The following is a 72,089-nucleotide window of genomic DNA, read 5'->3' on the forward strand; positions in this document are numbered from 1 at the left end:
AAATGCTCTCCCTCCTTTGGTGGTTCTGGATATCCTATGACCAAAAGCCTTAAATTAAGTGATCTTAAAGAGCGCGATGGATTATAGGGCGATAGAAGATCCGTTAAATAGACTGGAGCTAAGCCGTTTAGGGCTTTATAAGTAAGTAGCAATACCTTGTAATTAATACGGAACTTTATAGGTAACCAATGCAGTGATGATAAAATCGGTGTTATATGATCATATTTTCTTGATCTAGTAAGAACTCTAGCGGCGGCATTCTGGACTAACTGTAGCTTGTTAATTGAGGATGCAGGACAACCGGCTAATAAAGCATTACAGTAATCTACTCTCGAGGTCATGAATGCATGAACTAACTTTTCTGCATCAGAAACTGATAGCATATTACGTAGCTTAGCAATGTTTCTAAGGTGGAAAAAGGCGGTTTTTGTAACATATGAAATATGATTTTTGAAAGACAGGTTGCAATCGAGTATAACACCCAGGTCTTTTACTGTAGAGGATAAAGTAACAGGACATCCTACTATATTAAAGTTGTATTGCGAGAGGTTTTGTGGGCAGTTTTTTGAACCGATGATTAGTACCTCTGTTTTGTCTGGATTTAATAAAAGAAAATTACGCGTCATCCAATCTTTAACACACTCTGTCAATTTGGATAATTTAGCGTTTTCATCTGGCCGTGATGAAATATATATTTGAGTGTCATCAGCATAACAATGGAAACTAATTCCATGTTTCCTTATAATATTTCCAAGTGGCATCATATATACTGAGAATAACAGAGGGCCTAACACAGATCCCTGCGGCACTCCATAGTTTACTGGAGTTATGATCGATTTTTCTCCATTTAAATAGACAAAATGGTAGCGGTCAGATAAGTATGATCTGAACCAGCTTAATGCTTGTCCTTGAACACCAGTATAATTTAGTCGATCTAAGAGTATTGTGTGATCTATAGTATCGAACGCAGCACTAAGATCAAGTAAAACTAGTATTGAGATACAGCCTTGGTCAGAAGCTAAAAGTAAATCATTTGTGATTTTAACGAGCGCAGTTTCAGTGCTATGGTGCGGCCTGAATCCTGACTGAAACTTTTCATAGATGTCATTTTCTTGCAAGAAAGAACACAATTGAGCGGACACCACTTTTTCTAATATTTTAGACATAAATGGAAGATTTGAAATGGGTCTATAATTTGCTAGGTTATTATGATCTAATTGTGGTTTCTTAATGAGAGGTTTTATAACTGCCAGTTTAAATGTTCTTGGAACATGACCTAAAGATAAAGATGAGTTAATAATATTGAGGAGAGGCTCTTCCACTACAGGTAACACTTCTTTCAGTAGCTTAGTTGGTATAGGATCTAATAAACATGATGTAGTTTTAGATGAAGTGATAAGTTTATTTAACTCTCTTTGTTCTATAGTTGTAAAGCACTGTAATTGTTCTTGCAGGGTGATAATTGAGGCTGAATTATAAGGCGCAATTGAAGATTGAACATTTACAATTGTGGTTCTGATGCTTTCTATTTTCTCAGTGAAGAACTTCATAAAATCATTACTTCTAAACTGTAACGGGATATTTTGTCCGGGTGACGTCTGTTTATTTGTTAGTCTAGCCACGGTGTTAAATAAAAACCTTGGATTATTTTGGTTATTTTCTATTAGTTTGCGGAGATGCTCAGCCCTGGCTGCTTTAAGGGCCTTTTTATAACGTGACATACTGTCTTTCCACGCGATTCTAAAGACCTCTAAATTAGTTTGTTTCCATTTACGCTCTAAAATACGGGTTTCTCTCTTTAGAACATGCGTAGTATTGTTGTACCATGGTGCTTTAATTTTCTCTCTGACCTTTTTTAATCTAATAGGTGCAACAACATCCAATGTTCTAGAGAGAATAGTGCTCATAGTGCTAGTTAATTCTTCTAGTTCATCTGTTTGTTTGGGTTCAGGCAGCAGCTGAGACAGATTAGATAAGCAATTTGAGAAATTATCTATGGTGGATGGAAGGATTGTTCTGCCTGGTCGATAACGCGGCGCCGCATGACATATTACAGCAGTACGTAATATGCAAGTTATCATGTAATGGTCAGTGACTTCATCACTTTGCGGTATAATATCTATATCGGTTGGATCGGTTCCATGTGATATAATTAAATCTAGTGTATGATTAAGACGATGAGTTGGTCCGGTGACGTTTTGCTTGACCCCAAATTAATTTAATAAATCTGTAAACGCAGCCCCTAACGCATCATTTGGATTATCTACGTGTATGTTAAAATCTCCAACAATTAATGCTTTATCGACATTGACTAATAGGTCTGAGAGAAAATCTGCAAACTCTTTTAGGAAATCAGCGTAAGGCCCAGGCGGTCTATATACGGTAGCCAAGGCTAGAGATAATAGGGATGTTTTTCTAACATCTAAGAGCGTAACATTTAGCACAAGTACTTCAAACGAAATAAACTTATAACCCGCTTTCTGAGTAACATTGAGAATATCTCTATAGATTGTTGCAACACCGCCGCCACGACCAATCAGACGGGGCTCATGCTTATAGGAGTATCCAGGAGGAGCAGACTCATTTAGACCGAAATAATCATTTGGTTTAAGCCAGGTTTCAGTAAGGCAAAGTACATCGAAGCTATTATCTGTGACTATTTCATTTACAATAACTGCCTTAGGTGTGAGCGATCTAATGTTTAGAAGACCTAGCTTTAGAAATTGTTTTTGTTTACTAATAGCAACATTTTCTGTTTTAATAACAATTAGATTTTTCCTAGATCCTGCAGTAGATTTATTATTTGATCTCACTAAACGAGGAATAGACACGGTTTCTATGCAATATTCTACACTAGTATTTATATCAGTTAAATTGGTGCAGCAGAGACTATGATTTGGACTTTTGGTTACTAGTCATCTAACGGTATTTAACATTTTGGAGATGTTATCCGACAGAAGATCTGCTCCGAATCTGCTTGGGTGTAAGCCATCAGCACGGAAAAGCCTAGGATGCTCCCAAAACAGATTCCAATTATTTACAAAGAGCAGTTTCTGCTCATTGCACCATGACATTAACCATTCATTTAGCGCAAATAATCTGCTAAAATATAATCTGCATATTTTACAGTCCCCTAATTACTAGGTATTTACCTAGTAAATACATGGTAAGTTATAGTTGTTTATTGGTAATTACCACAGGTAACAAGTATGTAAATGCAGAGAAACTACAAACTAATTACTAGGTATTTACCTGGTAAGCATATGGTAAATTATAGTATTTTAGTGTGTAATTACTTAAGGTGATTAGTATGCAATTACAGAGAAACTACCAGGGAAAAAAACACCACTGTTAAATATCAACTCAACAAAGTCCTGTGTACTTGTTACCTGTTTAGGTTGGTAATAACTCAGATTTAATTGTGTACTTCCTCAGAATGTAGGCAGACTATTTTTAGAAACACCTCCAGTATTACCCATCAATTCAAGTTAGGTTTGTAGTTATCCTAGGGTTATGTTGGTAACAGTCCATGTTTATTTATTACTATCTTGAAATTAAGACGTAGTTTCCAATAAATTACCTTGTCTTACATAGTTGTTGTTCATTGCTACACCCATTTATAGAGGATTTATCATATAATTTACCTTACACTTACCTGGTAACTACCCCGCAGGAACAGTTTTCCCTAATGTCATGGCACATCTTAAATACTGGGTATGTTCTTGCAGATGTTTTTACAATTTACTCAGTAAGTAAAGTGCAACTGTACTGTAAAATGAAGCCTTGTTTATTTCCATGGTATTACCGGAATTGTACCATATAACTTGATCATTCCCTTTTCCATATAGTCACATTTTTTTACCTCGTATGTCCTGCAACGTTACCAATGAAAACATGACAATTTACTCAGTAAGTAAAGTGAAACTGTACTGTAAAATGAAGCCTTGTTTATTTCCATGGAATTACTGGGATCTTACCCTATAATCTGATCATTCCCTTTTCCATAGTCACTTTTTTTTTTTTTACCTCGTATGTCCTGCAACGTTACCAAGGAAAACATGACAATTTACTCAGTAAGTAAAGTGAAACTGTACTGTAAAAGGAAGCCTTGTTTATTTCCATGGTATTACCGGAATTGTACCATATCATTCCCTTTTCCATAGTCACATATTTTTTTTTTTTTTTACCTCATATGTCCTGCAAAGTTACCAAGGAAAACATGACAATTTACTCAGTAAGTAAAGTGAAACTGTACTGTAAAAGGAAGCCTTGTTTATTTCCATGGTATTACCAGACTCTTACCACATCCTTTGCTACTGCTTAAACATTTTTGAAATCACAAACTTTTACCATGTGTGTTCTGCAACTTAACTAAAACATTCCAGCCTGGTCTCATTAATAAGTAGTATTAACACGTAATTTTCAAAGATAGAAAACTACATAGGCTACAGTTATGAAGAAAAACAACATACGTGTAATCACAATAATTTATTTATTGCGAAAATGTCAAAACCGGTACCAAAAGTCGTTCACATGACGATGTGTTGCAGTCACAGTCCTCTCTTTCAGTATATAATAATTTTGAATGAGGTAATTTACAGAGCAGAATTTAAATGATTAATTCATGAAAATGTTAATCCGGCTTCGCTCTGTGTGAAGGCGCGCGCGCTTCTCCATTTCAAATATAGTTTACCGACTGAAATACGGCATGTCGCAATCTGTGACGAACATAGACGAACAGGCGAGAGCCAATGAGCGTTTGATATCACTGCCGTAAAACATGTCGTAACGCTTCTTGAGGGCGCAATTTTTGAGTTTGAATTCATCATCACGAGCGCGGGTCCGCGGGATTTGACAGTTACAGACTGCGCTGTTGTTAAAGCCTGTGGAATGGAGATGAAGATCACTCACTGGATAAACGGCTGAATTTGGATCTCTTTCTTGCAAACGTATGGATTCTAAAGATTTGGATTATATCAAGTAGGCTATAATAAAATTGATGTCTTTTGTGAATTTATGTTGGGTTTTGGTGTATTATTGTTCTATTGGAAAAAACGCATTTTGTGTCTCACTGTAAATAAACTAAATATTAAAATGGTTAAACGATTAAATGAGGTATTTTTAAGGTTTTAAAGTGTATTCTTGTTTAACTGCATGTATGCTAATCCTCCGAAACGAGTTTGCAGCAGAAGGCACGAACAGAGCGAAATGTTATTAGTCTATTTCTTGAGTAAACTGCATAAATGCGACTGAAAACGTAATTGATAAGACATTTGAATGCAATAGAGTCAAAACATTAATGCCACGATTTTAATATGCATAAATAAGAATGCGTACAAATACGTCGGTATAGAGTTGTTCATACATAAATAATTTATGTTTTTGTGCTGTTAATGCAAACATTTTACGTTTTAGTGCTGTAAATACTGTTTCTGTGTGTATAAAACGTAAGGTAGAATTACACTTTACGTAAAAATACACACGTATTCTCATGAGATCACGTGACATTCTCAGTAAGTAAAGTGAAACTGGAACGTTACTGTAAAAGGAAGCCTTTTTATTTCCATGGAATTACTGGGATCTTACCCTATAATCTAGCTATAACAGATTATAGGGTAAGATCCCAGTAATTCCATGGAAATAAAAAGGCTTCCTTTTACAGTACAGTTTCACTTTACTTACTGAGTAAATTGTCATGTTTTCCTTGGTAACGTTGCAGGACATACTAGGAAAACAAATAAATAAAAATGTGACTATGGAAAAGGGAATGATATGGTACAATTCCGGTAATACCATGGAAATAAACAAGGCTTCATTTTACAGTACAGTTGCACTTTACTTACTGAGTAAATTGTCATGTTTTCCTTGGTAACGTTGCAGGACATACTAGGAAAACAAATAAATAAAAATGTGACTATGGAAAAGGGAATGATATGGTACAATTCCGGTAATACCATGGAAATAAACAAGGCTTCATTTTACAGTACAGTTGCACTTTACTTACTGAGTAAATTGTAAAAACATCTGCAAGAACATACCCAGTATTTAAGATGTGCCATGACATTAGGGAAAACTGTTCCTGCGGGGTAGTTACCAGGTAAGTGTAAGGTAAATTATTTGATAAACCCTCTATAAATGGGTGTAGCAATGAACAACAACTATGTAAGACAAGGTAATTTATTGGAAACTACGTCTTAATTTCAAGATAGTAATAAATAAACATGGACTGTTACCAACTGTAACAGGGGCGTCATGCAAGCCAAAATTCTGGGGGGGGGGCACAATCTGAGACGTTGCAATTGTTTTCTGACGGGTGATATGGATCATGTTAGGAGGGCTCAGGAGCTTTCTCCCCCTGAAAATTTTTAAATTCTGGCTGCTAAACATACCATTTCAATGCAGTTTGGGAGGGACAGAAATACCTTAACGGAGCTAGCAGCAACCCTCCTCTATCTGAGGACTAAGTTAAAGTATCTATTTTGTAGGTTTATGTAAAAGACAGGTTGATGAAAGAACTGTAAGCTCAAACTCAAAAGCTTTTGAAGTCTACTTCATTAAAGCATGTTTACACACACACTTACTGTACACTTAGGCCTACTACACATGATTTTAAAAACAGTAGCCTACCATTGCAGTTTTTATGTTATGATTTTAAATTGGTATGTGACCTAAGAACGATCTTACATTAAAGGTACATAAAGGTGCTGAGGTCTGACTTTGTGGTGCTCTGAAATTAAGTTTTTTAATATTAATATGTGATGAAGGACTTTGAAAGAAGTTTGACAGATATCAGTGCTGAAAACAATTGAACCAGCTGGAGACTTTGACACAAGACAAAACAGAACAGATGTTTCAAAACCGATCAGATAACGTTACTATGGCTTTGTATGGCAGTAACGTTAGCCAACTAGTTTACGGTTAGACTAGGCTAGCTATCGATAACGTTACACTGACACAACTTAAGTTAATGCTCTGAATTCGCAGCTAATAATCCATAACTTTTTGATCAAGTTAAAATTTCCAACCATTGTCAACCACAAATAATCCCACTACCTTTTAATATCATCCGATAACTAATTCAATGGCGATTTGTTGCTTTGCCCACTTACCACTTCAAGACCATCTGCAAAAAACATTGCCAGCTCAACGTGCGAGACGAGTGAGTTGCTTGAACATGCACAGCAAAGATTCTAGAGCGCTATGCGCGTAGATTTGATACACAGACACCATATTAGGAAAAAGGAGCGGGCTGATGCTGACCGATTTATTACACATCCAGAAGAATACATTTGAGTCGTTATAGGCTTTGGTATATTATGGAGCATAATAGGAATAAAGTTGTGACAAAAAAATTATCAGGGAGGAAAAATCTGAGGGGGCACGTGCCCCCTCACTTTGAATGGGCATGACGCCACTGAACTGTAACAACATTGGCTATTGAATCATTCGTCGTTGGTTTGAATTAACAAATTCAAATACTCTGTGTTGCTAAAAACATTTCTTTTTGAATACAAAGCGGGTGCACTTTGAACTCGTGAGTGCAAATCATGCTTCGGCTCCAACTAGTCAGCGACCAATGGACTTTTACGACACTAATAGCACCCTAGACACACACTGCAGAACAACGTTCTGCATTCCAAACCCCCTTTTTCTCTCTGCACAAAGAGATAACAAAACTTTCTAGAGACATTCCAAACACACAACAACTTACCTTGCATTTAATTCAGAATGATTCAGAACCTAAGATGATGTATTAAGGCCTGCATGGGTAGCCCTTTCATGCCATAATCACGATTTTCTGCATTCATAACTTGGAAGTGTTTCTCATAAGTAATGTTCTCAAATAGAAACATGGTCTAGGTAACCTGACCCCTCCTGCTATAGGATAACACTTTACAACACCCCCTGGGAGACTGAGGAGTCATCCCACACACATACACGCATACACACACACACACACACCTTTGTATTAGAACTTAGAAATATCATTTTCATATAAGTACAATGCCATTATGCATTTGATTAGTTTTGCTTTATAATAGAGGTGTAGTTTTCTAATGTGTAATCTGGGATCAGCATTCAAGATTGTCTGGCAATTGCCTTCCCCCCCCACTTTGTTTTTATTGCCCTAATGGAATGTCAAGCAAACTGAGATTCCAGGAGAGGAGTAGGAATAAAGTGTTAATCCTACATTTATGTATAACCACTTAAGAAATGTATAAACAAGGATTTGATTTCCCCAAATCAAATTTGTGTATCTGCAATGTTATCGTGTATTAATCAAAACTTTAAAATGTTTGTAATTATGCATATCTTATGTAACTTGGTGTCCCTACAATCTTCCTATGACAAGTTTCATATCTCTGTAATTCTCTCAATCTAACAGAGTCGAATTTCAATAGCAGAATGCAGTAATGTACATTGTTTTATACATTGCACATGTCTTGAGCAAATCGTCTCAAATTTGATATCCCTCATTACTCATTCGAGTAGGCGTGGCTTACGAGACAAAGAAAATTTTCCCGCTCTGAAATCTCTGAAGGTTATTGGTCGGCGTATGCACAGAGGCGTGAACCCATCTTTTTCTATAAAAGACCAACTCAGAGAATTCTTCAGAGAGCACTTTTACGAACCCTCTTCGTCAGCGAGAAGATCCATATGGCTCCCTTTGGGAGCGTTCTGTTTTACTTTTTCTTTAAGTCTTTTCTTTATTTTCGTCTTCGGACTCTCCCTACGTTCAGCAAAGCAAACGTAGCCGGCAACCTCAACTTTAAAGAGACTTGAACATCCCGCGGCCGCGCTCAACCAAAGCAAGCCCTGCTTCCTTAAAGAAACACACGCACGCTGCTCTTAGAACACACGAACGAACTCGGCGTTCTTCAGCAAAGAGAACCATTTTGCAAGATAAGTTTATTGAACTTTTAATGTGATTTGATTCCTTGTTGTCTCTCAAGGTTACCCTGCCTGTGACTTTGCCTAACTGTGATCGATCTTTGATCGCCCATGTTAGTTTCACTTTCTCTCATCTCTCTCATTGTCCAATATCTCTCTCTCTCTCTCTCTCTCTCTCATTTCCGTTATGCGTTTAGTCTTGTATTTGTTTACGTGTTCTGTATATACATACCTATTTACTCTGTGTGAATCGTAGTTATGTATTCATTAGTTCAATTATTAAATTCCATATATTCCTGATTGTCTCAATGCTCATTTACGAAGTCAATGATTTGTTGATCTTAAGCTACAGAGCTGATTTGTTACTTTTAAGTAACATAATTTTATAAGAACAGGAGAGTTGTTTTCATGGCCAGAAAATAGCTTTCTTTGAATTATAAGAAAGAGATCATTTTGTTGAGAAGTTGATGGAATTAATTTCACGACCAGTTTGCGGGACAAACAACTGTTTAATTAATACATTTAATTTCCCTTAGAAATTATTCTGATTAATTGATCTGAAAGAGGGACCTTTTTGTATATTAATGATTAAATTATAATTCATTGTAATTGAATATTGATGTATACGAATGGGTCTAAATTTCAGCTTCAATAATTTATTAATATTGTAAGAATATAGATGAATCAACCCGATTCATAATTTTGATTCCCTATAATCATTTGAGCTAAGTCATATTCCTTACACAACATAACCCTAGGATAACTACAAACCTAACTTGAATTGATGAGTAATACTGGAGGTGTTTCTAAAAATAGTCTGCCTACATTCTGAGGAAGTACACAATTAAATCTGAGTTATTACCAACCTAAACAGGTAACAAGTACACAGGACTTTGTTGAGTTGATATTTAACAGTGGTGTTTTTTTCCCTGGTAGTTTCTCTGTAATTGCATACTAATCACCTTAAGTAATTACACACTAAAATACTATAATTTACCATATGCTTACCAGGTAAATACCTAGTAATTAGTTTGTAGTTTCTCTGTATTTACATACTTGTTACCTGTGGTAATTACCAATGACCAACTATAAATTACCATATATTTACCAGGTAAATACCTAGTAATTAGGGGATATCATTAGAAAACATGGAATTAGCTTCCACTGTTATGCTGATGATACTCAGCTGTATATTTCTTCAAAACCTAACGAAACTTATCAATTCACAAAATTAACGGAATGCATAGCGGATATAAAAAATTGGATGACTCGTAATTTCCTACTTCTAAATTCTGAAAAAACAGAGTTTCTAATTATTGGACAAAAAACTTCCTCACGTAATAACCTAGAATACTGTCTAACACTTGATGGCTGCTCTGTTAAGTCTTCGTCGTCGGTTAGGAACCTGGGTGTGCTCTTTGATACCAATCTTTCATTTGAAAGTCACGTGTCTAGTATCTGTAAAACCGCATTTTACCATCTTAAAAATATATCTAAATTACGTCATATGCTCTCATTGACAAATGCGGAACAATTAGTCCATGCGTTCATGACCTCAAGGCTAGATTATTGTAATGCTCTACTGGGTGGTTGCCCTGCACGCTTAATAAACAAACTACAGCTGGTCCAAAACGCAGCAGCTCGAGTTCTTACCAGAACCAGGAAGTATGAGCATATTAGCCCAGTTCTGTCAAAACTGCACTGGCTCCCTATTAAACATCGCATCAATTTTAAAATATTGCTGATTACTTACAAAGCACTAAATGGTTTAGCTCCGCAGTGCTTGAGCGAGCTCTTAACGCATTATACTCCTTCACGTCTATTGCGATCTCAAAATTCCGGCCAGTTGATAATACCTAGAATATCTAAATCGACTGCTGGCGGTAGATCCTTTTCCTATTTAGCACCAAAACTTTGGAACAGTCTTCCTACCATTGTCCGGGAAGCAGACACACTCTGTCAGTTCAAAGCCAGATTAAAGACACATCTCTTTGACCTAGCATTCACATAATACATTATAGACTTCTATAATTTAATGTTGCCATCGCCTGGACCGATGACAACGCAGTGCTGAAGTGCCAACTAGTCTCTCCCTATGGAGGATCCCTCTACCACTATACAGATAAGGCGTTGTCGGGAAAATTAGTTTCGCATTCCTACCCCAAAGCAACAAAATAAAATAAAATTCTTTATCAAAATTTATAAGGAAAGACAAGTACTTTTACTTTGGCTTTTAGGCTTGGCTTGTAGGGAAATTCCAAACCTGCGTATTTTCAAACACACATAACTATAGAACCCGTTCTAAATGCGCATGTGAATGCCATCAGCGTTTCTCACAGGTTCGTGTTTAAAGTCTGTGTAGAGGGAATGGTGTCGTCTTAGCGGCCCCTAATTTAATAACAAATGATCGTTGCGACGGAAGCAAATCAATCAAAACTAACTTTAGATGGAAAATAACTTAACTCTGCTATAAAGCCAAAACAATCTCTGTTACCTTAAATTATACGCTTATCTCTGTGAAGCTGCTTTGAAACAATCTACGTTGTTAAAAGCGCTATATAAATGAAGATGACTTGACTTGACTTGACTTTATTATGATTTTACAGCTAAAAAACAAACTATTTACGAATATTTCATATCATGAAAAATAAGGTAAGACTCAAGTTTTTAGAAGTAATAATACAGAGTTGAGTGGCTCCTCACTTTTGTTGTGCAAAGTGTCAGGGGAAAATAAAGAGGATTCTCCAGTTGACATGCCACCTTAGCATGAAATCTGCCGCTGGTTACAGCAATGCCATCCTGACTGAAGATGCCAATGAGAACAATGACATCTGTGAAGCTGACACTGCTGTAACAGTGGATATCAATAATGAGGATCATCTTTCAGGAAGATCTCCAAGGGCTTTGAAATCAGACCACAGAGCAAAAAAAAAAAAAAAAAAAAAAAAAAATGCCGGAAAAAGCTTAGAAGGCAGTGCCACAAGTCCAGGCGTGTAAAAAAACGTCTACTGATAAAGTTCTGGTTAAACAGGTTTGAGTTCAGGAGAAAACAACTCCTCAGTCCTTTATGAAAATGCACGTATAAAGGAGTTTCAAAGTAACTTCTGCTCAAGACAGTTCAAGGAACAAGCAACACCACATCGTCATTATTCATGGTTAGTAAATACTACTTTATAAAATACTGATAGATATAGATTTAAAAGTGTCATGTAGCCATTCACATTGATCTAGACTTAATAAACAGCATTGACACGTTGTTTATACAGTTTTTTTTATTGCTTAGCACTTGCAGGGCTTCCAACTTTTGAGTTTAGCTTGGTGTGAGAATTATAGAGCGGTATTTATTGTTTGACAGATGATTTATTAAATTGACAGAATTTGAAAGCTGAGACTTTTTCATATCAAAGTAATCTGCTCCGTCTTGTATGTCAGAATCAGTGTCTTTGCTCTGTGATTTTTCACAGCGTGAGAATATGGTTGTGTAACGTGAGTAAGTGTGAGAACAGTGTCAATAGCATGAGTCTCTCACTGAATGTCTGAGAGTTGGCAGCACTGGCACTAGTCTAGACTTGAATAAGCTTTTCTTCCCGAATCACAGAAGCAAACACCATGAGATGCCATGAGATCTCTTATTTATTATTATATGTCGAGACATAGCAGAGAAAAACTATTTACTTTAGAGATGGTCTTCATTCATCAATACACAAAGGTTGGGCATTTATATGCTGACCAAAGGAACTTACATTATCTTTACAAGGTAGAGAAACGTGTTCATGTTTTAAAACTGAATGTATATCTCATGCTACACAATCCTCATTCCTTAAAGAGAATACTTCAGTCAACATATGCATCAGTGGAAACTATGCTAGATTGCATTCACATTCCTCTGTGGTTAAAACTAACTCCTCTCACTCCTCTCCATGTCCTTGGCATGCGATCCTCACACACACTTGCTGTGCGGATATATGAATGTTCATAAAAATGTTGTAGACATGAATGTAGGTTTTTATTTTTTCTAAATTCTCGAATTGGCCTTATATGATTTTTGCAAGTTGAACTATCCCGCATTAAAGAGCACAGAGGTACTGACTTTATACTGCAGTTTGGATCTTGTTCAATCAAATGTTTGTCTTCACTAGTGATGGCCGCTTTCGTCACGTTAATTCTGTAAAAAAAAGGCTTTGTTACGTCACAACTGTTTCCAAATGTTTCGAAATTTCAAAGGTTCGCTGTTGGGGGCCGATCCTAGTAAACCTATGTTTTTTGGTTTTTACCTGATCTCAGATCAGTTTTATAGTTTTGTAGACATTTTAATGAGATGTTTGTGTAATTTGGTGATGGACAGCCCTGCCATTCAACAATCTAAACTATGTTTCCTGTACAACAACATTATTCACTGCTTAACTACCATAGTATGATGCATCATCGAAGAAATCAACTAATTCTAGTATCAAAATGATAAACCTGTCAGACAAACTCGTTTAAAGTAACAGTACTAGAGCATAGACTGCCTTAATGTTGAGACAACAAATGGCAAAAGTGTAAAAGGGAAAAATTTAAAACAGAGAATATGAAGTGGTAAAGAAATAGATTTTCACAATGACTTTTGGAAATTACAGGGTGAAACTTAAAATATTTTGTTGCTAGGGTATTCATTGCCAGCATGTTTCAGATAGATGCCATGCATAAAGGAGCATTATAGGACCCCTTTAACAGATGAGTTTGGATGAGAGTCCTGATCCGATCACAGCTTAATTTCATAATCCAAATAACATTTGAGCGCTTCGGTCAACATGTTAAGAGTGAAACTACTTCAGATCTTTTTCTTTTTATCCCGCAGCTGTGAATCTGTGAAGGATGATGGCGTCTGTTAAAGTTGAAGATCTGCTTGAGAAATCACTAAATGAACTAGTAGAAGCTGAACGGAAGAAGTTTAAATGGCACTTAGAGAAAGATCATGAGTGTATAACAAAGTCTGAAATGGAGAAAGCAGATATCTTAGACACAGTGGATAAGATGGTAGCATGTTTTGGGCCAGAAGAAGCTGTGAAGGTCACGGTGAAGATCCTGAGGGAAATGAACCTGAAAAATCTGGCTGATCAGCTGGAGAACAATCACAAGCAAGGTAACATTTAGTTCACTGTGACTGTAATGTGATTGATCGTTTACCAATGTAATTGGGTAACCCTTCCTTTTACAGTCCCCTAATTACTAGGCATTTACCTGGTAAATATATGGTAAGTTATAGTTGGTTATTGGTAATTACCACAGGTAACAAGAATGTAAATGCAGAGAAACTACAAACTAATTACTAAGTATTAACCTGGTAAGCATATGGTAAATTATAGTATTTTAGTGTGTAATTACTTAAGGTGATTAGTATGCAATTACAGAGAAACTAGGGAAAAAAACACCACTGTTAAATATCAACTCAACAAAGTACTGTGTACTTGTTACCTGTTTAGGTTGGTAATAACTCAGATTTAATTGTGTACTTCCTCAGAATGTAGGCAGACAATTTTTAGAAACACCTCCAGTATTACCCATCAATTCAAGTTAGGTTTGTAGTTATCCTAGGGTTATGTTGGTAACAGTCCATGTTTATTTATTACTATCTTGAAATTAAGACGTAGTTTCCAATAAATTACCTTGTCTTACATAGTTGTTGTTCATTGCTACACCCATTTATAGAGGGTTTATCAAATAATTTACCTTACACTTACCTGGTAACTACCCCGCAGGAACAGTTTTCCCTAATGTCATGGCACATCTTAAATACTGGGTATGTTCTTGCAGATGTTTTTACAATTTACTCAGTAAGTAAAGGGCAACTGTACTGTAAAATGAAGCCTTGTTTATTTCCATGGAATTACTGGGCTCTTACCCTATAATCTGATCATTCCCTTTTCCATAGTCACATTTTTTTTACCTCGTATGTCCTGCAACATTACCAAGGAAAACATGACAATTTACTCGGTAAGTAAAGTGCAACTGTACTGTAAAATGAAGCCTTGTTTATTTCCATGGAATTACTGGGATCTTACCCTATAATCTTATCATCCCCTTTTCCATAGTCAATTTTTTTTTTACCTCTTATGTCCTGCAATGTTACCAAGCAAAACGTCTCAGGTTACGACTGTAACCTATGTTCCCTGAGAACAGGGAACGAGACACTACGTCAGAATGACGCTATGGGGAACGCCTCAGGTGTGACAGGTGTCTGAAATCAAATATCAACTCACGTCAATCATGTTGACCGGCGACAGCCCGTGAATCATCAGCTTGATTGATTAACGTGCAACCTGGATATATAAAGGGGAGCCTTGCACACATGACAACATCCTATCGTCTGAAGGGACTGTTGCAGGCAGGCCCCGAGGCATGGCAGGAAGACGTAGTGTCTCGTTCCCTGTTCTCAGGGAACATAGGTTACAGTCGTAACCTGAGATGTTCCCTTTCGAAAGGGAACTCTACACTACGTCAGAATGACGCTATGGGGAACGATATACCAACGCCACCATGCTAAGGGGGTTGCATGCCCTCAGGTCACACTGGGCTGTCAGTGACAGCACTCCCTACCGGTCATAGCCCAAGCTAATGAACCAAGAAACCGCCAGAACATAGTTAATGGGGGTATATCTGGGCCAGCTCAAAGGCTTAGGACCACAGCTTCCAATAGAAGGGGTCACTTCTAGGGAGTGTGGCTAGGGGACCCAAGGGACCCCCAGCCAGTCACTATTCAGGGGAGCGTGCCACCTGAAATACCACCAGGCTGGCCTGGTGATCTATACTAAGACACACAGTCTGGCTAAAGCCTGTCTGTCCGAGACAGAGCCTCTGGAAGTTGCCTTGGATAAGGCATCCAGAAACCAAAGGCCTGCGAAGCTGGCAGAAACCATTCAGTTCCGGAAAACAGAGACGGGATCTCCCGGAGAGTGTGACTCAACCTCAAGAAACGACGGAAGTCGTCCACTCAATCCACGGGTGTACCCAGTGCTTGCTCCGAACACTGGGGAAGTAAGAGAGGGTTCAAACCAGGAAGGTCTGCTGAGACCTAAGACCTGATGACCTCCTCATATGGAGAGCTCCAGTACATGAGGGCACATATCAGGAAGGCCGGTGAGGCCTGTAACCTGGTGACCACAGTATGTGGGAGCTCATACTCATGAAGGCCTGTGAGGCCTGTAACCTGGCGACCACAGTATGTGGGAGCTCATACTCATGAAGGCCTGTGAGGCCTGTAACCTGGCGACCACAGTATGTGGGAGCTCATACTCAGGAAGGCCGGGTGAGGCCTGTAACCTGACAGCCACACAATGTGGGGCTACCTTCACAAAGGCCTAACGAGGCCTGTTACCACAAAATGTGGGAGATAGCTTGAAAGGGAGGCGCCTGTCGTAAAACATTGCGACAGAATACGCATCTAGAGTGGGACCCAAGGTGAAGAACCGGAGTCTGAGTCACGTAAAAAAGGAAATGAAGCAGCAGCGCATTACCCTTACCATAAATATGGATTTAAGAAAATACACGAAACGAAAGTGCGTGTACTTATGCCAGTCTGAATCCAGGAAGGCCTGGTGAGGCCTCTAACCTGGCGACCACAGTATGTGGGAGCTCATACTCAGGAAGGCCTGTGAGGCCTAAAACCTGGCGACCACAGTAAGTGGGAGCTCGTTTACAGGAAGGCCGGAGAGGCCTGTAACCTGACAGCCACACAATGTGGGGCTACCTTCAGAAAGGCCTAACAAGGCCTGTAACCACAGAATGTGGGAGATAGCTTAAAAGGGAGGCGTCTGTCGTAAAACATAGTGACAACAAGAAGCATTTAGAGTGGGACTCGAGGTGAAGAACCGGAGTCTGAGCCACGTAAAAAAGGGAATGAAGCGGAAGCGCATAACCCTTACCATAAATATGCAGACCTGCAAACTCCTCAGACTAAAAAAGGTGACAGTGTCGGGGGGGGGGGTAATGGCATGTTTTTTTTTTGCTACATGCCATGGGATTAATCAATGCATGCTGATGAACAATGTATAATAATAATAATAATTAATCTGCATACCCTAGTTTTGCACTGATGTAAAAAGACTGACAGTGACACAATAAGACCTCATGTTAGCAAAATGTTTTAATCTTTTAACTCTATAATGTTTGATTATAATTTTACGGTCTTCACATAGGGATGGGAATTGATAAGATTTTATCAATAATAATGCCACTGACGATTCTGATTATCGATCCAATTCTTTATCGATTCTCTTATCGATTCTTGATAGCACTGTGTGGAAAAATGTAGTCATATGCTTTTTTTTTTTAAAAACAAGTGGTTTTCTTTATTTTGAAGTTTAAGCTTGAGTTAGCAAACTGTACTTTTTTATATAATTTATGTAATAAATATAACCTTATTGTAAAGTGTTACTGATTAGTTACACCGATTCAGACGTCACCTGAGCTACTGTTGGAAAGATTAGTTGTTTTAACCATTCATTAAAATGAATCGGTTCAAAGGAGTCATTAGTTCGCGAACTGGACGTGTCGTGCGCGTTGTGTGATTATGCCAGCAGTTAGGACACTGACATCCAAGATTTGTGTCAACATAAAAAACATTTCATCACTGTATAGTTTTATTTCGTTTAATTAAAGTGTTGTTTAAGTCAGCTGAATGTCCAGAACGCTTTTCAGAGAAGATAAGGAAACTTATTTAGCAAAATTCACACCCAGCAGTAATTCAGAAAAAAAAGGTCTTTCGACTTTTTACCACCGTGTCGATTTTTTTTTGATTAATATGTGCGTGCGAGGGAGAGAGAGCAACACAGCGCCTAGTTTGGAGACGGTGAAGTCGTTTACACAGAGAGTGCGCGCGCGCGACCGGCTCTCTCTCTCTCTCTGCTCGTTCTTTCAGTTAAACATACGCCCTGTCACAAACGCAGCCGTTCATCTACATTACTCACCGATCAAATAAGACTTTGGCAGGACAAAAAAATCATTTTGGTGGGCGCTAAAATGCAGGAAAATTCATGCGCGAGTTTCCATTAGACTCGCACGGTAGCCAGTCTCATCAAATGGCGAGCTCAGCTCAGTTGACGCTGTGTGCTTCAAGATTCTGACGCAAGTCCTAAGATTCCAATTGGCCAAGAGAAAAAGTGCTAAGATTCCGATTGGCCCAGAGAAATGTCAATTATAAGAATTATCCAATAATGTTTCGCAATTCTAGCCTGCATGGCAGTTACTGTGAGAAACAATATACCCCCCCCCCCTCGAAAAAAAACTCTCCGGTTCTACGCGATTCACGTAAATGACCCAATTGACCAAGAAAACGGCGATTGTCGCCGAAAAGCGACAAGTTTGCAGGTATGAATATGGATTTTAGAAAGTAAACGAAACGAAAGTGCGTGTACTTATGCCAGTCCGAATCCAGGAAGGCCTGGTGAGGCCTCTAACCTGGTGACCACAGCATGTGGGAGCTCATACTCAGGAAGGCCGGTGAGGCCTGTAACCTGGCAACCACAGCATGTGGGAGCTCGTACTCAGGAAGGCCGGTGAGGCCTGTAACCTGGCGACCACAGCATGTGGGAGCTCATACCCAGGAAGGCCAGTGAGGCCTGTAACCTGGCAACCACAGCATGTGGGAACCCATGATCAGGAAGGCCAGATGAGGCCTATAACCTGATGGACACAATGCGTGGGAGCTCACATTCAGGAAGGCCTGATGAGGCCTGCAACCTGACATGTGGAAGCTCACAACCAGTGAGGCCTAAACCCTAGCGACCACAGTGCGTGGGAGTTCACATTCAGGAAGGCCTGGAGAGGCCTGTAACCTGACATGTGAAAACTCATAACCAGGAAGGCCTTTAGGAAGCCTGAAGCCTGGTGACCACTGAATGTGGGAGCTCATACTAAGGAAGGCCGGTGAGGCCTGTAACCTGGCGACCACTGTGTGTGGGAGCTCATAACCAAGAAGGCCGGATGGGGCCTGAAACCTGGCGACCACAGCATGTGGGAGCTCATACTCAGGGAGGCCTATGAGGCCTGAAACCTGGTGACCACAGTATGTGGGAGCTCATAACCAAGAAGGCCGGATGGGGCCTGAAACCTGGCGACCACAGCATGTGGGAGCTCATACTCAGGGAGGCCTATGAGGCCTGAAACCTGGTGACCACAGTATGTGGGAACTCACATTCAGGAAGGCCAGATGAGGCCTGTAACCTGATGACCACAGTATGTGGGAGCTCACATTCAGGAAGGCCGGTGAAGCCTGTAACCTGACATGTGGAAGCTCATAACCAGGAAGGTCTGGTGAGGCCTATACCCTGGCGACTACAGTATGTGGGAGCTCATATTCAACCACAGTATGTGGGAGCTCATACTCAGGAAGGCCTAGTGAGGCCTATGACCTGATAAACACAGTATGTGGGAGCTCATATTCAACCACAGTATGTGGGAGCTCATACTCAGGAAGGCCTAGTGAGGCCTATAACTTGATAACCACAGTATGTGGGAGCTCATATTCAACCACAGTATGTGGGAGCTCATATTCAAGAAGGCCTGGTGAGGCCTATAACTTGATAACCACAGTATGTGGAAGCTCATATTCAACCACAGTATGTGGGAGCTCATATTCAAGAAGGCCTGGTGAGGCCTATAACTTGATAACCACAGTATGTGGAAGCTCATTTTCAGGAAGGCCTAGTGAGGCCTATGACCTGATAACCACATTATATGGGAGCTATATTCAAGAAGGCCTGGAGAGGCCTATAACTTGATAACCACAGTATGTGGAAGCTCATATTCAGGAAGGCCTAGTGAGGCCTATGCCCTGATAACCATAATATGTGGGAGCTCATACAGCCATAGTATGTGGAAGCTCATATTCAGGAAGGCCTAGTGAGGCCTATAACCTGATAACCACATTACTCCTTGACAGTCAATTCCTGGGAGCTCACCTCAGGGAGGCCCAAGCGCTGTCCGGTTGCAAAATGGGGACTGTCTGGTCAAGGAGGCCTGATAAGACCTACTACCTGACCATCGAAGAAATCTTTAGATTTACTCTCTTACCCACAACATTTTGCCCCAGACTCTAAAACAGGAGACGTGGTCTGAAAAGAAACAGAAATATGTTAATTTCACATTTTACAAAAAGACCAGAATTACACCTGCTCTTTTTGTTCATTGCTCATCATTTTAATTCCTCAATTAAAATGCAGCAAAAAAACACTGGATAACGCGATCTGGATGATAGGCTGAATTACTAAATATCTAACTTCTTAAAAGTCAGATAATATTCCATCATTTTAATTCATAGAATTAAATGCAGCCATAATCACCAGACAATACTGTTTTAACATTTATACGTTCTCGTAATCTACACACTGCCTCGGCAAGCGCGAGAAATGAGCCGTTAAAATAAATTTGGCATTCATCCCTCGAGAAGAAAGTCACCAGGTGCGAGGTTGAAACATCCGACAGCGCACAGATTTTTTCTTTCTCACGCACGCCGAGATATTTCTTAATGAACACTTCCAGCACTCTCAGGAACTGACTGTGAACGCCTCGTACCCAAACAGTATTGTTTCACAGATCGCGCGCACCAAGGGGCTCAAATGCTGAACCCTCCTCCCTCGAGAAAAGGGTCCAACGAGAGCGGAGCATCTTTAAATGAAAAAAGCTCACAGTTTGCACAAGAGGCTCTCTCGAGAGCCTCCCGCGCGCTTCAGCGATATTCTCAAAACAGACAAACAGTCCCTGAAGACGAAAAGATGTTGTCATGTGTGCAAGGCTCCCCTTTATACATCCAGGTTGCACGTTAATCAATCAAGCTGATGATTCACGGGCTGTCGCCGGTCAACATGATTGACGTGAGTTGATATTTGATTTCAGACACCTGTCACGCCTGAGGCGTTCCCCATAGCGTCATTCTGACGTAGTGTAGAGTTCCCTTTCGAAAGGGAACATGACAATTTACTCAGTAAGTAAAGTGCAACTGTACTGTAAAATGAAGCCTTGTTTATTTCCATGGAATTACTGGGATTTTACCCTATAATCTTATCATCCCCTTTTCCATATAAGTTATAGGCTAGTCACAATTTTTTACCTTGTATGTCCTGCAACGTTACCAAGGAAAACATGACCATTTACTCAGTAAGTAAAGTGCAACTGTACTGTAAAATGAAGCCTTGTTTATTTCCATGGAATTACTGGGATTTTACCCTATAATCTTATCATCCCCTTTTCCATATAAGTTATAGGCTAGTCACAATTTTTTACCTCATATGTCCTGCAACGTTACCAAGGAAAACATGACCATTTACTCAGTAAGTAAAGTGCAACTGTACTGTAAAAGGAAGCCTTTTTATTTCCATGGAATTACTGGGATTTTACCCTATAATCTGTAATCTACGTAACTGTAGCTATTACAGATTATTGGGTAAAATCCCAGTAATTCCATGGAAATAAAAAGGTTTCCTTTTATAGTACAGTTGCACTTTATTTACTGAGAATGTTCAACGTGATCTCATGAGAATACGTGTGTATTTTTACGTAAAGTGTAATTCTACCGTACATTTACTTACGTTTTATACACACAGAAACGTATAATACTGACGTATTTACAGCACTAAAATGTAAAATGTTTACGAATTAACAGCACAAAAACGATAAGCCTACATGCAGTTAAACAAGAATACACTTTAAAACCTTAAAAATACCTTATTTAATCGTTTAACCATTTTAATATTTTGTTTATTTACAGTGAGACACAAAATGCGTTTTCTCCAATAGAACAATAATACACCATAAATTCACAAAATACATCAATTGTATTATACTTGATATAATCCAAATCTTTAGAATCCATACGTTTGCAAGAAAGAGATCCAAATTCAGCCCTTTATCCAGTGAGTGATCTTCATCTCCATTCCACAGGCTATCAGCAGCGCAGTCCGTAACTGTCAAATCCCGCGGACCCGCGCTCGTTGATGAATTCAAACTCAAAAATTGCGCCCTCAAGAAGCGTTATGACATGTTTTACGGCAGTGATATCAAACGCTCATTGGCTCTCGCCTGTTCGTCTATGTTCGTCACAGATTGCGACATGCCGTATTTCAGTCGGTAAACTTTTGAAATGGAGAAGCGTGCGCGCATTCACACAGAGGGAAGCCGGATTAACATTTTCATGGATTAATAACTTAAATTCTGCTCTGTACCTCATTCAAAATTATTATATACTGAAAGAGAGGACTGTGACTGCAACACATCGTTATGTGAACGACTTTTGGGACCGGTTTTTACATTTTCGCAATAAATACATTATTGTGATTACACGTATGTTGTTTTTCTTCATAATTGTAGCCTAAGTAGTTTTCTATTTTTGAAAATTACGTATTAATACTACTTATTAATGAGACCAGGCTGGAATGTTTTAGTTAAGTTGCAGAACACACATGGTAAAAGTTTGTGATTTCAAAAATGTTTAAGCAGTAGCAAAGGATGTGGTAAGAGTCTGGTAATACAATAGAAATAAAAAGGCTTCCTTTTACAGTACAGTTGCACTTTACTTACCGAGTAAATTGTCATGTTTTCCTTGGTAACGTTGCAGGACATACGAGGTAAAAAAAATGTGACTATGGAAAAGGGAATGATCAGATTATATGGTAAAATCCCAGTAATTCCATGGAAATAAACAAGGCTTCATTTTACAGTACAGTTACACTTTACTTACTGAGTAAATTGTCATGTTTTACTTGGTAACGTTGCAGGACATACGAGGTAAAAAAAATGTGACTATGGAAAAGGGAATGATCAGATTATAGGGTAAGATCCCAGTAATTCCATGGAAATAAACAAGGCTTCATTTTACAGTACAGTTGCCCTTTACTTACTGAGTAAATTGTAAAAACTTCTGCAAGAACATACCCAGTATTTAAGATGTCAAGTCAAGTAAAGTCATCTTCATTTATATAGCGCTTTTAACAATGTAGATTGTCTCAAAGCAGCTTTACAGAGATAAATGTATAGTTTAACGTAAGATTGTTTGGCTTTATAGCGGTTCTTTAATAAAGTTATTTTCCAGCTAAAGTTAGTTTTGATTGATTCGCTTCCGTCGCAACGATCATTTGTTTTTAAATTAGGGGCCGCCAAGACGACACCATTCCCTCTACACAGACTTTAAACGCTAACCTGTGAGAAACGCTGATGGCGTTCAGATGCGCATTAAGAACGGGTTCTATAGTTATGTGCGTTTGAATATATGTGTGCAGGTTTGTAATTCCCTGCAAACCAAGCCTAAACAAATTACTGGTGTTTCCTTATAGTTTTGATTCAGAATTTTATTTTATTTTATCAATTCGGGGTAGATACGCAAATTGAGTTTTCCCGACGACGCGTTATCTGTAGAGTGGGAAAGGGATCCCCCATAGGGAGAGACTAGTTGGCACTTCAGCACTGAGTTGACATCGGGTCCAGGCGAAGGTCCTTCATCAGATCTGGAAACGGCCTGGATCCGGCAGGCTGCGGGAAAACCTTGGGATAAACAAAGACACTAAAATTAGCGTAGATGCCATTCTTCTCATGATGTAACAAGTACATCAGGATTTATGGGAAGTGTTCCCGGTTCCAGCTGACCTAATCTATGCAGCCTAATATTGAATTATAGAAGTCTATAATGTATTATGTGAACGCTATGTCAAAGAGATGTGTCTTTAATCTAGATTTGAACTGACAGAGTGTGTCTGCTTCCCGGACAATGGTAGGAAGGCTGTTCCAAAGTTTTGGTGCTAAATAGGAAAAGGATCTACCGCCAGCAGTCGATTTAGATATTCTAGGTATTATCAACTGGCCGGAATTTTGAGATCGCAATAGACGTGAAGGAGTATAATGCGTTAAGAGCTCGCTCCAGTACTGCGGAGCTAAACCCTTTAGTGCTTTGTAAGTAATCAGCAATATTTTAAAATTGATGCGATGTTTAATAGGGAGCCAGTGCAGTTTTGACAGAACTGGGCTAATATGGTCATACTTCCTGGTTCTGGTAAGAACTCGAGCTGCTGCGTTTTGAACCAGCTGTAGTTTGTTTATTAAGCGTGCAGGGCAACCACCCAGTAGAGCATTACAATAATCTAGCCTTGAGGTCATGAACGCATGAACTAATTGTTCCGCATTTGTCAATGAGAGCATATGACGTAATTTAGATATATTTTTAAGATGGTAAAATGCGGTTTTACAGATACTAGACACGTGACTTTCAAATGAAAGATTGGTATCAAAGAGCACACCCAGGTTCCTAACCGACGACGAGGACTTAACAGAGCAGCCATCAAGTGTTAGACAGTATTCTAGGTTATTACGTGAGGACGTTTTTTGTCCAATAATTAGAATCTCTGTTTTTTCAGAATTTAGAAGTATGAAATTACGAGTCATCCAATTTTTTATATCAGCTATGCATTCTGTTAATTTAGTGAATTGATAAGTTTCGTTAGGTTTTGAAGAAATATACAGCTGAGTATCGTCGGCATAACAGTGGAAGCTAATTCCATGTTTCCTAATAATATCTCCTAATGGTAGCATGTATAGAGTGAACAGCAGCGGTCCTAGTACTGAGCCCTGTGGTACGCCATACTGAACTTGTGATTGATAAGACATCTCTTCATTTACTGCTACAAACTGATAACGGTCAGATAAGTATGATTTAAACCATGCAAGTGCAATTCCACTAATGCCAACATAGTTTTCTAGTCTATTTAAAAGAATGTTGTGGTCAATGGTGTCAAACGCAGCACTAAGATCGAGTAACACTAACAGAGAGACACAACCACGATCGGATGATAAGAGCAAATCATTTGTGACTCTAACGAGAGCAGTCTCAGTACTATGGTATGGTCTAAATCCGGACTGGAAATCCTCGCAGATATCATTTCTTTCTAGAAAGGAACATAGTTGTGAAGATACTGCCTTTTCTAATATCTTTGACAGAAAAGGTAGATTCGAGATCGGCCTGTAATTGACTAATTCTGAAGGATCAAGTTTTTTAACAAGCGGTTTAATCATAGCCAGCTTAAATTTTTTTGGTACGTATCCTAGAGACAAAGACGAATTAATGATATTAAGAAGAGGATCTATGACCTCTGGAAGCATCTCTTTCAGTAGCTTAGTCGGTATAGGGTCTAACATACATGTTGTCGATTTAGATGATTTAACGAGTTTAGTAAATTCTTCCTCTCCGATAGCAACGAATGAATCAAATTTTTCCTCAGGGAGACTACAATGCACTGCCTGATGCGATACTGTAGTAGACGGTTGCATAGTTATAATTTTATCCCTGATATTATCAATCTTATAAGTGAAGAAGTTCATAAAGTCATTACTGCTGTGCTGCTTGGAACCTTCTGTGTTTGAAGCTTTATTTTTCGTTAGTTTAGCCACTGTTTCAAATAAATACCTAGGATTATGTTTAAGATGTGCCATGACATGAGGGAAAACTGTTCCTGCGGGGTAGTTACCAGGTAAGTGTAAGGTAAATTATTTGATAAACCCTCTATAAATGGGTGTAGCAATGAACAACAACTATGTAAGACAAGGTAATTTATTGGAAACTACCATCTTAATTTCAAGATAGTAATAAATAAACATGGACTGTTACCAACATAACCCTAGGATAACTACAAACCTAACTTGAATTGATGGGTAATACTGGAGGTGTTTCTAAAAATAGTCTGCCTACATTCTGAGGAAGAACACAATTAAATCTGAGTTATTACCAACCTAAACAGGTAACAAGTACACAGTACTTTGTTGAGTTGATATTTAACAGTGGTGTTTTTTTCCCTAGTTTCTCTGTAATTGCATACTAATCACCTTAAGTAATTACACACTAAAATACTATAATTTACCATATGCTTACCAGGTAAATACTTAGTAATTAGTTTGTAGTTTCTCTGCATTTACATACTTGTTACCTGTGGTAATTACCAATAACCAACTATAACTTACCATATATTTACCAGATAAATACCTAGTAATTAGGGGACTGTAAAAGGAAGGGTTACCGAATCTTTATTGCAGCCCCATAATCAATGCGCTACACATGCGATCCGAGACCGAGTCACAGAATCTTTATTGCAGCCCCGTAATCTGCACACTGCCTTGGCAGCAAATGCAAAAGAATGCGAGACTGAGTCACAGAATCTTTATTGACTTTCTTCCCTCAAGAAGAAAGCCAACAGGAGCAGAGATAAAACTCTCAATCTGTGCATGTTTTACACATTCATGAATAAACACTGTCAACCCCTTTTACTAGAGCACAATCAATCCTGTCTAAATATATAATATGCTTGTGGACAAACAACAATAAATAAACAGACAATTTCACACAGAGCGCTTGCTAAAGGCATAGAAGCTGACAATGTTTGGTCTGGGTACACTTTATAGCTGAAATGATCAAAAATACTGGCAGTGGCTGGCAACTTTTTTCAAAAATGCTGGCAGGAAAAGAGTCAATCAGATGTAATATTTTTTCATGTATATTATAAATATTCAAATTATAAATTTGACCTTTTATTTGTTATTTACTGCAGCCCTGGCATCACAGACCCTTGAAGTGGCAGCTCTAGGAAGACCTCTCTATCCTGGTATGCTGTATGACTGCCGCAAGGACACCTTTATTTCAGGTGCTTTACAAACATAAAATAAATAAATAAATAAATAAATAAAGTGTATTTTCCCCTCTTCATCAAATCTTGCATCACTAATTACAAATCATTGTGTAACAATACTATAAAACCTGCATGTTTCTTCAACAGTACATCACTTTCTCGTGCATAACTCCCATAATATCTCTCTCATTATATCTCATAATAACTCTCGTAATTTCTCATGTCAGGTGTCACTCTGTGGGATGAGAAATCATTGAGAGAAAATTTGAACAGTCGTCCACAGCCAAGGACAGATGTGAAGTTCAGTAGCTCTGACTCTCTCTCTAGTAAGTCCAGTCTCCTGGATGTGAGTGCTTCCCTGAAGGCCAGCTTCTTGGCAGGACTGATCAGGTTATATGGTACAATTCCGGTAATACCATGGAAATAAGCAAGGCTTCATTTTACAGTACAGTTACACTTTACTTACCGAGTAAATTGTCATGTTTTCCTTGGTAATGTTGCAGGACATACGAGGTAAAAAAAATGTGACTATGGAAAAGGGAATGATCAGATTATAGGGTAAGAGCCCAGTAATACCATGGAAATAAACAAGGCTTCATTTTACAGTACAGTAGCACTTTACTTACTGGGTAAATTGTAAAAACATCTGCAAGAACATACCCAGTATTTAAGATGTGCCATGACATTAGGGAAAACTGTTCCTGCGGGGTAGTTACCAGGTAAGTGTAAGGTAAATTATTTGATAAACCCTCTATAAATGGGTGTAGCAATGAACAACAACTATGTAAGACAAAGTAATTTATTGGAAACTACCATCTCAATTTCAAGATAGTAATAAATAAACATGGACTGTTACCAACATAACCCTAGGATAACTACAAACCTAACTTGAATTGACGGGTAAAAATAGTCTGCCTACATTCTCAGGAAGTACACAATTAGATCTGAGTTATTACCAACCTAAACAGGTAACAAGTACACAGGACTTTGTTGAGTTGATATTTAACAGTGGTGTTTTTTCCCTGGTAGTTTCTCTGTAATTGCATACTAATCACCTTAAGTAATTACACACTAAAATACTATAATTTACCATATGCTTACCAGGTAAATACTTAGTAATTAGTTTGTAGTTTCTCTGCATTTACATACTTGTTACCTGTGGTAATTACCAATAACCAACTATAACTTACCATATATTTACCAGATAAATACCTAGTAATTAGGGGACCTTAAAAGGAAGGGTTACCGAATCTTTATTGCAGCCCCATAATCAATGCGCTACACATGCGATCCGAGACCGAGTCACAGAATCTTTATTGCAGCCCCGTAATCTGCACACTGCCTTGGCAGCAAATGCAAAAGAATGCGAGACTGAGTCACAGAATCTTTATTGACTTTCTTCCCTCAAGAAGAAAGCCAACAGGAGCAGAGATAAAACTCTCAATCTGTGCATGTTTTACACATTCATGAATAAACACTGTCAACCCCTTTTACTAGAGCACGATCAATCCTGTCTAAATATATAATATGCTTGTGGACAAACAACAATAAATAAACAGACAATTTCACACAGAGCGCTTGCTAAAGGCATAGAAGCTGACAATGTTTGGTCTGGGTACACTTTATAGCTGAAATGATCAAAAATACTGGCAGTGGCTGGCAACTTTTTTCAAAAATGCTGGCAGGAAAAGAGTCAATCAGATGTAATATTTTTTCATGTATATTATAAATATTCAAATTATAAATTTGACCTTTTATTTGTTATTTACTGCAGCCCTGGCATCACAGACCCTTGAAGTGGCAGCTCTAGGAAGACCTCTCTATCCTGGTATGCTGTATGACTGCCGCAAGGACACCTTTATTTCAGGTGCTTTACAAACATAAAATAAATAAATAAATAAAGTGTATTTTCCCCTCTTCATCAAATCTTGCATCACTAATTACAAATCATTGTGTAACAATACTATAAAACCTGCATGTTTCTTCAACAGTACATCACTTTCTCGTGCATAACTCCCATAATATCTCTCTCATTATATCTCATAATAACTCTCGTAATTTCTCATGTCAGGTGTCACTCTGTGGGATGAGAAATCATTGAGAGAAAATTTGGACAGTCGTCCACAGCCAAGGACAGATGTGAAGTTCAGTAGCTCCGACTCTCTCTCTAGTAAGTCCAGTCTCCTGGATGTGAGTGCTTCCCTGAAGGCCAGCTTCTTGGGAGGGCTGGTGGAGGTGGGAGGATCTGCCAAGTTCCTGCGTGACACCAAATCCTCAAACCAACAGTCCAGAGTTACAATGTATTACAGCGAAACCACAAGATTCGAACAGCTCACTATGAGCCATCTGGGTCAGATCACCTACCCTCAGGTCTTTGAGCAGAAAACTGCAACTCATGTGGTCGCAGGTGTACTATACGGAGCTCAGGCTTTCATTGTGTTTGATCGGACATTTTCAGAAGAGGAAGAAAAGCAGGAGATTGAGGGAGAACTGAATGTCATGGTCAAGAATATTCCTAAATTTTCCATTGAGGGGCACGGAGCTGTAAATATGCAAGAAGATCTAAAGAAAGTGGCTGAGAATATTGCCTGCACATTTCATGGTGATGTCCGCCTTGAGCAGAACCCCACCACTTACATGGAGGCCCTAGAGGTGTACAAGAAGCTCCCCACTATACTGAAGGAGAATCCACTGAATGCAGTTCCAATAAAAGTCTGGCTCTATCCTCTTTCTCTACTGGATACAAAAGCTGCTAAGTTGGAGAGAGAAATCACCACACGTCTGGTTTCCAACACTGAAGATATAATAGAGGGGCTGGGAGAAGTAGAGAGGATATACAACGACCTGTCTAGTAAACCGATGGTAAATGTTTTCAAAGACATCAAAGAGAGGTTCTCATCGTTTCAGGGCTCTCTTAACATTTACAAAGCGGTGCTCCTGAAAGAAGTGGCCAAGGTCTTGCCTGCTATACGAGGAGGAGAGAAGGAGCAACATTCATTGGAAGACATCCTGAAGATCCACTACAGCTCCCCCTTTAATGCTGACATGCTTAACCAGTGGTTAGATCAAGCAAAGGCTGAACTTAACCTCTTGAGTTCTCACACCAAGAGGCTGAAGGGAATCAATACTGAAGACTCAAACAGTCTCAACACCATCCTCTTTAATCCTAATATTGATGTTGTGGTGTGCTTGACTTTAACATCTCTGAAGTATGAAGACCCGTATCTTTCAGCCATGAAGAAGTTTCTGGAATCTGATCAGTTTAAAGAGCTAGATGTGGGAATGAAACTGTATTCTAGCATGTTAGCATCTGTCAGAAAGGGGTTCAACGATCCTGATGTCACCTCAAAGATGATAGATAACTTATCCCTCTTCAGAAGTTTTTCAGAGGCTAATAAAGATGAAAAGAGATATCGATTCATTATTTCTGCCATCTCTGATCCCTCCAGTCCAGGCTCCTCTATCTATCTGTATGAAAAAGGGAAGCTGAAGGACACACAGTTCCAGCCCGTGTCGAAGCCTCCTCCACCAGAAGTGATGAAGGTCCTGGCGCGCAGTGTGACCCTGAAACTGCAGAAGTCCCCAACTGGAGAAACTGTGCAATTCAGAGTGGAGTACCAGCAGGTGAAAGCAGATTCTGGCGCTGAGGAACAGTGGATTATCATAAACACCGCTGAGGAAGTCTTTACTCTGACTGGATTGGAGTTTGGAAAGCAGTACTCAGTCCGCTACAGGATAGTGGGTAAAGTGGGAGTGAGTGAAGCCAGTGACACTATCGGCCCCATACAGTCTTCAGGTAAGTGTCATATGCTCTTTTTTTTTTGCATGAATCTTTATCTTGCACAGTCAATTTTTGTATTGACAACCATATTTCCTAACATGTGTGGCTATAATTAAATGTGTAACATGTTGGAAAGTGTTTCTCATTGGACTGTATATGTATGAATGTATTATTTCCTTCGTTCATTTTACAGATAGTCCTCAAAGACAGAGTATATTATGTGTTTGATGTCTAATGTAGGCTAGTGTACATAATCATATGGAATTCACAAAAAAAACAATACAAAGCCTTGAACAAGTGAAACATACATTTCTGTGCATGAAAACCAAAAGGACATTTATAAATACAGCTGACATAAAAATAGAAAAAACAATGACAATAATAAACAAAACCCACAAAAATAAATAAATAAATAAATAAATAATCAACTTAACACACAAATACCGTTGACTCTTAAGCCCACTGTATGATGGCATTTCTGCAGAAAGACCTCAGTCATCCCTGAAAACGAATTGATTATGATTAGTATAAATAATATATTTAACAAATGCAACTCAAAACTTGGTTGTATAAATCACAGGAAGATGAAGATCAGGCTCAGAAGGCTTTAATAGTACATGGAGCTTATAATATGACAAAATTATTTGAATTTGAATTGTGTAAATTTGAATTATTGACAAGTGTAATCTAACAAAATTGAATGTATGGAATTTTAAATAGTTCTGACTCGATTTCTTTAAACAAATTTTGAACATTTTAAATTTAACGAATTGAAATGTTTTATGGCTAAATTTTTGAGACATGTATTTTCAAATAGCTGTTTTTTTTGTTCTGAATTCTCAGACTGCAGATATCCAGTTAAACTTAGACTGAGATATCCAGTAAAAATACAGATTAAAGTTTTCAAGATGAAAAAGAAATTCAGAACTTCAAATTCAGTTTTATAAAATTCAAAACGTGGAAAATTCAGATCGTTCAGAAAGTATTTCACAGGTCATCCACAGGGAAGAGTAGAGGGTCTCAGAAAAGTCGAATGGAGCATTTTGGCTGCACTGCAAGAGTTTTCTGGTGAAAACGTGGTGGTGGTTCAATAAAATCTGTGTAGGTTGTGTACTTTTGCGGCCATTCCTTTTTCCTTTTTTAACTCGTAATTGAAAAATGAATTCTTCTTTATTCGTTTTTAGACTGGTGAAAAAATATTCACATTCAAGCTTATTTTCCTTATGTCAATTATTTAATTTTCAATTAAATAAGCATTGTATATACTACTTTTTTCCGTTTTACAAATATGCAAAACATTACTGCTGTGCATCTTGAGACAAAAGATCTCAAGTCTCTATCTGACTTAATTTAAGATATCGCAGTGCACGTTGCTTTCAGTTAAAACATGCATTTTAGTCTGGGACTACCTTAAGCCTTAGTTCTTAGCGGAGTTTGTTCAGTCAGGGTTTTTAAGCAGAAGCAGATCTTTGAGTGCTACTGCATTTAACTGTCATTGTGAACAAAATAAGCTGCGCGATACCAACGTCTGCATGCTATGGTGTAATCAGATTTGTATAAAATTGTCATCCGGCAGTGTATGTTAAGCCATCTTCCAAATCAAATACACATCAATGACCATTATTCACGTATAATTATTATTATTATTTTTGTTTTTTTGCACAAAAATTTAGATTTTTGCGAATTATGAGACTAAAAGCAGAAATATTAAAATGCATACCAATAGCTATATCATGAGAAAAAGATGTCGCAAAGGCACAGCATCAACTGCTGATATACAGTCTTCAGACAACTCTTCTGATTATTCTTTTCACTCCTCTATTAGAAATATTGCGAGGAGCACTGGTCGAGGCAAATTTATGGTGATTATTGGAAATTATTATTTATTTTTGGAAATTATTGTCTTTCCACTTCCGTATTATGGCCCCAAAAGTGCTCACTGGAACATTCAGAAGCTTAGAATGGCGCCTATAACCAGTGCCATCATTATGTTTTGCAACAATTAGGTTGCGAAGGGCTTGAGACAGCTCTTTGCTTTTACCCATCATGAGATGTGTCTTGTGTGACACCTTGGCAATGAGACCTTTTTGTAGGCCATCATTTGGGACTGAACCAGCTGTTATTAATTTCCACTGACAGGGGGCTGGATTGCTTTTTAATTATTGTAAGTTTTAAGCTGTTGTCTTGGCTTTCCATGCCTTTTTGCGCCTCCCTTTCTTCATGTGTTCAATACTTTTTCCCTGTGTCATTTCACATTATTACACATAACTTAATTTCTGAACTTATTTTTGTTTGTTTCTTTGTATGTATGGCTTACTTGGTTTGTTACCAACATCTGGTGAAAATTTCATGTCAATAGCACCTTTGGAAATATATTTACTGAGAAAAATGATGACGTGTTCAATACTTATTTCCCTCACTGTAACACTCAGTACAGCAGGACATAAAATAGCAAAGCATGATTGGAACAGACAGGTTAGTAAAGGATCAACTATGGAAGTGGCAGCTTTCATTTTTGAAACCTCATTATAAAGAGAATGAAAGTTCAGTGTGGAAAAATTTGAAAGAAGGGTACTGGAAAATTCAGAAGTGATTGAGGGAGGAAGAGATGAAGGAAGAGCAGAGATAATGCATTTACGAATGTGATCAATCGTGGAGCTGTAAAAAATCAAGAAACTTATTACAAAGGTGAGTTTAAGCTTGAACAGTTGAATAATTGTGAGTTGAAGCTGGAACAGTTGAATATAACAGTTGAATAACTAATAATTCAGTTATTCAATAACAAGTTATTGAATAACTGTATAACTAAAATACATTTGTGTAGTTTGTTAATAGAATTAAACAGTTGTCTTGGGTTATTCTGATTGTTGTCAATTATCTGTGCAAAGTAAGCAGACCTGGCCGATGCAATTTGAGTCTTATATACGTGTTCCTTCCAGGCCTGGTGATGTACAATGAAGCGTAGGTCTGGCTTGACTGTCTGGCTTAACACGACGCCGTTTATTGCAACTAGGCTACATTTCATTTTCTCGTCAAACAACCAGACTAACTAATGGCTCAACACAACCCGTACCGGGGAAGAGCCTAGACAGGGCTTTCTTCTGTGTGGACCATAGACTGGTGTAGACCACCAGTTCTCAAGTGCCAGGGGGTCCGGCACTTGCTATAATTTGCTATAACCTACCATATTTTCTAGACTGTAAAGTCACGTTTTTATCATGAAACACGCTGGGATTTATTCCAAAGTGACTTAGGCCTATGTAATGCATTTAACGTCAAATAATCTAAATGTTGACTTTCAAAAGTAGGCACGCCAAGAAGGCTATTGGCTAGGTATTTTGGTTCATTTTTGGTGTGCGCCAGAAGATATTCACAGGGCTGCCAACTCTCACGCATTGAGCATGAGACTCACGCAATTGACACTTTTCACACGCTCTCACGCCACACATCCATTTTCTCACGCACAGAAAAATTGCGGAGCAAAGAGGTACTTTTAATATTAAACTAATTCTCAGCTCTTAGATTCCTTCAATTGTATTACGAAATTCAGACAAAAATACGTTTGGCGCTTGTAAATGTGACGTGACGGATCGCTGAGCGCCTCAGTTCAAGTGTACGTGAACCGATCATCTGTTACCTTTTTTATTTAAAGATGCAGTACAACTTACCGAAAGTATACATAACATCGACCAATTAGTGTTTTTCAACCACGGAAAGAGGTCAATATATAACAGCAGGAGAACAATTATGTCACATAACCTTACATTTACCTCAGGAAAGCCATTTAATGACCATAGCATGTTAATTGAATAGAAAAATTAGCTAGAGAGGAGATTTTGATGAGCACTATATTACATATTTATTATATTTTTACTTATGTCATTAATATAACAAAAACTGCATTATATTTAATTTAATTTGTTATTTTTAACCTTTAATAATACCAGCAGATTGGGCCCCATTTTTACAGCATTAGGTAAGATTCTTTTTTTAAATAAAATTTAAAATAAACATGTATCCAGATTAGTCAATATTGAATCAAAATCTGAATCAAATCACAAGAATGGAATTGAAATCTTGAAATTGTTGTCAAGCAATAATAAAAACTGTATCCTACCAGTCTTTGTAATGTAACATTGTAACATGCTTTCACTAAACTTCATAAAATTCTTTTCAGTTACCAAATGTTTTGACAATCACAATTAGACTTATTGTGATGCAATATTTGTTTTAAAACTCAAAAGTTGGCAGCCCTGTATTCAGGAGACCAAGACGTGCTAAGCAGCGCATCATGCTGTTTTCTTTATTTTTCAAAGGCACAACATTCTGTAGTCATTATGAAAGTACACAAAATAAAATATACATTTTACTGTTTTGAATGATGTCAAAGTTATTTCCCCTGCTGTGGAACAAATCCAAGTGATGGCGCAGGCGCATCGCGCGCTCACACAAAACTATCAGTTCTGGCATTGCTAACTTGACATCGCAGTCTGTTCATTATCAAAATAAAATACAGTCAACCAAACATATAAAAAGTTATTCTGCTTAATTTAATGTGCCTGTTGTACAATATAAAGGCTGTGCTGGTCAGTCATCACCTACTTGCTTTCTGTTTTCCAAACTCATTTCCCTTGCTGTGAAGATGCTGATTTAGCCTATACGTGTATTTTGGGACTCGACTAAAGTATGAAACTTTGGACTGAATGAGAGATGCTTGCCATGAACTCAACGTCGGAACAGATTCTGTTTGGATTTAAATAAATTTGTTTAGGCTTGCCGTTTAAAATAGGCTAAAGGCGGGCATACACTGTGCGATTTTCGTCCGATTTTGAGCCGAATTCTGACTCGTGCGACTCTTTTTCGGGTCGGGCCGATTTTCAGCTTTGTCGTGCGTCATTTGTCGTGCCGTGTACAGGGGGAACCGAGATGCCATTAACCTCTCACGACCGGCAATTGGATGGTCGGAAGAATTTCAGGCATGTTAGAAATTTTGGTCGCTCCTCGTGACTATATCGCACAGTTGAAGCAGAGCTACGAACCGATTGCCCTAAACTCAGTGTTTTTTCCCTCACTGCGCCTGCGCGAAAACAGTTTAATCTGCAGCAAAAAAAAAAAAAAAAAAAAAAGGGAGATCTTTAAGTTCTGTAGTTCAAAGCTTTTACTGTTACTTTGCCTCTTTTATTATTAAAAAAAATAATTAAAAAAATAAAGCTGTTTTTAATTTTCATTGATGAATTATTGCAGTGTTCAGACATATTATAGACTGTTAATAATTAATTATATGTATATAATTCATTGTAATCGACCTAAAGTTTTAGACAATTTTTAATGAGGAGAAGTAAAGCTTCTATGTAATATTTTATTATCCTCACAGCGCGTTGGTTATGCGGTGATGCGCTATGAAATTTGTTGCGTGGCTATTTAATTATAATAGCTTATCAGTTTAATAATAAAAGTAGCCTTCCCTAATAATAATAATAATAATAATAATAATACAATAATACTAGCCTACTAATAATTTAATATATAAATTGGAAATGCTAAATCTTCTTGATATTGATAGCTGATGCTTGTTTTGTCTCCAGACAATATCCAGAGATATTTTGACAATATCTCTGGATAGGCTACATGATATCGTCCATAGGCGCAACCCGGCACGAGGATTTATCGCGCTGATTCGCGCATATTTCACACGTATAGTGTGAGCAGTCAAGTCGCAGCTCGACGTTCGGACCGTACAGTGTGAGCACATACAGTGCTATGCATAAGTTTAGACACCCATGCTAAAGTTGACTAAAAAGAGGAATAAAAAATCATCTTTTGGAAATTGAACTTAATGCCTTAATTTAAAAAATTAGGAAAAATCCAACCTTTAAGGACACCAATTTTCTTTGTGAATGAATAATGTATCGTAAATAAATAAATGTTCTTCCTTAAAATACAGGGTGCATAAGTTTGGACACCCCTATGTTAAATTCCCATAGAGGCAGGCAGATTTTTATTTTTAATTTTTTTTTTTTTTTTTAATTTAGGATACTATGCATCCTGATAAAGTTCCCTTGGCCTCTGGAATTAAAATAGCCCCACATCATCACATAGCCTTCACCATACCTAGAGATTGGCATGGAGTACTTTCCATAAGATCATCTCTCAATGCAAATCAAACTAGCTATTAGGCTAACTGAAATAAAACCATGCCAATCTCTAGGTATGGTGAAGGCTATGTGATGATGTGGGGCTATTTTAATTCCAAAGGCCAAGGGAACTTTATCAGAATGCATAGTATCCTAAAAAAAAATTTTTTTTAAATACTTAAAAATAAAAATCTGCCTGCCTCTATGGGAATTTAACATAGGGGTGTCCAAACTTATGCACCCTGTATTTTAAGGAAGAACATTTATTTATTTACGATACATTTTTCATTCACAAAGAAAATTGGTGTCCTTAAAGGTTGGATTTTTCCTAATTTTTTAAATTAAGGCATTAAGTTCAATTTCCAAAAGATGATTTTTTATTCCTCTTTTTAGTCAACTTTAGTATGGGTGTCTAAACTTATGCATAGCACTGTAAATCCTGAGCTTTGGCTTTACATTGCATGCGATATACTCGTTCAGTGTGAGTAGGTTCTTTGCTGAAATCGCACAGACATCACACAGTGTATGCCCGCCTTAGATGCTGTTTGTAATAAAGGGCGCAATAGGCTAATTATGTAGGCTAGGCTATTATATATACTAAATACACATAGCCTAGATGTTAATGGTGTTTATAATGTTAATGTTGTATTTTATTTACCAGTCTTTTACACTATTGCTGAATATGCTAATAATACAACGCGTTTTTTACAACGATGTGACTTGTCCGTGTGTTTCTCTCTCATCATGACCCGCTGTGACACTCAGGTGCATGCAACTTATTTTTACAAAATGCAGAAAGGAGACCATTTGGGCAAAAAAAACAAAACATATTGTGTTCATTACCCCCACCCACATAAATTTTGGGCTTAATCACTGTTATTAAGGGGTCCTTGGAAATTTATTATGGTGTAGACAAATTAATTTATGGCTAACTACGCATGTAAGACTATAGCTAGGCTATTATAATTGTTTATTTCATAAATATGAATGTACCTCGCATCTCCCGGACGCTAGCCATTAGTTTACGTATTTGGCCTATTTTGTTTAGCTGGTCAACTTGTCACGTAAAATAAGGACAGAAGATGCAAATGCAAGAATAAGGTTTATTGAATGAACACGTAGTCAGAGATATGAAGCACACAATAGATGGTCCCTGGTAGCGCAGGATGGCAGATGGGCAACCCGGATCCCGTGGTGTAAACAGGTGAGATGATATCCTTGACGACGATGACGGGAACACCAACCGAGTCCGCAAAGTGAAGAGACGAAACAGGATCCACAGAAGACGACAGGCAGAACGGACTCGACAGGAACACCACACCGGGAATCAGGAACACCACACCGGGAATCAGGAACACCAAACGAAGACTCACTACACAAGGGAAAATCCCACAACGATCTGACAAACACAAGACGAAAAACCATGAGCTTAAATAGAGATCGCTGATCAGAATCAGCTGGCGCTGATGACAATCAGCGGCTGATCAGCGACCACGCCCACACACACACACACAACACAAACACAGCGTGAGAAGGAGTCAGTGAATTCATGAACCGTGACATTACCCCTCCCCCTAGGAGCGCCCCCTGGCGCTCCCAGGAGGACCTACCTGTTGATTGTAATCATCAATAAGGGAGTGATCCAGAATGTCTCTCGCAGGAACCCAACTTCTCTCCTCAGGACCGTAACCTTCCCAGTCCACCAGATACTGAAATCCGCGTCCCCTCCTTCTCGAGTCCAGAATACGTTTTACCGAATATGTAGGTTCCCCATCTACGAGTCGCGGCGGTGGGGGAACCGGGACTGGCGGATTAAGATGAGAACGAAAAACAGGTTTTAATTTGGAGACATGAAAGGCGGGATGAATTCTCCTGTACGCTGGAGGAAGTTTGAGGCGGACTGTCACCGGACTAATGATCTTGGTGACAGTGAATGGGCCAATGAATTTAGGAGCAAGTTTATTAGAGACGGAGCGGAGCGGAATATTTCTAGTAGAAAGCCACACTTTTTGACCCACGACGTATACGGGACGCCTAGACCGGTGGCGATCGGCTTTGGCCTTGGTGCGTGCCCTCACCTGGAGCAGAGTCTCACGGGCTCCGGTCCATGTGCGGCAGCACCTCTGGACGAAAGCGTGAGCGGAGGGGACCGCGACTTCGGATTCCAGGCTAGAAAAAACTGGTGGCTGGTAACCTAAGCTACACTGGAACGGAGATAGGCCCGTGGATGACACTGGTAACGAGTTATGGGCGTACTCCACCAATGACAGTTGCTGACTCCAGGAGGAAGGATTCTTGGACACCAAACATCGCAACACTCTCTCAAGATCTTGGTTGGCCCTCTCGGTTTGCCCATTGCTTTGGGGATGGTAACCCGAAGACAGACTGACAGTCGCACCCAGTAATCTACAAAATTCCTGCCAAAATTTGGACACAAATTGGGACCCTCTGTCAGAAACCACATCAGTCGGGAGGCCATGTAACCGAAAGACGTGATCTATGACAGCCACCGCTGTCTCCTTGGCTGAAGGTAATTTGGGCAAGGGGATGAAATGAGCCGCCTTCGAGAACCGGTCCACTACGGTCAAAACGACCGTCTTACCCTGGGAGGGTGGGAGGGCGGTTATAAAATCTAGCGCTATATGGGACCAGGGTCTCGAAGGGACAGACAGCGGTTGGAGTAATCCCTCTGGGGGTCGATTGGAAGTCTTACCAGTGGCACAAACCGAGCAAGCCAAAACAAAACTCCGAATGTCACGAGCCATTAATGGCCACCAGAATCGTTGCTTGACCAAAAAGCTGGTGCGATTAACACCTGGATGACATGCTACACTGGAACAGTGACCCCATCGAATAACGTCGGACCGAACCCCCTCTGGCACAAATAAACGACTCGGTGGGCAACCGGGCGGAGGCATTACCCCTTCTAAGGCCGTCTTGACCTTCGATTCGACCTCCCATGTGAGTGTGGAGATAACTACTTTCTCAGGTAAAATACACTCGGGAGTCACCGGGCGTTCGGATGGATCAAAAATACGAGATAAAGAGTCGGGTTTGATGTTCTTGGAACCCGGGCGGTACGATAGAACAAAGTCAAAACGTCCGAAAAAAAGTGCCCATCGAGCCTGCCTGGAGTTGAGTCTTTTGGCAGATCTAATATATTCCAGGTTCTTATGATCGGTCCAAACGATAAAAGGTACCCCCGAACCCTCTAACCAATGGCGCCACTCCTCCAGTGCTAACTTGACTGCCAACAACTCTCTGTTACCAATGTCATAGTTACGTTCGGCAGGAGATAAACGATGGGACAAAAACGCGCAAGGGTGCATCTTGTCATCTGAGGAAGAACGTTGGGATAGAACTGCACCTACCCCCACCTCTGACGCGTCGACCTCCACCACGAACTGACGTGAAGGATCAGGGGCAATCAGGATGGGAGCAGAACTGAAGCGGCTCTTGAGGTTAGCGAATACAGCCTCGGCTGTATCGGACCACCTGAACGTCATTCTGGGGGAGGTCAAGGCAGTCAGAGGTGCGGCTAGTTGGCTGAAATTGCGAATAAAACGCCGATAGAAATTGGCAAACCCCAGAAACCTCTGTAGGGCCTTACGGGAATCTGGACTTGGCCAATCCATCACAGCCTTAACCTTGTCAGGATCCATGCGTATTCCCTCAGATGAGATGATGTAGCCTAAGAAAGGAACAGACTGTGCATGAAAAGCGCATTTCTCCGCCTTGACAAAAAGCCCATTCTCTAGCAACCTCTGAAGCACTCGTCTGACGTGCTGAACATGTTCCTGGAGAGAAGATGAAAAAATCAATATGTCATCCAGGTAAACATATATGAACTGGTCAACCATATCTCTCAGCACGTCATTGACGAGTGCCTGGAAAACTGCTGGGGAGTTGGACAGCCCGAAGGGCATGACCAAATATTCAAAATGGCCCCTGGGGGTGTTAAAAGCAGTTTTCCATTCATCCCCCTTCCTGATGCGAACCAAATGATATGCATTACGTAAGTCCAACTTTGTGAAGACAGAGGCTCCCTGCAACCGCTCGAAGGCTGAAGACATCAACGGCAAAGGATAAGTATTCTTTACCGTGATGTTGTTCAACCCTCGGTAATCAATACACGGTCGCAGAGATCCATCCTTCTTACCGACAAAGAAGAACCCCGCCCCCGCTGGAGAAGAGGAAGGGCGAATGAATTCAGAGGCTAAAGAATCAGAAATGTATTTCTCCATGGCCTCCCTCTCCGGAACAGAAAGAGAGTATAACTTGCCCTTAGGCGGAGACGTACCTGGTATAAGATCTATAGCACAGTCATAGGGACGATGCGGAGGAAGAGAAGCAGCCCGAGACTTACTGAACACTTCCTTCAGGTCGAGGTACTCCGCGGGCACGTTAGACAAATTCACAGACTCCTCCTGCAAAACAGAACTAGACACCGAAGAACAAGCAGACATTAAACAAGACGCATGACACTTAGTGCTCCACGCAGACACAGAATTGTGGCCCCAGTCAACCCTGGGATTGTGCTGGGTGAGCCAGGGATGACCGAGGACCACCGGAGCATGAGGAGAGTCCAGGAGTAGAAATGACAGTTCTTCAGTGTGGTTGCCTGAGGTTATGAGTGTCAATGAATCAGTGGTGAATGAAATGACAGGTAGTTCTTGTCCGTTGAGTGCATTGACAGAAATCGGGTTAGTGAGTGGTGTGATGGGAATCTGCAGCTCACGTGCTAATGACAAGTCCATGAAATTTCCCTCGGCCCCAGAATCCAGAAGTGCATGACCGTTGTAATACCGGGTTGCCCATTGCAGTCTCACCGGGAGGAGAGTGGAGGAGGTCTTGCTGGTGGAGATCCCGCCCGACAGTAGCCTCCTGCTTACTGCCGAGCTCGATCTTTTACGGGGCAGGTGTTGATGAAATGTCCAGTTCCACCGCAGTAAAGGCACAAGCCCCGGGATCTCCGTCGTTCTCTCTCCTCCCGGGAGAGCCGAGCTCTACCCACCTGCATGGGCTCGTGATCGAAGGTTGGACTGACCGTATCGCTGCCACTGGCTCGAGGTGCTGGAAAGGCCTCTGGAACCAAGGTCCTGCGGGAATGTTGTTCCACTCGCTGCAGTCGAGCATCCACCCGCAGGGCCAACTCGATAAGTCCATTAAGATCCTTAGGAAGATCCAGGGCGTAAATTTCTCCCTGGATACGGTCAGCCAGCCCATGCAGGAATCTATCCCACTGCGCCTCCTCGTTCCAGTTACACTCCGCGGCGAGGGTGCGGAACTCGATCGAGTAATCGGCGACCGATAGGTCTCCCTGGCGAAGATCAGCTAGTTGACGTGCAGCTTCTCTTCCGGCCACCGCTCGATCAAACACCCTCCTCATCTCAGCCGCGAGTGACTGGAACGAGGAACAGCATGGATCCTTATTTTCCCACACCGCCGTCCCCCACTGTGATGCACATCCAGACAGTAGAGTGAGAACCAGAGCCACCTTGGCTTCCTCTGAAGCGAAAGTCTGCGGTTGCAGATCAAAAAACAGGGAACACTTGGTTAGAAATGCTCTACACAGTTGTGGTTCACCATTGTACCTCTCAGGTGCAGGTAATCTAGGCTCCGGTGGATGGTTAATCTGCGGCGGCGGGGGTGGCGTTGGCGGTGTGGGCGGCGCAGTGGGAGGCGTAAGATCTTGAATACGCTGGGTGAGCTCGGACACCTGCGCTACCAAGGCTTGAACCGCGCGTCCAGTCAGGTTCAAGTTCTCCTCCTGCTGGTCCATCCTCGTAGCGCTCCTGGACAGGAATTCAGCCAGGTCAGAGTCTCTTGCTGCATCCATGTGGTCAGATCGTTCTGTCACGTAAAATAAGGACAGAAGATGCAAATGCAAGAATAAGGTTTATTGAATGAACACGTAGTCAGAGATATGAAGCACACAATAGATGGTCCCTGGTAGCGCAGGATGGCAGATGGGCAACCCGGATCCCGTGGTGTAAACAGGTGAGATGATATCCTTGACGACGATGACGGGAACACCAACCGAGTCCGCAAAGTGAAGAGACGAAACAGGATCCACAGAAGACGACAGGCAGAACGGACTCGACAGGAACACCACACCGGGAATCAGGAACACCACACCGGGAATCAGGAACACCAAACGAAGACTCACTACACAAGGGAAAATCCCACAACGATCTGACAAACACAAGACGAAAAACCATGAGCTTAAATAGAGATCGCTGATCAGAATCAGCTGGTGCTGATGACAATCAGCGGCTGATCAGCGACCACGCCCACACACACACACACAACACAAACACAGCGCGAGAAGGAGTCAGTGAATTCATGAACCGTGACACAACTCTCACAATCTGTGTGGAAAAGCTGCAGGATGCCCTGGACAGTGCGGAGAGAGTGCACAATGACTTTGCTTTGGAAGTTTAGTTGGCAGAGAAAATAACACACACCGTTTTGTTTTACATCAATTGATACTCAATATTAATAATAATAATAATAATAATAATACATCACACTTGTATAGCGCTTTTCTGGACACTCAAAGACGCTTCACATGGGGAATAAAACAAAACAAAACAAAAGGGGTTTTAAGGAAAAGCTAGTTTGAACAGGTGGGTTTTGAGTACTGATTTGAAGTTTGGTAGTGAGTCAGAGTTTCTAATGAATGTAGGGAGTGAGTTCCAGAGGGTGGGGGCAGCGATAGCGAAGGCTCGATCCCCCAAGGTCCGGCGGTTAGTGCGGACGATCGGGGTAAGGCGGTTGGTGCCAGTTGAGCGGAGGTGGTGGGTGGGTTGGTGCTGTTCCAGGAGCTCAGTGAGGTAGGGCGGGGCCAGGTTATGGAGGGACTTGTAGGTGAGAAGGAGGAGCTTATATTCAATGCGAAAATGAACAGGTAGCCAATGGAATTGCTGGAGAACGGGGGTGATGTGTTCTCGGGACCGGGTGTGGGTGAGGAGGCGGGCGGCTGAGTTCTGGATGTATTGAATGAATGAATGAGGCATTTATATAGCGCTTTCATATGTACTACTGTACACCCAAAGCGCTTTACAATCATATCAGGGGATCTCTCCTCAACCACCACCAGTGTGCAGCATCCACTTGGATGATGCGACGGCAGCCACAGTACAACGGCGCCAGTGCGCTCACCACACACCAGCTATAGGTGGAGAGGAGAGAGAGTGATAGAGCCAATTCAATGTAAGGGGATTATTAGGAGGCCATGATTGGTAAGGGCCAATGGTGGAATGTGGCCAGGACACCGGGATTACACCCCTACTCTTTACGAGAAATGCCATGGGATTTTTAATGACCATAGAGAGTCAGGACCTCAGTTTTACGAGGTATGAAGTTCCGAAGGACGGTGCTCTTTGACAGTATAGTGTCCCCGTCACTACACTGGGGCGTTAGGACCCACACAGACCACAGGGTGAGCACCCCCTGCTGGCCTCACTAAAACCTCTTCCAGCAGCAACCTGTTTTTTCTCAGGAGGTCTCCCATCCAGGTACTAACCAGGCTCAGCCCTGCTTAGCTTCAGTGGGCAACCAGTCTTGGGCTACAGGGTGATATGGCTGCTGGCTATTGCAGTTTTTTTTTTTTGTTGATTGTAGGAAGTCCTTAGTGAAGGCTATTGCAGTAGTCAAGTCTTGAAGTTATAAATGCGTGAATGAGGATTTCAGCTGTTGACAGGGTAAGGGAGGGGCGAAAGCGGGCAATGTTGCGGAGGTGGAAGAAGGATAGTTTATTGATATGGTTGATGTGTGTTCGGTATGAGAGGGTGGAGTCCATTATGATACCAAGGTTTCGGACAGAGAGGGAGGGGGTGACATTATGTCCATCGATAAGGAGAGTAAAGTTCTGAATAGAAGAGAGAAGAGATCCAGGTTTTAATGTCAGAAATGCAATTGGTGATGGTGGAGAGGATAGCACGGTGATGGATTTGGTGGACATGTATAGTTGGGTATCATCGGCGTAGCAGTCCATGGTGGTGGATGATCTGACCGAGGGGAAGCATGTAGATGATGAAGAGGAGGGGGCCAAGCACGGAACCTTGGGGGACACCATGGGTGACAGAGGAGGTTTGGGAGTTGCAGTTGTAATAGAGACAAAGTGGTGATGGTCAGAGAGGTAGGAGATGAGCCAGAGAAGTGCTGTGCCTGAGATGCCAATAGATTCAAGACGATGGAGGAGGACGGTATGGTCTATTGTGTCAAATGCAGCGGAGAGGTCGAGGAGAAGGAGGATGGATATGGAACCAGAGTCGGCAGCAATGAGGAGATCATTTGTGACTTTAAGAAGTGCTGTTTCTGTGCTGTGGACGGAATCTGGATTGAAATGTTTCGAAGAGTTGAGAGGAGTGTAGATGTTAGTGGAGATTGGAGATGGGTCTGAATTTGTCCAGATTTTCAGGGTTGAGGCCAGGTTTTTTCAGGAGGGGTGTGATAGACGCAAGTTTTAGCGGGGATGGAACAGATCCAGACGTAAGGGAAGTGTTGATGATGATGGTGATGAGAGGGATGAGGATTTGTTGACAGGTTTTGAAGAGGGGAGAAGGGATCGGGTCAAGCTGGCAGTTGGAGAATTTCATGGTTGAGAGGAGTTTGGAGGAGTCAGAGGGAGACAAAGGAGAGAAGGAGGAAAAGCTGTGGTGTGTGAGCGGAGTGAGTTGATATTCAGAAGGAGGAGAAGCGGAGGAAGTGGGTGCTAGTGAACAGTGTATGGTATGGATTTTGGTATGGTAGGATGACAGGAAGTTATTGCATTTGTCTGTAGTGAATGTGGAGGTTATATTGTCCTTGGGTTTGGTCAGTTTTGCAAATGTGGAGAATAGGCTGCGGGGGTTGGAAGAATTTGAGCGGATGAGTTTTGAGTAGATGTTGGACCGGGCAGTTTTGAGAGCAGAATTGTATGTGGTTATGGCGTGTTTGTAGGCTTGAGCATGGACAGTGAGATCGGATTTTTTTTTGGATCCTTTCAAGTTGTCTTTTTTGTCTTTTGAGAATGTGAAGATCTGGGGTGTACCAAGGTGCAGAGGTGGAGAAGGAGACTGAGGCAGTTTTAAGGGGGGCTATTTGGTTGAGGCAGGTGGAGAGTGTGTGGTTGTAGAAGTTGACTAGATCAGAGGCAATCAGATCAGAGGGAAGCGAAGAAGTAGAGATGGCATGGGATATGGAGGAGGTGAGAGAGATGGGACTAATGGATTTCAGGTTTCGAAATGTAATTGCTCTTTTGTGTTTGACGGTAGGAGAGGGGGTAATGATATTAATGGTAATGGCCAGGTAATGGCCAGATGATCATAAATTGTGAGGTCGGTCAATGAAAGGTTATGTATGGTGAGGGAGGGTGTGGAACAGACCAGGTCCAGGATATGTCCATGATTATGTGTTGGTGAAGTGAATTTTGCTGCCGGAGAGTCGATATGAATGTTGAAGTCACCAATGAGGAGAATGGACGGAGAAATAGAGGACAGCTGAGTTACGAAGTCAGTGAAATCAGAAAGAAATGATGGGCAAGTTTTGGGAGGGCGGTAGATGACTGCAGCAGTGAGTGATTGGGAACCAGGAAGTCTGAAAGCCAAGTGTTCAAATGAGGATACAACTGGGATGGGGATGGGGCGGATGGAGATATCGCTGTGGTGAATGACTGCGATGCCACCTCCTCGCCGGTCCAGACGGGGGTTGTCGATGGAGTATCCAGGCGGGGTGGTCTGATTTAATGCAATGTAGTCCATGGGTTTGTGCCAGGTTTCAGTAAGACAGAGAAAATCCAGTTTATTGTCAATAATGAATTCACAGAGGAGCAGGCTTTTATTGTTAAGTGATCTTGTATTGAATAGAGCTGTTTTAAGAGGCTTTTGTTGTGAAATTCAAGTGGCGGAAGTTGAGACGGGCAGTAGGTTAGATGAAGTCACGTGAAGAGTGCGCAGATGACGTATGCGGATGTTGTTGTTGCACCGGTGTCCAGGCGGGAGTGAACTACGGCCGGACCAGAAAGATGGAATACTGTTTTCGGCACTGAAGTAGTAGAGAAGATTGCGACGGGAGCCTCGGTGGATATAAGGGCGATGACGGAGAAGACAGTGTTGTTGCAGAGTAGAGGTGATGTCCAGTGAGGGAGGTGCGCGGTGGTTGAATCTGAGAAGCTGCAAGGACGTGTATCGAAGCGCCATGGTCAGAGCCGTAGATGACAAGAGCCGCAGAGAGGCCAGCAGGAAGGTCATAAACAGTAGCCGCATAGCTGACAGGCTGCTCCGGAGTGCAGGCCGGCCAGTAACCGGGCTGTAATCCACTGCTCGAGCAGAACACTCCGGGAGCTAGCTTGTTGGTGGTCACAACGTGACAGGCAGCAGATGCGGCGACCAGGCAAAAACACAGTCCAGATCTTGAGGCAGGAACAGATACCACCGGTACCAAACAAAGTCAGTAGGTAAAACCGTTTAATTGCAAACAAACTTTTTCGTCCGGTGTGAGAAGCGGCAGCCAAAACGCGCCAGCGTCCTCTCACTATCCGATCTCATACTGTGTGAATAAAATGTCTCAATGAACTAATGAACTAAATAAATGTTATGTAATAAATGCACAAAGTGCATCCTTTTGAGATATACTAAATTATATTACATTTTAATAAAAATAAAACACAAGACCTACATCATAAAACTCAGAAGAGTATTGTATATATTTTTTAATATCTCTTATAGTCAATCTGTATGACAGTTCATGCGTGAACGTTAAGCCTGTTATATACCCAAGTCAATGCATTATTCTTTCCTTTTTGTATTATTGTTTAAAATATTTAATTTACTACTAATTATATTGATTTATATCTTAATTATTATAATTTTTTTTACTTGCCAAGCGACCGTGGTAGGCTTTGACAGCTGTCATTTACCCTGCCATACCCAGCTGATGCAAAGCGTAGGTGAATGTATATCTACACAGAAGAGAGCCCGGTCTAGGCTCTTCCCCAGTACGGGTTGTGTCGAGCCATTGGCTAGTCTGGTTGTTTGATGAGAAAAAGATGAAATGTATATATTTTTACTACATAGTTGCAATTTGCCCTGTATGGCACAGTGTGCAATTATGATCAGGTTTAAGCCTCATGCCATAGAGTTTGCGTGGAATCATATAAGACCTATGAATAAAATTAAAATGGATTTGTTGATGATCCGGATTCCTTGAAGCATGCATTACCATAACCCAAACACCTTCCCAATCAAAACTAGGGGAAAGGTCCGGAATATCCGACCGCCAGGAAGAGTCTATTGTCAAAGGAGGATAATTTTTTTCCAGAAAAAAAAACTAGGTAACCCTTCCTTTTACAGTCCCCTAATTACTAGGTTTTTACCTGGTAAATATATGGTAAGTTATAGTTGGTTATTGGTAATTACCACAGGTAACAAGAATGTAAATGCAGAGAAACTACAAACTAATTACTAAGTATTTACCTGGTAAGCATATGGTAAATTATAGTATTTTAGTGTGTAATAACTTAAGGTGATTAGTATGCAATTACAGAGAAACTACCAGGGAAAAAAACACCACTGTTAAATATCAACTCAACAAAGTACTGTGTACTTGTTACCTGTTTAGGTTGGTAATAACTCAGATTTAATTGTGTAACTAATTGTGTAGAAACACCTCCAGTATTACTCATCAATTCAAGTTAGGTGTGTAGTTATCCTAGGGTTATGTTGGTAACAGTCCATGTTTATTTATTACTACCTTGAAATTAAGACGGTAGTTTTCAATAAATTAGTTGTTCAATGCTACACCCATTTATAGAGGGTTTATCAAATAATTTACCTTACACTTACCTGGTAACTACCCCGCAGGAACAGTTTTCCCTAATGTCATGGCACATCTTAAATACTGGGTATGTTCTTGCAGATGTTTTTACAATTTACTCAGTAAGTAAAGTGCAACTGTACTGTAAAATGAAGCCTTGTTTATTTCCATGGAATTACTGGGCTCTTACAATCTGATCATTCCCTTTTCCATAGTCACATTTTTTTTACCTCGTATGTCCTGCAACATTACCAAGGAAAACATGACAATTTACTCAGTAAGTAAAGTGTAACTGTACTGTAAAATGAAGCCTTGTTTATTTCCATGGAATTACCGGAATTGTACCATAACCTGATCATTCCCTTTTCCATATAAGTTATAGGCTAGTCACAATTTTTTACCTTGTATGTCCTGCAACGTTACCAAGGAAAACATGACAATTTACTCAGTAAGTAAAGTGCAACTGTACTGTAAAAGGAAGCCTTTTTATTTCCATGGAATTACTGGGATCTTACCCTATAATCTGTAATCTACGTAACTATTACAGATTATTGGGTAAAATCCCAGTAATTCCATGGAAATAAAAAGGTTTCCTTTTATAGTACAGTTGCACTTTTTTTACTGAGAATGTTCAACGTGATCTCATGAGAATACGTGTGTATTTTTACGTAAAGTGTAATTCTACCGTACATTTACTTACGTTTTATACACACAGAAACGTATAATACTGATGTATTTACAGCACCTATGGACTCTCCAGACCGACAGAACATGTGACACTAAAGGAACGAAACGGAGTGTACCGTTTTTTAGAGGGATATTAACGAATAAAACCAAGAAACACCAAGAAACATACATTGTATCATCATACCAGCTACGTAGGGGACGTAGTGTAAAAGCCTAAATTGGAAAGTGAAAGTACGCTTAGCGAATGTATCTCGTTGCACCATGGAAAGTTTAAGATGTGAACGTTTGCCATTCCATACAAATTTGGTAATTAAGTTGGCTTGAGAAAGCCAACTTACTGATATTGTATTTAAACTTAAGTTGGCTTGAGAAAGCCAACTTACTGAAATCCTATTTAAACTTATTATTAGTGGTGCTTTTTTGAAAGCATCACTATTGTTATTGCTCATACTTATTATTCTTATTCTTATTATTATTCTGGACAAAGTTTGGCGCGTAATGCGCCCCGCACCGTTTGTCTCAGACCCCTGAGTGAGGCATCAATGACTTTTCTAAGCGATCGGGTGTACGATGTTCGCACAGCGGACGAAAAAGCGGCCAAAAAAGTCCCATTGACTTTACATTGGGCATTCTAAAAATATTTGAATCCCAACCGACGTTTTCACACACACAGACTCCAAAGGGCCTGTCACCCCTGCGTCTCTCCCTCTCTCTCTCCCTCAGAGGATTTATATTATCAAGCAGCCAATAAGTAATGGCCTAAAATGTTGATAGCCACACCCTAGCAACCAGTTTCAGCACCCTAGCAACCACTAAGAGCTCCCTAGCAACTTTTACTCTTGTGGCCTTGTGATATCGCTCCATGCTTGTGCCTATTCGGCCATAGGCACGAGGCCGCAGGCCGAGTGCCGTACTTAGGCACTCGTTAATAAAGATTTTAAGAACTCTATAAAAACTCCATAGTAACCATCTTTGACAACTACCAACCACCTAGTAACACCATAGCAACTACCAAAAATACCTTAGCAACCACGCTGAACACCCTAGCAACATCTAGAAATGCTCTAGTAACCACCAAAAAACTCTAGCAACCACCCAGAACACCATAGCAACAACATAGAACACCCTAGCAACTGCCTAGCAACGCCCTAGCATCCACCCAGAATACCATAGCAACTGCCTAGCAACCCCATAGCAACCACCCAGAACACCCTAACAACCACCTAGCAACGCCCTAACAACCACCAAGAATACCCTAGCAACTGCCTAGCAAGCACCAAGAATACCCTAGCAACTGCCTAGCAACCACTCAGAACACCTTAGCAACTGCCTAGCAACACCATAGCAACCACCCAGAAAACCCTAGCAACCTGGCAACAGCATCTTGCTAAAAACATGCTAACAACATTCTAATCATGCTAGCATCATGCTAACATTATGCTAATCAAGCTAACATCATGCTACCAACATAATAATCATGCTAGCATTATGCTACCAAAATGCTAATCAAACTAGCATAATGCCAACATCATGTTAATCAAGCTAGCATCATGTTAGCAACATGCTAATCAAGCTAGCATCATGCTACCAACAGGCTAATCAAGCTAGCATAATGCTACCAACATGCTAATCAAGCTAGCATAATGCTACCAACATGCTAATCAAGCTAGCATCTAGCTAAAAACATGCTAGAAAAATGCTAATCATGCTGGCATCTTGTTAAAAGCATGCTAGCAAACATGTTAATCATGCTAGCATATAGCTAAAAACATGCTAGCAAAATGCTAATCATGCTGGCATCTTGTTAAAAGCATGCTAGCAAACATGCTAATCATGTTAGCATCATGCTACCAACATGTTAATCAAGCTAGCATAATGCTAATCATGTTAGCATCTAGCTAAAAATATGCTAACAAAATGCTAATCATGCTAGCATCTTGTTAAAGGCATGCTAGCATCATGCTAATCATGCTAGCATCATGCTACCGACATGTTAATCAAGCTAGCATAATGCTAGCAACATGCTAATCAAGCTAGCATCATGCTACCAACATGCTAATCAAGCTTGCATAATGTCAACATCATCCTAATCAAGCTAGCATCATGCTAGCAACATGCTAATCATGTTGACATCATGCTACCAACATGCTAATCAAGCTAGCATCATGCTAGTAAAATGCTAATCATGTTAGCATCTAGTTAAAAACATGTTAACAAATGCTAATCATTCTAGCATTTTGTTAAAAGCATGCTAGCAAAATGCTAATCATGCTAGCATCATGCTACCGACATGCTAATCATGCTAGCATCATGCTAGCAACATGTTAATCAAGCTAGCATCATGCTACCAACATGCTAATCAAGCTAGCACAATGCTAGCAACATGCAAATAATGCTAGCATTTAGCTAAAACATGCTAGCAAAATGCTAATCATGCTGGCATCTTGTTAAAATCATGCTAGCAAACATGCAAATCATGTGTGCTATATCTTTTCAGACTGGTTTGAGTTACGGTTTTCTTAAAAATTAATATTAAAAATCATAAAAATCCCATAGACTTTCATTGCAGACTGCTCAAATTGAGCCAAGACTACGGTGGCCCATTAGTGCACAAACCAAAAACTCAAATCTAAATTCTCTGAAGCCCTAGACTCAATTAAACTACCATTCTAAATCTATCTATCTATCTATCTATCTATCTATCTATCTATCTATCTATCTATCTATCTATCTATCTATCTTCAAACCGTATCTATCTATCTATCTATCTATCTATCTATCTATCTATCTTCAAACCTTATCTATCCATCAATCTATCTTCAAACCTTTATCTATCTATCTATCTATCTATCTATCTATCTATCTATCTATCTATCTATCTTCAAACCATATCTATCTATCTATCTATCTATCTTCAAACCTTATCTATCCATATATCTATCTTCAAACGTTTTCTATCTATCTATCTATCTATCTATCTATCTATCTATCTATCTATCTATCTATCTATCTATCTTTCTATCTATCTTTCTAACTAACTCATCTATCTTTCTTTCTAACTAATCTATCTATCTATCTTTCTAACTAACTTATCTATCTTTCTTTCTTACTAATCTATCTTTCTAACTAACTTATCTTTCTTTCTTTCTTTCTAACTAATCTATCTTTCTAACTAACTTATCTATCTTTCTTTCTTACTAATCTATCTTTCTAACTAACTTATCTATCTTTCTTTTTAACTAATCTATCTATCTTTCTAACTAACTTATCTATCTTTCTTTCTTTCTTTCTAACTAATCTATCTATCTTTCTAACTAACTTCTTTCTTTCTTTCTAATCTATCTATCTATCTTTCTAACTAACTTATCTATCTTTCTTACTAATCTATCTATATTTCTAACTAACTAACTTATCTATCTTTCTTTCTTACTAATCTCTTTCTAACTAACTTATCTATCTTTCTTTCTTACTAATCTATCTTTCTAACTAACTTTTCTTTCTTACTAATCTATCTATCTTTCTAACTAACTTATCTATCTTTCTTTCTTTCTTACTAATATATCTATCTTTCTAACTAACTTATCTATCTTTCTTTCTAACTAATCTATCTATCTTTCTTTCTAACTAATCTATCTTTCTAACTAACTAACTTATCTATCTTTCTTTCTAACTAATCTATCTATCTTTCTAACTAACTTATCTATCTTTCTTTCTTACTAATCTATCTATCTTTCTAACTAACTTATCTTTCTTTCTTACTAATCCATCTTTCTAACTAACTTATCTATCTTTCTTTCTTACTAATCTATCTTTCTAACTAACTTATCTTTCTTTCTTACTAATCTATCTATCTTTCTAACTAACTTATCTATATTTCTTTCTTTCTTACTAATCTATCTTTCTAACTAACTTATCTATCTTTCTTTCTTTCTTTCTAACTAATCTATCTATCTTTCTAACTAATTTATCTTTCTTTCTTACTAATCTATCTTTCTAACTAACTTATCTATCTTTCTTTCTTTCTTACTAATCTATCTTTCTTTCTTTCTTTCTAACTAATCTATCTATCTTTCTAACTAATTTATCTTTCTTTCTTACTAATCTATCTTTCTAACTAACTTATCTATCTTTCTTTCTTTCTTACTAATCTATCTTTCTAACTAACTTATCTATCTTTCTTTCTTTCTTACTAATCTATCTTTCTAACTAACTTATCTATCTTTCTTTCTTTCTTACAAATCTATCTATCTTTCTAACTAACTTATCTATCTTTCTTTCTTACTAATCTATCTTTCTAACTAACTTATCTATCTTTCTTTCTTACTAATCCATCTTTCTAACTACATTTATTTACATTTATTCATTTTAGCTGACGCTTTTATCCAAAGCGACTTACAATTGCTATATATGTCAGAGGTCGCACGCCTCTGGAGCAACTAGGGGTTAAGTGTCTTGCTCAGGGACACATTGGTGTCTCACAGTGGATTCGAACCCAGGTCTCTCACACCAAAGGCATGTGTCTTATCCATTGCGCCACACCACCCCTAACTAACTTATCTATCTTTCTTTCTTACTAATCTATCTTTCTAACTAACTTATCTTTCTTTCTTACTAATCTATCTATCTTTCTAACTAACTTATCTATCTTTCTTTCTTTCTTACTAATCTATCTATCTTTCTAACTAACTTATCTTTCTTTCTTACTAATCTATCTTTCTAACTAACTTATCTTTCTTTTTAACTAATCTATCTATCTTTCTAACTTATCTATCTTTCTTTCTTTCTAACTAATCTATCTTTCTAACTAACTAACTTATCAATCTTTCTTTATAACTAATCTATCTATCTTTCTATTCTAACTAACTTATCTATATTTCTTTCTTTTTAAGTAATCTAGCTATCTTTTTAACTAACTTATCTATCTTTCTTTCTTTCTAACTAATCTATCTATCTTTCTAACTAACTTATCTATCTTTCTTTATTTCTAACTAATCTATCTATCTTTCTAACTAACTAACTAACTAATCTATCTTTCTTTATTTCTAACTAATCTATCTTTCTTTCTTTCTAACTAATCTATCTTTCTTTTTCTTTCTTTCTTTCTTTCTTTCTTTCTGACTTATCCACCGTTCTTTCTTTCTAACTTATCCACCGTTCTTTCTTTCTAACTTATCCACCGTTCTTTCTTTCTAACTTTTCTTTCTTTCTTTCTTTCTTTTTCTTTCTTTCTTTCTTTCTAACTTTTCTTTCTTTCTTTCTTTCTTTCTTTCTTTCTTTCTTTCTTTCTTTCTTTCTTTCTTTCTTCCAACTAATCAGTCTTTCTTTCTCTTTCTTTCTTTCTTTTTTCTCTCTTTTTCTTTCTTTCTTTCTTTCTAATCCACAATTCTTTCTTTCTTTCTTTCTTTCTTTCTTTCTAACTAATCCACATTCTTTCTTTCTTTCTTTCTTTCTTTCTTTCTAACTTATCCACCATTCTTTCTTTCTAACTTATCCACCGTTCTTTCTTTCTAACTTATCCACCGTTCTTTCTTTCTAACTTATCCACCTTTCTTTCTTTCTTTCTTTCTTTCTTTCTTTCTTTCTTCCTTCCAACTAATCAGTCTTTCTTTCTTTCTTTCTTTCTTTCTTTCTTTCTTTCTTTCTTTCTTTCTTTCTTTCTTTTTTTTCTAGTTATGCTCTGTAGCCCATCCAAAAAACGAGAAGGGGGAGGCAAGGTCAGCATTGAACTCACTAAGTTAATTCGACCAATTATAAGAGACCAATTATCCAGGTTACATGAAATTTTAGACAGGATGCCCTCATAGTTGGTCTTAATTATGTACTGCAATGAAGCACCAGTCGTAATGCCCAAATACTTAAATTGTTTAACCACTGGTATACCTGAGGGTAGTGCTGTGTTTCTCATTGCGTCATTCAGTGGAAGAAGTGCCTTTTTGTCCAGTTTATTCTATATCCGGAAAGCTTGCTGAAGCTGCCAAAGATAGTTAAAATGTAAGGTATGGACTGCAATGGATTACCTAAATAAAGAAGGACATCATCTGCATACAATGAAATATGATGGCTGGTCCCGTATTGTGGTTGGGGTGATACCTTTATCTATGCGTATTGTCTGTGTCAGTGGCTCAAGCGAGAGTGCAAAAAGAAACGGGTTTAGGAGCATCCCTGTCAAGAACCCTTGGCTATGTCAAACAATGAAGAACAAGTCCTATCTGTCAGAACCATGGCTGTGGGTTTCGTAAGGCCTGTGCTCGGGACCCCAAATTTTCAAGCCTCCCCGATAACAGGCTTTCAAATAAATGAAAAGGACAAGCATTACATAATGCCACAGACCACAAGTTTTTTATTAAATAGTTTCTAAAACACATTGAGCTCAACATCAATAATAAAAAAACACTCTTTAAATCACTGTGAATATCAGCCCAATGGGCTTCGTTTTAGTCGGTTCACATGGACCAAAACAGAAAAACAACAACAATAATAATATACTAACAAAAACAGATCACAAAGGGAAGATACAAACTAAACAGAGGTGGTTTCTTTCTTTGGTATTATGTCTTTGCACAAAACATTAGGCAAATTAAATGATTGAGCATGCGACATTTATTGATCATTTGATGTCTCTGAAAAAGACTAATAAGGAGGTTGAGGTTTAATGAAGCGATATGATTACTCAAATTTCACTTTGCTCATCATACAAAGCAATCTCATATAGGATGTGTTTCTATATCTCAAATCAAATATGGTGACATGTCACTAATATCAAACCTTCAACAGTGTTAGTGTCAGGATCTGGGCTCTGTAAACAGCTCTAAATATCTTCTGTGTTGGAGGATTTCTGCATGTGTTAGCAGTGGATGCAGGATCACTTTCTCTGGACATGATAATCACACTCTTCATGTCTGTTGATTTCCACAGCCACTGTTCCCAGGACCAGGAGCGACTTCCTTCAATGTAAGTCAGAACACAAGCAGAGAAACTCACTGAGTGTGTTCATGTTCTTCCTGTAGAAGCTGAAAGAAAACACGACAGAAGAGTTTTAGAGTTGATCATGTGAATGATGATTAAACTGCACTGAGACACTGCTGATATACTGATCATGAAGAGTTCGGATACATTAAAAGATCAGATTCATAATTCCTGACTGTGATGTGTTTTACTCCATCAGATTCTGATCAGCTCACTCTGGATCTGAACACAGTGAGTGACCAGCTCATTCTGTCTGAGGGGAACAGAGTGATTACTGGCAATGTACTACAGCCCCAGTCGTATCCTCATCATCCAGACAGATTTGATCATTATCCTCAGGTGTTGTGTAGAGAGAGTGTGAGAGGACGCTCTTACTGGGAGATTGAGTGGAGTGGTCTTGTATTGACTATATCAGTGTCATATAAGAGCATCAGCAGGAAGGGAGAGGGTAATGAGTGTGTGTTTGGAGGTAATGCTCAGTCCTGGAGTTTGTTCTGCTATTCCTCCACATACTCTTCCTCCAAATACTCATTCCTACACAATGGCATAGAGACTCATCTCTCTGTAGCGTGCAGCAGGAGAATGGGAGTGTATGTGGATCACAGTGCAGGAACTCTGTCCTTCTACAACATCGACGGAGACACAATGAGCCTCATCCACACAGTCCAGACCATATTCACTGAACCGCTCTATCCGGGGTTTGGGGTTATTTCTGGATCAACATTGAAACTGTTGATGAATGAGAATAGACTGTAGAGAGATTCTACCCATAATGCTTTGAGCTCATGATAAATCAGTAACAGTGAGATGATGTTATAGAGTCTCTTATTGTCTCTTCATTACATTAATAACAGCTGAACTTCTGTAGCTGAAATATCATGTCAGAATAACTGTGTAATAAATCCTCATATAGACATCAGTGTGTGTGACGGTGTGTGTCTTCCTCATATAACTGAAGTAACTGAATTACATCATTACAAAAGTAACTAATTACCAAGGAAAGTAACTATTGCGTTACTTTAAAAAAAAAAGTTTAAATATAAGAAATTTCTTGGATAATCCCAATATGAAATGTTAAATGAATTAAATGGACACTAAATAGAACATCTTATTATTATAAAACATTGTACACTAATCTACACTATTTTAATGTTGCTGTGGGACAATGTGAGAGACACCGATTAACCTAAATATTAAAAAATTACTATATGGAACAACAAAACACAATAGATGGTTTAGATTAATATTTATTGCACAGACCACAACTGGCCAACAAATAAATCATGCTTCTTAAGAAATTTATCAAAAATAAAAAAATAGTAATAGAAAATATAGCCTATATACACATACACTAGTGCATATAATTAAAATGATAAAACTCACACACCTTTACAACTGGTAGACATTCTGCATAGCCTACTTGAAGTTTTTTCTTCCTCACAATATCAAGTTTAACAAAAAGTGCTCTCAATATAATACTGAACAATGTACCAACATAAATAATAATAATAAAATATAATCTTTTGGGGGTTTATTTTTATAACCTACAGAGAACGTCATCATCAGAGGTTATTTTAGCCAGTCATGTTTGCCGCACGTGTTCACAACCGGTCAAACAAATAGCCTATGTTTGAACGTTCCCTGCAGGTTATTTTGGAGTTTATGTTTGGCTATATAAACGAATTAAAACATTGCATATGATACCAATATGCTACAGAGATTATTCTAATGCTGAAATGTGTAATTTATTTATAAATAAAGTATTTATGCTCGTTGCTCGGACACATTCGGTCTCTGTCGCGCAATGTCGAGCGCGTTCTCGGACACACTCGGGGCCCTATTTTAACGATCTGAAACGCAAGTGTCAAAGCGCAAGTAACTTTGTGGGCGGGTCTCGGCGCTGTTGCTATTTTCCCGGCGGGATAAATGACTCTTGCGCCGGGCGCAAATCTAAAAGGGGTTGGTCTGAAGTAGCTTCATTACTCATAGGTGTGGTTTGGGCGTAACGTGAAATAAACCAATCAGAGCGACATCTCACATTCCCTTTAAGAGCAGGTGCGCTTGTTCCATGGCGGATTGCTATTATAACAGCGGATTTGCCAGACGCACGCCAGGAGCGGTTCACAGCCGAGGAGACCGACGTTTTCGTCAGGGCCGTAAAAGAGAGAGAAGTGACATTGGGGATGGAGAAACACACCCAAATTAGCTTCGGTTAAACAGGCATATAATAATGTGGGTAAATGTGTAAGCTAGATGTATGCTTTTATAATAAATTATTATATTTCAATCTTATAGAAATCTTATATATTATATCTTTCTATCTATCTATCTATCTATCTATCTATCGTTTGTAATAATATGATTTGCAAAAATGAAAACTGCTGCTTCTGTGTAGATTAGAGAATCACAGTGTATGAGCGTTGTGCACTCTATACATTATGGTCAAGCATGCGCCCTTAAAATAGCATAATGAACAACGCGCAACGCGTCACTGACTTTAGACTAGGTTTTTTCTGGCCAGTGGCGCAATTGTTTTATGGAACAGTAAAATAGCACCAGGGAACGTTTGCGCCGGAACACGCCTCCTTTTTTGCGCTGAACCGCCCAGGGAGCGCAAGTTCATTCCCTAGTTTAGCGACGTGCTTCTGTGGAGGGAAAAGCGCGCTTTGCGCGGGTGCAAAATAGGAATGAAACATGCGTCGGTGTACAAAGTCAATTGCGCTGGGTGCAAGATAGGGCCCTCGGTCTCTCTCGCATTATCGAACGCGCCTCATAAACACACACACACCAGAGGAAAAACTTTGCAGCTCATATGGCTGAGAGAGAGCCTACTCAGATGAAAACCGCTTCAGTGAGCTTGAGCAATTATAGTAACGCCTCATTTTTATTGACAGTAACGGTAACGGCGTTGTAACTAAGGAAACAGTAATTAGTTTGATTACTCGTTACTGAAAAAAATAACGCCGTTAGTAACGCTGTTTATTTATAACGCCGTTATTCCCATCACTGGTCATCAGTGTGTGTGACTGTGTGTGTCTTCCTCATATAGACATCAGTGTGTGTGTGACGGTGTGTGTCTTCCTCATATAGTCATCAGTGTGTGTGACGGTGTGTGTCTTCCTCATATAGACATCAGTGTGTGTGACGGTGTGTGTCTTCCTCATATAGACATCAGTGTGTGTGACGGTGTGTGTCTTCCTCATATAGTCATCAGTGTGTGTGTGATGGTGTGTGTCTTCCTCATATAGACATCAGTGTGTGTGACGGTGTGTGTCTTCCTCATATAGTCATCAGTGTGTGTGACGGTGTGTGTCTTCCTCATATAGTCATCAGTGTGTGTGACGGTGTGTGTCTTCCTCATATAGTCATCTGTGTGTGTGACGGTGTGTGTCTTCCTCATATAGACATCAGTGTGTGTGACGGTGTGTGTCTTCCTCATATAGACATCAGTGTGTGTGACGGTGTGTGTCTTCCTCATATAGTCATCAGTGTGTGTGACGGTGTGTGTCTTCCTCATATAGTCATCTGTGTGTGTGACGGTGTGTGTCTTCCTCATATAGACATCAGTGTGTGTGACGGTGTGTGTCTTCCTCATATAGACATCAGTGTGTGTGACGGTGTGTGTCTTCCTCATATAGACATCAGTGTGTGTGACGGTGTGTGTCTTCCTCATATAGTCATCTGTGTGTGTGACGGTGTGTGTCTTCCTCATATAGACATCAGTGTGTGTGACGGTGTGTGTCTTCCTCATATAGACATCAGTGTGTGTGACGGTGTGTGTCTTCCTCATATAGACATCAGTGTGTGTGACGGTGTGTGTCTTCCTCATATAGTCATCAGTGTGTGTGTGACGGTGTGTGTCTTCCTCATATAGTCATCTGTGTGTGTGACGGTGTGTGTCTTCCTCATATAGACATCAGTGTGTGTGACGGTGTGTGTCTTCCTCATATAGTCATCTGTGTGTGTGTGACGGTGTGTGTCTTCCTCATATAGTCATCAGTGTGTGTGACGGTGTGTGTCTTCCTCATATAGACATCAGTGTGTGTGACGGTGTGTGTCTTCCTCATATAGACATCAGTGTGTGTGACGGTGTGTGTCTTCCTCATATAGACATCAGTGTGTGTGACGGTGTGTGTCTTCCTCATATAGACATCAGTGTGTGTGACGGTGTGTGTCTTCCTCATATAGACATCAGTGTGTGTGACGGTGTGTGTCTTCCTCATATAGTCATCAGTGTGTGTGTGACGGTGTGTGTCTTCCTCATATAGTCATCTGTGTGTGTGACGGTGTGTGTCTTCCTCATATAGACATCAGTGTGTGTGACGGTGTGTGTCTTCCTCATATAGTCATCAGTGTGTGTGTGACGGTGTGTGTCTTCCTCATATAGTCATCAGTGTGTGTGTGACGGTGTGTGTCTTCCTCATATAGTCATCTGTGTGTGTGACGGTGTGTGTCTTCCTCATATAGACATCAGTGTGTGTGACGGTGTGTGTCTTCCTCATATAGACATCAGTGTGTGTGACGGTGTGTGTCTTCCTCATATAGTCATCTGTGTGTGTGACGGTGTGTGTCTTCCTCATATAGTCATCAGTGTGTGTGACGGTGTGTGTCTTCCTCATATAGACATCAGTGTGTGTGACGGTGTGTGTCTTCCTCATATAGACATCTGTGTGTGTGACGGTGTGTGTCTTCCTCATATAGACATCAGTGTGTGTGACGGTGTGTGTCTTCCTCATATAGACATCAGTGTGTGTGACGGTGTGTATCTTCCTCATATAGACATCAGTGTGTGTGACGGTGTGTGTCTTCCTCATATAGACATCAGTGTGTGTGACGGTGTGTGTCTTCCTCATATTGTCATCAGTGTGTGTGACGGTGTGTGTCTTCCTCATATAGACATCAGTGTGTGTGACGGTGTGTGTCTTCCTCATATAGACATCAGTGTGTGTGACGGTGTGTGTCTTCCTCATATAGACATCAGTGTGTGTGACGGTGTGTGTCTTCCTCATATAGACATCAGTGTGTGTGACGGTGTGTGTCTTCCTCATATAGACATCAGTGTTTGTGACGGTGTGTGTCTTCCTCATGTAGTCATCAGTGTGTGTGACGGTGTGTGTCTTCCTCATATAGTCATCAGTGTGTGTGACGGTGTGTGTCTTCCTCATATTGTCATCAGTGTGTGTGACGGTGTGTGTCTTCCTCATATAGACATCAGTGTGTGTGACGGTGTGTGTCTTCCTCATATAGACATCAGTGTGTGTGACGGTGTGTGTCTTCCTCATATAGTCATCAGTGTGTGTGACGGTGTGTGTCTTCCTCATATAGACATCAGTGTGTGTGACGGTGTGTGTCTTCCTCATATAGACATCAGTGTGTGTGACGGTGTGTGTCTTCCTCATATAGACATCAGTGTGTGTGACGGTGTGTGTCTTCCTCATGTAGACATCAGTGTGTGTGACGGTGTGTGTCTTCCTCATGTAGACATCAGTGTGTGTGACGGTGTGTGTCTTCCTCATATAGACATCAGTGTGTGTGACGGTGTGTGTCTTCCTCATATAGACATCAGTGTGTGTGACGGTGTGTGTCTTCCTCATATAGTCATCAGTGTGTGTGACGGTGTGTGTCTTCCTCATATAGACATCAGTGTGTGTGACGGTGTGTGTCTTCCTCATATAGACATCAGTGTGTGTGACGGTGTGTGTCTTCCTCATATAGACATCAGTGTGTGTGACGGTGTGTGTCTTCCTCATATAGACATCAGTGTGTGTGACGGTGTGTGTCTTCCTCATATAGACATCTGTGTGTGTGACGGTGTGTGTCTTCCTCATATAGACATCAGTGTGTGTGACGGTGTGTGTCTTCCTCATATAGACATCAGTGTTTGTGACGGTGTGTGTCTTCCTCATATAGACATCAGTGTGTGTGACGGTGTGTATCTTCCTCATATAGACATCAGTGTGTGTGACGGTGTGTGTCTTCCTCATATAGACATCAGTGTGTGTGACGGTGTGTATCTTCCTCATATAGACATCAGTGTGTGTGACGGTGTGTGTCTTCCTCATATAGACATCAGTGTGTGTGTGACGGTGTGTGTCTTCCTCATATAGACATCAGTGTGTGTGACGGTGTGTGTCTTCCTCATATAGACATCAGTGTGTGTGACGGTGTGTGTCTTCCTCATATAGACATCAGTGTGTGTGACGGTGTGTGTCTTCCTCATATAGTCATCAGTGTGTGTGACGGTGTGTGTCTTCCTCATATAGACATCAGTGTGTGTGACGGTGTGTGTCTTCCTCATATAGTCATCAGTGTGTGTGACGGTGTGTGTCTTCCTCATATAGTCATCAGTGTGTGTGTGACGGTTGAATATACTGGGCAGTTTTCTTTTGGGACTTCAGCTTATTCACCGTATCCCCCAGAGTTAGATAAGTCCACACACACCCTTCTCATCTCCATGCGTGCCGTAACTCTGTCTGACGCACCCACCGCTAGCCTAGCTTAGCACAAAGACTGGAGGTAAACGGCTCCAGCTAGCATACTGCTCCCAATAAGTGACACAATAACGCCAATATTTTCCTATTTACATGTTGTGATGTGTATAGTCACAGCGTGTATGAATAACAAGGTCACATGAGACACAGCCATCTTCTAACCATACACATACTGGGAACTATATTCTCAGAAGGCGAAGTACTGCTACTTCTGCGGAGGGATTTGCTCGCAGGACCTGAGAAGCCCGTGGTGAGGAGCAGAGAGTTCGCTCAGAGGGTTGCGCTAATCACTCCAGCCAGCAGTGCTTCGTCTTCTATATAGTAAATTCTATGAGAATATAGTTCCCTGTATGTATACGGTTAGAAGATGGCTGTCTCATGTGACCTTGTTATTTGTACACGCTGTGACTATAAAAAATAAAAATAAAATCACATGTAAATAGGAGAATGTTGGCGTTATTGTGTCACTTATTGGGAGCAGTATGCTAGCTGGAGCCATTTACCTCCAGTCTTTGTGCTAAGCTAGGCTAGCGGTGTGTGCGTCAGACAGAGTTACGGCACACACAGAGATGAAAAGGGTATGTATGGACTTGTCTAACTCGGGGATACGGCGAATAAGCTAAAGTCCCAAAAGGTTGGCGTGTTCCTTTGACAATTGTGGTGGTGTTTCTATGTTTGTGTTAGTGTATTTAAATCTTTTCTTTTTCTGACTGCCTCTTTGCAGCTATTCCTCTATTTCGGACCCTTACTAACCCTTACTGCTTATGCGGATGATGTAACGATAGTTATAAAACATTCTGAGGATATTACCAGGTTAATTTCTTGTTTAAATAATTTTCAAAAAGCATCATCTGCTTGCATTAACTGGGAAAAATGTACATCTTTTTTGCTGGGTGATTGGCAAATTTTTGTACCTCCAAAATTGCCAAAACAGTGTAAATGGGGCAGGGATGGATTCAAAATGCTTGGAGTTTTTTTTGGGAATGAACAATATGTAAAGAAGAATTGGGAGGGATTAATTGATCGTGTTAATGGTAGGCTTCAGAGATGGAGATGGCTACTTTCGCAACTTTCTTTTAGAGGAAGATGCTTGGTCATTAATAACATTATAGCCTCAATGTTGTGGCATAAGTTTACTGTTCTAGACCCTCCAAAGGATTTGCTTAAATGTGTTCAAAAAGCATTGGTTAATTTTTTCTGGGATGGGTGTCATTGGCTTCCTCCAGGAGTCCTTTACCTTCCAGTGGCAGAGGGAGGTCAAGGGCTTATACATCTGGAGTCAAAGATCTTGGCAATGAGGATGCAAACATTGCAGAAACTATTGTATAGTTCAAGTGATGTGCCTTGGGTGTGTTTCGGGAGATCTATACTTAAAGAGATTGGTGGAATAGGTATTGACAAACAATTATTCCTAATGAAGAAAACTTTTGTCAAACAGTTTTCTGATCTGTCTTTTAGGTTTTATGTCTCAGTGCTCAAATCATGGGACTTGTTTGAAATATCAAGAACTGTTGAGGAGCATTATGGTGTGGAGGAACCTATTTTTTTTAATCCTCTTATTGAGCTTCCATCAAATATATCTCAATCTTTAATCAATAGATTTTTGAATACTGGTGTCACTAAAGTTATTGATTTGATTGATTTAAGAAGAGGACAATGGAGAACTTCGCAGTCACTTGCTGATCAAGTTGGCTTGAATTCTCTTAGAATTATAGAAGGATTTGTTAGGGGTTTTAAATCCTCCTTTCCTTTATCATTTGATCAATTTGTTAATCATGTTTTGGAAGATGGTGTAGTATGGCTGAACTTTCCTCAGTTAAAGGTGTTTCCTAAAGAATGTGGCATTGATGACTCTGGTTCAAGTTCCTTATTGAAAGGCTATGGAAAAATGGTTTTTGTTGGTATAGGGAAAAAAATATTGTATCACATATGTGTTAAAACTTTCCATTTAGTATCAACTTTTCCTTTCAATTGACCCAAATGTAGAGTTCAACTCTCTGTATCTGAAGATACTTTTCCATCTTGGAGACTTTTGTATAAACCTCCACTTTCTAAGAGATGTGGTGATCTTAATTGGAGACTGATCCATTGTATCTTAGCTACAAATCAATTTGTTGCCAGGATGAATGAAAATGTTTCATCGAATTGCCCATTTTGTGATGCTCTTGATACCATTTTTCATATGTTTTGTGACTGCCCTAGACTTGTTCCTATTTTTGAACTGTTGAGAAAAATAATAACAAAATTAGGGTTTCTGTATACCAATAGCTTATTTATATTGGGCTGTTATTATAAGAAGTCTTTACGAGAACAATGTGTACTTGCTAATTTTGTCATTGGTCAAGCTAAATTAGCAATTCTGAAATCTCATCAGGAAAAGAATGCAGGAAGAGACATTTGTATGGTGGCCTTGTTCAGATCCCTAGTGGAAGCACGAGTGGTTATAGAATATACATATTACAAGCATGTTAATAATGTTATTTTCTTTAAATGGAGATGGTGTGTTAAGGAAGCACTGGTTTCAGTGAATGAGTTTGGGGGGTTGGGTTTTAATTGGTAAAAAATTATTATTATTTTTTTTATTTTTTTTAATGGGTGATTTATAATTGAATGTGTTAAGAACATGTTTTATATATGTTTATTTATTTATTAGAAAATGTGTGTTTAATGTGAATGTGAAGGAATAATTTATATCTACATTTTTATGTAGAATAAAGAGGTTATAAAAGTAAAAAAAGTCTATTTCGGACAAAGTCCCTTATATTTTGCACTGTTCTTTGTGCCAACACGGGGTCTTCCACCAGTTTGCAGTGACTGCATTCAGTTTTGGTGGCCAGTTTTCCCCTGCTTATATGACCTTTGAAGTGTCGCATTACTGCAGCGACCTCAGCCTTAGACCACACTTTCTTTGCCACTCTTCTGGATCCATGTTCCTCATCAGCATACTTCCCTGGAAGATAGGCAAACAAAAATGAATAGATCACTAAATGTGTTGTCCAGTTGAAGCCCAAAACATGAGGTCAGTTAATGCCACAGTTGACAAGAAATTGCATTTTACTTTTCTTAATTCACTTTGGGTATCAGTTGGTGTCTCACTCGATGTGATTTCACCAACTTTACTAGCCCACATTAGAGTGTGGACAATATGGAGTATTATTAGAATGTCTGCTGTTCATCTATTTATGTGGCCAAACCTTTTGCTATTTGAATTAATTGCACTAAGTAATACTACAATTAGTAACATGTCTTAAGTAATTTTGGCATTGTACTTCAACACACCGTATTTTAAATGAAACAAAGACTATGGGGTTTAAGGTCTGATTCTCAGTTTAAATCTGATTTCATAAGGTTAACTAAATAGTGTTGGAACTTGGTCTGAAAGTTTAGTCTTGATATTGAAACCATACGTAACAATCAGCTTAATACTACTTTTAACCTCTTAATCTTCCAGATTTTGTGGCATGTTGTGACTCAGTCATCAAGATCAATTCATGTTTAGTCTTTTAACCAACTTGCTAAAAAGAGAATTAATAGAACATACTCATGGGCAATCAAGAGAACATGTGAAGAGGAGGAGGTAACTTTACTTTTATCTCAAATTCAGTATACATTTCCTGATAATAAAGTAAGTGTATATGCTCCCTTGCAGACAAGATGTTTTGTACAAATGCAGTACAGTTACATTTAGGGCTATTCATTTATTTATATCTCTTTCTTTAAGATTACTCTTGCATTTTGATAGTTGAAAACTTCAGAGACAGGAAACATCACAAAGACGTGCATAATAATCCTTCTGTTAAAGGGATACTTCACCGTTTTTTCATATTAAACTATGTTATTCCCTTAACTAAGACTAGGGCTGTCGCGATAACCGCAATATTGCAGTACCACGCTACTGACAAGCCAACTGCAGAGGAATTCAAGTAACCACAGCAACTGCGATATTCGCGTGTTTTCTTTTTTCATAAGGCTATTCCCTCCTTGTTTTGAACTTTGTGCATGTGTATTGAATGTTAAATAAGTTAATAATGATAAGACGCGGCGATCATGGTTTTATCATGGTGATTTGTACAGAGGCTTTGTGGATTTGCACTTAAGCCTAAACAGACAGTGAATGAGAGAGATCGACTGAGCGCGTGCGATTAACTTACCTGCGTCTGTCTTTGAGGTCAAGTCATATTCGTGAAAAGGTTGCCGTGTCCAAGGAAAGTTAAATATTTGTACTGTCATACTTTTAACGTTTAAAATAAAGGGTATTTACCATCAATGGCATCAGCGACAGTGCTGGTCAGCATCCACAGCGCGAGGAACTCGCGGTCGCGGGAAACAAAACTCAGTGAGTCACGCATTGAATCAATGCCATTTGTCTCTATTAAGTGAAGCATCAGCGTTACCCATGCAACGCATTGCTGGTCAACTGAGCCTTGAAAAGTGGAGCTCAAAGTTAAAAATAATTAACCTTGTTTCATTACTATATTTTAATGAATCAACCAGCGTTTTTTAACGTGTTGTTGAATGAATGGTTTAATGACTCACTCAAAGACAGTCCGTTGCTGTAACAACTGCGCGCTGAGTGACAGGCTTTCAATGCACAGACGCTGTTTAGTTTCGGTTTATTGGTTACTGAAAATGTACCTCGTTTTTGTGCATGCTGACCACACTTATTTATATAGTGACATGTGACACTTATTTATATAGCAACAAATAAATGTATAAATAATTCTAAATAAATTAATAAATGCGGTAAAACCGCATATCGCGCTATTGAGCCACTCAAAATTACCGCAAGGGAAAGTCCTTCACCGCGACAGCCCTTAACTAAGACGAGTTGACACATACCTCTCTCGTCTCAGTGCGTGCACTCGATCGCTCTGGCGCGCGGTGACACTTTGATAGCACTTAGCTTAGCCTAGTTCATTCATTAGGGACCAAACAGAGATGAAGCTAGAAGCGACCAAACACCTCCACGTTTTCCCTATTTAAATACAGTTACACGAGTAGTTACACGACCAAGCATGGCGAGACAAAATAAAACGTGGCACTTTTCTAAGCGTTTCTAAGCCACGTTTTATTTTGTGTCACCATACTTGGTCGTGTAACTACTCGTGTAACTGTATTTAAATAGGGAAAACGTGGAGGTGTTTGGTCGCTTCTAAATTCATTGCTGTTAGATACCATTGAATATACTGGGCTAAGCTAAGTGCTTTCAAAGTGTCGCTGCGCGCCAGAGCGATTGAGTGCACGCACTGAGACGAGAGAGGTATGTGTCAACTCGTCTTAGTTAAGGGAATAACATAGTTTAATATGTAAAAATGGTGAAGTATCCCTTTAAGGGAGTTGGGCAAAGTAAGAATTTCATTGTAGGGTATAAATCACTGTGTTTTTTTCTGTGCATAGACAATAAACCTCTTGAATCTGAATCTTACCTTCAGAGGGAGGTACACTCTCACTTACTGTGGACGACACAAATGACACTGATCCTGTTGAAAACAATTTAACAAGTTACTTTTGTCACAGGAAAATATACATTTTATCAGCAGTGACTATGAATTGAGTTAACATACCAAAGTCTCCCATGTCATGGTCTTGCTCTGTGGTTGTAGAGTCAGAAACCATAGGCTCCACAGGTCCAAGCTCTGATGCGGTGAGATCTGTGTTGCTGTCATCAGATTCGCTCCCACTGTCTTCAGCATCACTTAACGCAGTCTCATCTGGAAAATGGCATTAGTAAAACTCAGAGGTGGAAAGAGTACCTGAAAACCATACTTGAGTAAAAAGACATACCTTGCAGCATAAATTACTCTATTACAAGTTACCAATACGACTCGAGTAAAAGTGATTTTAACAATACTTTAGTATTTTACTTGTACTAAATTTAGGCTCAAAGATGCACTAGTCCTTGACACCTGAGACATGCAGGTGAAAATAAGAAACAATTGATTTGTAAAATGAGAAGTCATGTTTATTTTCTAAAATCTAAATAAAACTGAACACCTCAACAACACCCTCTTAAAGGGATTGTTCACTCAAAAATGAAAAATCTGTCTTCATGTAGTTAACCTCAAGTTGTTCCAAACCTGTATACATTTCTTTGTTCTGCTGTACACAAAGATAGATATTTTATATATTTTTGTAACCAAGCAGATCTTGCCAGCCATTGACTAGTACAGCAGAACAAAGACAAGTTTGGAACAACTTGAGGGTGAGTAAATGACAGAATATTCATTTTTGGGTGAACCATCTATTTAAGCGTCTACAAACTCTCAAGTCTCAGTTAAGCTCAAGTGCACAAAAAGGCCACACGTAAACCAATATCCTTCAAAAAGGCCTGGTCAATATAGTGGATAAATAAAATAATGTTAAGTCAAATTAAATAGTCAAAGTCTACTTGCACTGGATGTGCTGGTTTTGGACTCATCACTGGCTGCAGTCCTGACTTCATCTAAATCAAACGTCTGCGATTTAGCACCTACTAATGCACTCGCATTCACGTAAAGTAGACTTGTTGACAAGTTTGGGTGAAGGGCAAAACGCACAAGATATATAGTTCCGTCAATGCCACTTAGATGGAAATATCACTTCTTTATAGCAGAAACAAACTGCTGCAGAAAAAGTTAGGTGCCATGCAAAATGTAATTGCATTACTTATCACAAATGTATTGGAGTAAAAAGTATATTTACTTCAAAAATGTAGTCAAGTAGAATAAAAGTAGCTAATATCTTTGATACTCTGTACTTGAGTATCTTTTTGGCTACTTTGTAGTTGTACTGTTACTAATTACATTTACTCAAATAGTTTACAGCTCTGGTAAAACTCTCATAAATAGCTGGACATAAAAATCTGTGGTTGAAATAGCCACATCAAATAAAAAGACCTAGGGAAAAGATAGTACTTGGTTTTGTACTTGCCACTTTTTGTAAAGTAACTATTTTTACTTGAGTAGTTTTGAGCTATTATACCTGCGTTTATGTTTAATGTGGTCCATGAGCACAGAAGATAAATGATTACACAATATGATATTAGGTTAATAATTAACGTAATTCGACTGCACCTACACAAACATAATTTTGAATTACTGTCCAGCCATACTGCAGACTTGAGTTTATATTTCTGAATAGTAGTCCTCGACTCATATTTGGACATGAAAGATGATTTTTTTTTCTTGGAAATGGATGCTGACAATGCCAAGTCTAGATGTTTATAAATTAACATTCAAAGAAAAGAAAAAAAAAAAACTCAGATAATATCTACAAGGGCTAATTTCTGTACAAACCTTCAATTTCAATCTCATCCAGTGACTTCCCCTGCATGCTGGAAAGGTTTCCTTTCTCCATTGACAAGAGGAGTTTGGAAATCTTATCGAGTTGTGTTGTGGGAACTTGTAATCTGTAGAAGTCGCGGTGAACACGGATGTCGTGACCCAGGAAATCTGCAACCTGATCAAGTTCATTGTGTTTTAAATGAAGGACTTGTGAGAGTGTGGCAACATGTTTCCTGAGTTGCGTTGACCTAAGGTACTCAGGGTGCTTTGCTCCACACTAGCTTGCATGAACACGCAAACAGTCCTGTCCTCTGTAGTGGCTCATTGACGTTGGTCTTGCAAACAGGAAGACATTTGTGGCACAAACGCCACATTCAGTTCTTCTACTGGCAAGTAGTGACAAAGCATCCACCAGACTTGGTGTGAGCAGAACGGCAACCTTTCTGCCCCTTTTCCCCACGATTTCAATTCGGCTGAAATAGTTACAAAGCTTCTGTTCAGTCTTCGACAACCCCAGTGCAACATCTTCATGGAGCTTTGTGTTGTCCCTTTTAAAGAAAACTTTTGAGCCGGATTTTCGAAACTTCCCCAGCACGTCTTCGATTGAAGACAATGATTTGTGCAAGTGTGAGTTTTGCAAGTTGAGCATAACTTTTCTGATATTAACAATCAAGAACAAGATATTAACCCTCTGAGGTCGACAAACGCGCCCACGCTTTTTGCTGGATTTTTTTCAGTTCAGTTCAAAAGAAATTAATTTTGCTCTGTTGACTTTGATATTACAAGCAAGTTTCATACATCAATCGATTCTGTTAAATGTGTATTATTTTTGTGTATACTCACAATAAAAACAAACTGTTGTGCTTTTTGCCAAATAAAGAAAAATAAACGTGATGCGAGTTCTGCCTTCTCTCTGTCAGTGAAGACCATTCTGAAATGCGTCCGAAAATTAACAATAACTCAGCGAATACTCAGTCAAACAGGCATACAGTCACACAGGCATGAAGCTTGAATTCTCTTCTTTAAAATGAGGTAATTTATATAAAAAACAAATATTCTCATCTTGTGAAATCTGTATTAAAAGAGAGCGATTCCAGTCGAGCTAATTAGAGCTAATTCAAAGGTAATGTGACTCCGCCCACGGAGAGCGCGTGCTATTCAAACGCAAATTACTGAGGCAATCCTGTGAACGCCCCCATATCAGCTCGAGGAAACAAGTTTATTCAGATCATTGTAGCCTACATGTTTACACCATCTGGCAGTGCTGTGAGGAATAATAATAACGGAAAATCTACCTCAGAGTGCGGGTATTGCAGGAGAGAGGATCCGAATATGTAGTACGTTTTTTTTCCTTCTCAAGTTAATCGCGTTTCTGTGAATGAATGAACGGCAGCCGCAGAGATGCGCTGTTTATCACAGCTCGCAAAAAGACACTTTAAATTTAAATTGCGTCTCTGTGTGAATGAATGATGATGTTTTAGCAAACTGTATTGCTATACTGAGCTGAGTAAAAATCGACAGAAATATGTTGAAATAAAATGTAGGCTATTTGTATAAGCAACGTATTAAACTGAAAATTAACATTTATATGCCCTAATATTCCATAAAAACAACGTTACAGTCAGGCGTTTCTGTTTGTGAATGAATGTTTCGGTTTTAGCAAACTGTATTGCTATACTGAGTAAAAATCAACTGAAATATGTTGAAATAAAATGTATTTGTATAAGCAACGTATTAACCCTCTGAGGTCGGCAAACGCGCCCCCGCGTTTTGTTGGATTTTCTTAACATTGTAGCACTTTAAACTTAAATTACTCCGTCATTTATGGTCATACAGAAAAAAAGAAATATAAAAAAAGAATCTGTGATATTTCTACTTTTGTATGTGTCCACTTACAATCAAATCAAAACATTGTGCTTTTGAAAAATAAAGAAAATAAACAGGGTGGGCGTTCTGCCTCTCCGTCGCGGTGAACTTTTTTTTCTTGAGCACGTCTATAAACTGAAACAAAACTCAGCGAATACTTGTCACACATTTATGAGCCATATACCTTTATAAACATTTAAGTGTGTACTTTTAAATGATCGGATTCAACCTGAAAACAAATATTCTCTGTTTAAGTAATTTGTATAAAACCAACAAGATGTCCAGCTTCTCAAACGCTTCCTAATTATTTTTAATTTGACCACGCCTACTCGCGCAAAAGATATTCACATGCAAATCTCCACATGGAGCGCGAACGCGCTCATTACCTCAAAAACAAAACACCAAAACACTTCATCAGTCTCTGCTTTTCGTCGAGATTGAAAGACGCGTCGTGAGCTTACATTGGCTTTACCCCAGAAGATGAACGCGATTTGAAGACAAGAAAGATAAGGTAAGAAATTCTTACATATTAGTTTATTGTTGCATAAATTTCACATTGCAGTTGAACTGTT

General features: G+C 39.5%; 1 protein-coding gene across 1 annotated transcript; it reads left to right on the forward strand.

Moving 5' to 3' along the window:
• The first annotated feature begins 11,967 nt into the window (after positions 1-11,967).
• On the forward strand, positions 11,968-57,196 carry LOC311282312 (stonustoxin subunit beta-like). The gene is made up of 8 exons (XM_084396004.1): positions 11,968-12,047; positions 13,733-14,017; positions 26,454-26,546; positions 26,759-26,857; positions 28,306-28,398; positions 28,603-30,327; positions 55,848-55,883; positions 56,098-57,196. The coding sequence occupies exons 2-8, from the start codon at positions 13,750-13,752 to the stop codon at positions 56,652-56,654; spliced, it is 2,871 nt and encodes a 956-aa protein (XP_084252130.1). The 5' UTR covers positions 11,968-12,047; positions 13,733-13,749; the 3' UTR covers positions 56,655-57,196.
• The last annotated feature ends 14,893 nt before the right edge of the window (positions 57,197-72,089 follow it).

Source organism: Rutilus rutilus (genome assembly GCF_951802725.1).
Source record: "Rutilus rutilus genome assembly, chromosome: 1".
Taxonomy (NCBI): domain Eukaryota; kingdom Metazoa; phylum Chordata; class Actinopteri; order Cypriniformes; family Leuciscidae; genus Rutilus; species Rutilus rutilus.

What these genes read in the sequence shown, in the direction of transcription:
- LOC311282312 (XM_084396004.1), top strand. Translation starts at nt 13,750, where the DNA reads ATGATGGCGTCTGTTAAAGTTGAAGATCTGCTTGAGAAATCACTAAAT. An exon ending in GGAGAACAATCACAAGCAAG is followed by an intron (nt 14,018 to 26,453) that starts GTAACATTTAGT and finishes TATTTACTGCAG; the next exon opens with CCCTGGCATCACAGACCCTT. An exon ending in TAGCTCTGACTCTCTCTCTA is followed by an intron (nt 26,858 to 28,305) that starts GTAAGTCCAGTC and finishes TATTTACTGCAG; the next exon opens with CCCTGGCATCACAGACCCTT.